Source organism: Hemibagrus wyckioides, linkage group LG07 (genome assembly GCF_019097595.1).
Source record: "Hemibagrus wyckioides isolate EC202008001 linkage group LG07, SWU_Hwy_1.0, whole genome shotgun sequence".
Classification (NCBI taxonomy): domain Eukaryota; kingdom Metazoa; phylum Chordata; class Actinopteri; order Siluriformes; family Bagridae; genus Hemibagrus; species Hemibagrus wyckioides.
The window spans coordinates 31,356,101-31,426,590 of record NC_080716.1 but is presented as its reverse complement, the minus strand read 5'-3'; the positions used below and the strand labels follow the sequence as shown (position 1 = coordinate 31,426,590).

Here is a 70,490-nt window from a genome sequence, read left to right as displayed (position 1 = left end):
GAGAGATGATTCGCTGTGGCGACCCCTGAGGGGAAGAGCCGAAAGAACAGTCTTAGAATAGGGGTATCTATAGTGGTGTAGTCTTGTTGAGTTATGTGTCCTCATCCAGTGTTGTTTGTATATATGTTAAATTACATTGCTTATATAAGAATAATATGCTCCCAGACTGTAGGATGTGTGGCACAAGGGTGCTAAGGCACATGTTTTGTAAACAATACAGTATTGCGTTTTTTTGGACTGAATGGTGCACAAAAAGAAGGAGTCGGACTTTTGTATTGTGTTCAGCAAAATGTTCTGTTAACAAAAGAATAAATAAAATAAGACGACTTGTGTTGCTGACTGACTAATCAATTATTAATGGAGGCCGAAGCAGCAGAAAATTCAACAGTCTAAGTAAAGCAGTACATTTACAGTATTTGACACATGCCCTTTTTCACGCCAACTCACATTTATCTCATTTATTCTGCTAAGCAGTTAAGAAGCTTCAAGTTAAGGACCTCGATCAGGGCCCAGCAGTTGCAGCTTGGTGGTGCTGTGATTTATACTCATGACTTGATTTGATTTGAATATTTTTGTTCATTAAAATACTTCCCATGCATCTATCAGCTTCACATCTACTCACATTTGATGTTGTGCTTATACATATGAACAAAAACTATATATTTATGAATACAAACAAAGATCAAGACAACACATTAAAACAACAAATCTTTAAACACAAAGCATCTTCATTTTATTTTACAAGATTAATACAGTAGTGTGAGATGAGTTTGACTGCGATGTTTTAAACGATTAGTTTCTCCCTGGTGTTTAAGTAAAAACTGCAGAACTGATTCTTGTGATAGAGGTGGGGTTTTTTTTCCCTTTTTCATCACCTAAACCCCAGAACCACACTCTCTCACTCTTCTAAACAGCTTCTTTAAAGTGAGAAATGAGGTGATATCTGTGTATCTGGTGAGATTCATTTTTCATTGTTTTCCTGTATTTTGTGGAGTGGGAGTATCATTGGTGCAGCACTTCCACTGCTCAAAGTTCATGTGTTATGGGTCAGTCTCAGACTGTGAGTACACACTGAGGATAATGACCGTACTGTGGTTCTCCTCTCCAGTAACTTGGGTAAGTTTATTCCTGTTCTTTAAAATGATATTTCATTGCTGGTTACATGAAATAAGCTGATTGTAGTGTTTGTGTTGTTTGCTGAAGTTTAGTGTTTGTCTGAAGGCTACAGTTTGTCCGGTCAGAACAATGAAGTCTCACAGTGAAACTGAAATTCTACATCAGTTCCTTTATTGGTTCTGCATAGAAATGTGCTTCTGTCAACATAAAATACAGATATAAATATGACATAGAGAGAGAGAGAGAGAGAGAGAGAGAGAGGCATTACATCATTAAGAGCAACATTATTGTCATTACTTTATGAACTTTTTTACTTTTTTATTAGACAAAATACTGTTCAGTTGAGATAAATGCAACACAAACTTTGTCTAAACTATTTATGTAAACGGGAATATGGAAGTTAAAGCTGTTCATGAACCGAACACGTGATCTTGGCTTCTGTGAAAATCCTGCTGAAAGGGTAAACAACTCTAGTGCGCATGCGTGCGGCTTGAGACACATAGTATAATAACATGAAGAGCATTAAATCTAAATATCGCTGAAATAGATTGTTCTTCAAATCGCTCTTCAAAGTTGGCGGTAGACATTCCGTTATGGTATATACTTACAGTGTGATACACGCATGCGCAGACACAATGTTACTCCTGGGATCTGGAGGAATTATCTGATGTTCCTGTAGAAACTTTTTCCATCATACTGATCCTAACCACTTTCCCTTTACCGTTAGCACGCGCTCTCTTTACATCTGTACTCCAGGGGAAAGTTCTGGAATAGTCCATCTCTCACCGAGAGACGGGGGGGGGGACTGGAGGAGATAAAGGGCTGGGTTAGGGTTAGGGTTTTCGTGACGTAGATGTGGGAAAGTGCAGAAAAGATATTTGTTGAGTTTAATTGTGTTTGATTTGTAACACATGGAGATTGAACAGTACATTATTTAACACTGAACTATTTAAATATCTTAAACTTTACATATTATTATATATTATGTTCCAGATGTGGGTTAATATTCTATAAAATATTTAAATATCAGTGTGTATAAGTATGGTATGTAACTCGGTGTTCCCATAGAGGGGGAAGTCATTACCTCCTGATGTACTGATGATATTCCCCTGTTTCAGAAATAAACAGAACTGGATCATCTTCTGGTGGCTGTCTAGTCCTTTGTGTTCATTGATGTCCATCTGAAACCTGATACATCTGCATTAATACCATTCTGTTCCTGACCATCATCATCATCATCATCATCATCACCATCAGCAGTCATGTTCTCTCGTTCTCTCCTGCTGGTTCTGCTGGTTCTTGTCTGCCTTCAATCCTTCACAACAGCCCAGAGTAAGATGAAGTTTATCTTTTAAATATTTAACTTTTTTTTATGAAGATGATGATGTGATGAAGATGATGATGTGATGAAGATGATGATGTGATGAAGATGATGATGTGATGAAGATGATGATTATCTCTTAGTAGTATTAGTAAACTCCTGGTTTATTGTGATGCTGAATTTCCTAAAAAGACGAGCAGGTTGCTGAAAATAAGCAGTGTTAATAAACCCCTGTGTGTTTGTCACACTGTTACAGTAAAATACTGAGTGATGTGGTGTGATGAAGCAGAGTTACTGTTACCACTGTAAAGTTGGTGATTTTCCTGTAACAGCATGTCCCCAAGTGTTTTATTCTCTTTCATTCCATTTATACTACAGCAACATTTCAAAGGATTTGAATTTTTTTATTTATTAAAGAAGGAAGTTTCATATGTTTTGTCTGTTTATAGGTACATTTAATGTTGGTAAGACAAGTTCCTGTTCTCATTTGTGTTTTCACTTCAACAAAACAGTCATTTCTCAGCAGCCTCTCTTTATTCTATCTTCTATCCTGAAATAAACTTAAAGTTTAAAAACCTGCTGAAACTGGAGACTCCTTCCATTTGTTACATAATTGTTTGCTTAAACCGTATCAATCGTCACACACAATTTAATTTTTTTCATGCGTCACATTTGCCATATGAGTGTTGTTATGGAAACAATTAGAATGAGTGTGTAATGAATGTAATGAATGTAATGAATCCTGCTTGCTGGACACTGTCGGAGGACAGATTGAATTTTTTTTGAGGATTGTTGAGGATCAAAGTTGATAGCGAGCCAACCCAGATCTTAAAGCCGCTGGAATTTGGTGACAAGAACCTCAGATCCAGAAACAAATTTTTTTCCCTTGCCATTCAAGCGCAATGGTAGGACAAGCCCAAGGCTAAAATCACTCCACTGGTCACTACTTCACTGACACACACCACAATTTGTGACTTACCTAATTGACTGACTTCACATAGACTATTTTAGATCTTTTTAAATTCTTCATACCCAGTTCCTTTGGAAGAACTAACTCAAAGAGTTTATTAGAAATGCTGGAAAAAACCTCTTTTAAATGTGAACTTGATTTATGAGAACACACAACCAGCTATCCGGTGATTAATGAATTTACCATCATTGATACCTACATTGGCTCAAGTGGCACAGTTGATCAGCAGTAATAGAGTTGATGTTAATTTTAATGTTACTTTACACTCATTTACATACATGTTTAAATCCATGAATAGAACTCTGAGAAGATTTTAATGATAAGACTATCACTGATTTAATGAAAGACAACTGGGAAGAGATACACTATATTGCCAAAAGTATTCGCTCACCTGCCTTGACTCGCATATGAACTTAAGTGACATCCCATTCCTAATCCATAGGGTTCAATATGACGTCGGTCCACCCTTTGCAGCTATAACAGCTTCAACTCTTCTGGGAAGGCTGTCCACAAGGTTTAGGAGTGTGTTTATGGGAATTTTTGACCATTCTTCCAGAAGCGCATTTGTGAGGTCACACACTGATGTTGGACGAGAAGGCCTGGCTCTCAGTCTCCGCTCTAATTCATCCCAAAGGTGTTCTATCGGGTTGAGGTCAGGACTCTGTGCAGGCCAGTCAAGTTCCTCCACACCAGACTCTGTCATCCATGTCTTTATGGACCTTGCTTTGGTCACTGGTGCACAGTCATGTTGGAAGAGGAAGGGGCCAGCTCCAAACTGTTCCCACAAAGTTGGGAGCATGGAATTGTCCAAAATGTCTTGGTATGCTGAAGCATTCAGAGTTCCTTTCACTGGAGCTAAGGGGCCAAGCCCAGCTCCTGAAAAACAACCCCACACCATAATCCCCCCTCCATCAAACTTTACACTTGGCACAATGCAGTCAGACAAGTACCGTTCTCCTGGCAACCGCCAAACCCAGACTCATCCATCAGATTGCCAGATGGAGAAGCGCGATTCGTCACTCCAGAGAACGCGTCTCCACTGCTCTAGAGTCCAGTGGCGGCGTGCTTTACACCACTGCATCCGACGCTTTGCATTGCACTTGGTGATGTATGGCTTGGATGCAGCTGCTCGGCCATGGAAACCCATTCCATGAAGCTCTCTGCGCACTGTTCTTGAGCTAATCTGAAGGCCACATGAAGTTTGGAGGTCTGTAGCGATTGACTCTGCAGAAAGTTGGCGACCTCTTCGCACTATGCGCCTCAGCATCCGCTGACCCCGCTCCGTCAGTTTACGTGGCCTACCACTTCGTGACTGAGTTGCTGTCGTTCCCAAACACTTCCACATTCTTATAATACAGCTGACAGTTGACTGTGGAATATTTAGGAGCGAGGAAATTTCACGACTGGATTTGTTGCACAGGTGGCATCCTATCACAGTTCCACGCTGGAATTCACTGAGCTCCTGAGAGCGACCCATTCTTTCACAAATGTTTGTAAAAACAGTCTGCATGCCTAGGTGCTTGATTTTATACACCTGTGGCCATGGAAGTGATTGGAACACCTGATTCTGATTATTTGGATGGGTGAGCGAATACTTTTGGCAATATAGTGTATGTATATTTTATTTCACGTATTGGGAAAGTATTTTTCTATTACTTTAGTAAACTTTAGTTTTTTATGGGTAGGCATCCAATACATTTTGTTACTAACTTTATTTTGTTATTAAATCCATTTTTGTTACTATATCATCTGTTTCTAATTATTTTATAATACAAGGTATCTGTTTTATTTCCCGAGTCATCCTGTATTGCACACTGTGCATATGTAAAGTGCATTAATATAAACCTGCGCTACTGTCAGAGCTACTGTTATAGAAAACTAATCAACACCTTCTGACCAATCAGAGTCCAGAATTCAACTGTGACATAATACAGTTTAATAGCTACAACAGTCTGCATCTGATACTAGATATAAAAGTGTCTAATATTTTCTTATTGAACATTTAATCACAGAACTAAATGCAGAAATGTTTTCACACAGATGCAAATGGACCACAGTGCTGTTTCAGCTTTCAGAAAAAAACAATCCCTGTAAGTCTCATTACAGCGTATGAAGAAACAGATATTTGGTGTTCAAAACATGGAGTCATGTAAGTTTTCAGACCCTTGTTTATTTTTTTAAATTATTTTTAATTTTTTTGTTTTTTTTAAAAAGTTAGTATTTTCATGTCTATTGTTTCTTTATGGTTGTGTGTAACAGAATCTAACTTTATATTATCTTGGAGGTTTGGGGCGTGTCAGAGTGTCTGATTTTCTGATTTTATTGCAGTTTCACACTGATGTAAATCTTCTCTCTCCTCTGCAGCTTTACCCTGAAGAACGGTGGTCAGCGGTGTGGAGATCCCAGTGTCGAGTGGGTGAAGGATCGCATGGACAAAACCAGCGTCTGTTTAACAACCAGAACAAACCTGCAGAGAGTGTTTAAATCCTCTCTTTCACAAAATGCACGTTTTACATAATCAGACAGGATTTTTGTTATAAATTTAAATGTACTCTGATTTATTCTATAAATCTGTTAACGTGATTTCGTTTACTTCCGTTTACTTTTCATTACATTTCTCTGCTTTAAAATAAAATCATGTTGGTTGGATTCATACACTTTAAAATGTTTATATCCCAACATTAATATATGAATATCTGTAACATATACACATAGGGCTGATCAGTGTGTTTGTTTCATTCTGTGGATTTTTTTCTCTCATGTATGTGAAATTGTGTTTGATTTATCTCTGTCTTCATGCAGAATTGAATCATGCTTTTCTCTCTTACTATTTCCTCTCATTTTTTCATTTGAAATGGCCCAAATAATACTTTACCGTTTCAACTCCTGGTTTTTTTTTTTATTCTTTCTCTCTTACTAGTGTCTTGAATTGTCACAACATAGTAGAAGAATGAAGGTCAATAAATAATCTCTGGATTATGAGACGTGTTTGTGGTTAATGCACCAAGTGGTCAGTATGTTATAGCCGTGTTATAGAACTCCTCAATGCACATCCCCTCCCCAAACACCTCATCTCCCCCGTATCCCCGCGAACAACTGTTTACTGTCTCCCTAAAATAAGCGTTAATGAGATATATTTACAGTTAATGCCATGTGAGTATTTTACAAGTATTAATATTAAACTTTTCTCCAGCTAAAAAAGTTATGTCATATTTTATAAACTTTGTCTGTTCTAATTAAATATGGCAATGAATGATTTGCGAGCAAAATAAATGAGTTTTATTATTTAGGTTTTATGAGTCAAATGTGCTGACTCACTGACACACTGTGTGTGTGTGTGTGTGTGTGTATTCCTGAGTAGCAGCACCCTTAGTGGCAGTTCTATGTATTGAAAATGATCATGACCCCTGACGCTGTGGTTCTGAATCACTTTGTTTTCTCGGTGAAGCAACGATTCAAAGAAGTTGAACTGAGACCTCAAGGAATTTCTTAACATCGGCATGGTGGGTGAACGTTTCTCTATTAATAACAAAATGAATGTTTCTTTCGCAAAGTGTGAGAGTTACATTGACAGTTAAAGTTACTATAAATAAACGATGATAACATTTATAATTCCATTTATTTTTCTGTTAGTATAGCAATAGTCATACCAGGATATTATCAGTTTAATACAGTAGTATATACAGTTGTATGGTTTTATATATGCATTTACAGTGGAATCTTGCCATATACGTTTATTTGGTTCTGGAGGAGAGTTCTTAAGGTTAAAATTGTATTGCGAAAAACAAATTTTCCCATAAGAAACAATATAAATGCAGAAAATCCGTTCCAGCCACCCAAAATATGACCAATATGTCCAATACAAAGTGTATGTAAACTGTATGGCTGCATACAAAGAACTGACCCAGGCCAAGCATTCCATGTCAAGGGTCCTCACAGGAAGTCGTGCCACCAAGTTTGGGCTGAAAATAGAACAAACCACCAATCTGTCAACAACAAACTGCCCCAAAATCACCAAAAAAAAGGCAACATTGGTATCGTGGGTTGACTCTTTCGAAGTAAAATTCAGAAACCTGCTTCATTTGGTTTCACTTGGCTTTCCATAAGTTTTTTGTTTCCATAAGTTTCATTGATTCAAATCTAAATGATTTTTAAAACACTTTCTTGCTCATATTTAAGAAACCCAGTTAAACGACATAATGTGTGTAAATCCATGGTGAATATCAGACTCCCTGTGTTCATGTGTAGGATATATGGTACACAAAATGGACTGAAGTCTATTCTGCTTTAAGTATTTTCAGTTTTTATATAATTCCAAAATAAAATTAATGATAATGAAAGTAATTAATATAATGAAAAGTGGCTGAAACCTGTGAGGTCTAATGGTAACAGACTGTTGTTATGCTCTTCACATTTCTTTAACACACACACCCAGTAACTTCTTTTTCCAGAATGTTTCGCTTTTCTCTTACTGTAGGGTTTAAAGAAGATTTGTTAATCCTAAACATTTTAAACCTACTTTAACAACCTAAATTTTGTATTGCACAGTTACAGCAGCAAATATTATATTGTCTTATATCGGCATTGCCAGCATTATCCATCCATCCATCCATCCATCCATCCAGCTCCATGTTCTTCCTCACCCTATCATTTCTTCAGTCTTTTCTCTTCTGTTCAGAAAATATTCTTTCTACAGTTTGTCTTTTTTTCTTACCCACTTTAACCCCATCCAACCCATTATCTATCCATTCCCCTATTTAACTGTCCAATCATCCATCCATCCATCTATCCATCTATCCATCCATCCATCTATTACTGTTCACTCATTTCTTTCTATCCATAACTTTTTCAGATTGTTCAGTGTTTAAATCATTGTTCAAATTATTTGTTTGAGGCTATGATGAATGAACAAACAAACAAACTACCAACTAATCTGAGTCAAAAACCAAAGATGGAAATGAAATAATCACAAATTAATAAGAACATTTGACATTGTTATAGTAAAAAAAGGAAGTGTGTGATAATTCAGCTTAGTCACCTGAATTAATGACCTCATTTACTTCCTGTTCACCCCTCCCCCACTCATCTCTTCCTCTGTAGTTTCCATTCTTCTCGTGAAACTCCATAACCTCAGTGACCATGACATAGATGTGTTTATAGTTCAGATATGAAAAGTTCATAGTATATATGGCTTAGGGGTGGGGTGTTGGGGTATTATCACTCCGATGTGGCAGTTTTTAGGTTTTACCTTGTTAAAAGATATGTGTGTTTTTTTTAATGTTTTTGGATGTTAAGCAAGTGAATGAACTGTTTTGTTAACATATTAGAACAAGTGTATTAAGAAAGTACAAAAGCTTGTTATTCCTGTTACAGCCTGAGGTTATTAATTCTCTTTGAACATTTTGCCGAAGTCATAAATATGACACACTTCCTCTTCCTGCCACGCCTAGTCTGATTCACCTTTAGATTGTAACTTATAATCCCACAGGTCACATGTGGAATTTGCACATGCACATCATAGTTTTAATAATAATTCTTTGCATTTTATGTCAAAGTCACTGTATGTCAGCATCAGTTGATTTAAAACACTTGTGCTGAGGCTCTGTGAAGTCTCTAAAACACCTATATACCTTCTATAATCTATCACTATGTGATAAGGAGAGAGTTGGTTGTGTTGCATGGTGTTTTATATATATATATATATAAATGGTTTGTTTAATTTAGTACAAAATTGCAGGATTTGCTAAAGATGATACAAATTGAATGCAAATTATTTACATAATCATTAGCTCGGTGAATAAGGGTTTGGAATCCGAGATTTATAGTTTTATTCCTAGAATCTGTGCTTTCTTTCTTTCTTTCTTTCTTTCTTTCTTTCTTTCTCCACAAATAGGTAGAAGAAATCTAAAATGCAAGCTCAGGTCTTAGGAGATTAATACAAGAGTGTGAAAGGTTTAGTTGCAACATGTTAAACACTCACTTCTTCCTCAGCATTGGTGAAAACCACAGCTTCCTGTGAAAGAGGTTGTTTTGTTCTTATTTTGGCTCTTAGTCAACTTTTTCGTAACTTTCAAATACCCAAACTACACTCCCCGCCCCTTCTTTTCAGCTTATATAAACTCAAGAGTGAGGTGCTATCTGCATTAACACAGCTCTCTTCGCATTGTGACCATCATCATCATCATCATCATCATCATCAGCAGCAGCAGTCATGTTCTCTCGCTCAGTCCTGTTGGTTCTGCTGGTTCTCGCCTGCCTTCAGTCCTTCACAATGGCTCAGAGTAAGATTCATTTCATTTTAATACCTTTTTTTTTTTTTTACATTTTTTTGTTTGTACATATTATTATTGTTATAATCATCGGCATTTATTTAAGCCAATTAACATTCATGGACTTTTATTTAGTCATTAAGAAGATATGTTAGATCTTTAACGAAACATCTGAACATCTCTGTACTTCATCAGAACTTAATCATTAACATAGCTGCCCTGTGAATGAGCTGTTGCTATAGAAACCATAACTTTTCAGAATGAGCACATTTATATAAACCTATGCTACTTTTATAGAAAACTAATCAACACTTTCTGACCAATCAGGAGCCAGAATTCAACAGTGCTGAAGTTTATAGTTGATCCAAGACCATTTTATAACTATTGAATCACAGAACTAAATGCATCAATCTTTTTTGTTTGTTTGTTTGTTTGTTTTACGCAGATAATGGGCCGAAGAAATGCTGTTTCAGTTACCAGACACGTCCGATTCCTATAAAATACATTGCAGGATATGAAGAAACAGAGTTTCAGTGCTCAAAACCTGGAGTCATGTAAGCTTTCAAATAATATTAAAATCTCTTTTTAAAAAACATAATATAACTTTATTAGAATGTAATTTGTGTGTGGGACATGGCAGAGTGTCTGATTTTCTGATTTTATTGATAAAATTTTCTCTTCTGCTCTGCAGCTTTACCCTGAATGACATCCGTCAGGTGTGTGCAGATCCCCGTGTGGACTGGGTGAAGAGCAACATGAACATCATTGATCAGCGACCCAGAGCCTAAATCCTCTCTCCCTTAATACCAATTTTTTGTTTGTTTCTTTACAATAAGCTCTTTTTATTTATTGGTCAGTAAGAATGACAGTATTTTTTATATTTAATCTCATATTTAAACCTTTGCTTAAATTATTCTAACATATTTATTATTTATATTTATTATTTTAAATTCATGATTTTTTTTTCAAGAATATAGACATATTAAATGTATTTTATATTTTCACGTTAAAGAGTATTTAAATTGAATATTATTTATTTATTTTAGAATGACATTTTATTGTCACATTTTAATGAAGACCATGTTCATGACACTTTGTCTTTAACTTTAGGTAGATTTAAAAAAAATAAATGAATACTTTTCAGTAGTCATTGTATTTCAGTCGGATTTCAATCAATCTGTAAGATTAAAGATGAATGTGTTATGAATGAAGCCATGGGGGTCACAGTACAGTGACTTCTGTGCCGGTGGCAAGCCCAGATAAATAGAGAGGGTTGCATCAGGAAGGGCATCTGGTGAATTGTTAGTATTCTGAATTTTATATCGAATAAATCGAGGCCCAGGTTAACAACGACCGCCATCAGTGCTATTGACCTACAGGGCGCAGGTGGAAATTGGGCTACTAAAAGTAGTGGAGGGAGAAGAGTGCATAGACAAAGAGAGGAAAGGTAAGAGTGTAGGACTGAGAATAGGAACTCTGAATGTTGGTACTATGACAGGGAAAGGTAGAGAGCTGGCTGATATGATGGAGAGAAGGAAGGTGGATATACTGTGTGTACAGGAGACCAGGGGGAAGGGGAGCAAGGCTCGTAGTATAGGAGCAGGATTCAAGCTGTTTTATTATGGTGTGGATAGTAAGAGAAATGGGGTAGGTGTGGTCCTGAAGGAGGAGTTTGTGAGGAATGTTCTGGAGGTGATGAGAGTGTCAGACAGGGTGATGAGTCTGGAGTTAGAGATTGAAGGGGTGATGCTGAATGTTGTTAGTGGTTATGCCCCACAAGTAGGTTGTGAGTTAGAGGAGAAAGAGAGATTCTGTTGTAAATTAGACTATTCCCACAGTCAGAGGAGGTCAGACAGGAGTCTTTTTGGACAATGATGTTTGCAGATGACATTGTGATCTGTAGTGACAGCAGGGAAGTGGAATGAAAGTCAGTGGTAGTAAGACTGAGTACATGTGTGTGAATGAAAGGGAAGGAAGTGCAACAGTAAGATTACAGGGTGAAGAGGTGAAGAAGGTACAGGAGTTTAAGTACTTGGGGTCAGCAGTACAGGGTAATGGAGAGTGTGAGAAAGGGGTAAAGAAGCAAGTGCGGGCAGGTCAGGTTTGTTGGAGAAAGATGTCGAGAGTTCTGTGTGATAGAAAAATATCAGCGAGAATCAAGGGGAAGGTGTACAAGACAGTGGTGAGACCAGCCATGCTGTATGGTTTAGAAACAGTGTCACTGAGGAAGAGAATGGAGGTAGCAGAGCTGAAGGTGTTGAGGTTCTCTTTGGGAGTGACACGGTTGAACAGGATTTCCTAATCGAGTACATCAGAGGGACAGCTCATGTTGGACGTTTGGGGGACAAAGTTAGGGAAGCCAGATTAAGATGGTTTGGACATGTTCAGAGGAGGGAGAGTGACTATACTGGTAGGAGAATGTTGGACATGGAGCTGCCAGGCAGGAGGAAAAGAGAAAGGCCAAAGAGGAGGTATATGGATGGAATAAATGAGGAGATGAAGCTAGTGGGTGCAAGTGTTGAGGATGCAGAAGATAGGGATAGGTGGAGAGAAATGATTCACTGTGGTGACCCCTGAAGGGCAAAACCGAAAGAAGATGAAGAAGAATGAATGTATTATAAAACATGTTATTGGTTAATGCATAAATTTTTGCAAAACATAATTTCTAGTTTAAAATAGTAAGAAGAAATTGCCTTATACACTATACAAACAAAACAGCCAAAACAGTCCATGTTAAATTTTTGATTACTGATTCATTCCCCATGTGTTTTCTATTATAACAGCTTCTCTTCTCTTCTCTTCTCTTCTCTTCTCTTCTCTTCTCTTCTCTTCGGTCTTTCCACTAGATCAGTGTTTCCCAAACTTTTTTAACTCACGGCCCACACAACCAAACACGTTTCCGCGGCCCATTGCAAAATATTTAAATGGACCCGTTATTTGTGTCGGGTTAGTAACTGAGTACTCAGAAGCAAGACTGTTAACTGTCTTTATTGAATAAACTGGTAATGTTGAATAAACAGAAAATGTACATAACGGGTCACCAAGCCCCGAGACACTCGGGTTGACAATTCTTAAGTGAACGGGAAAACAAATCCATTCAGAGGTCGGCAGCGGGGAGACCGTCACCGGAGCAATCAGAGGGAACAGGCAGAGCAGGGTCGAGACGAGCGGTCAAAACCAGCAAAGAACTCCAACACTGGACAAAGCAAGACTAGAGTCAGGCTCGAGTGAGAAGCGCAAATCGAGAGCCGATATAGAGCGAACAATTTAAGAGAGAGAAACCAATGAGCGGCTGAGCTGCGTGCAGCTGGCACGTTAAAGAGAAAAACAAAGACACAAGGGAATCTGAGACCGCGATTAAACCCACTTCCTGACACTTTTTAATTTTTAATTGCAATGTGTTAAAGTACAAATTTAGTAAAACGGATAACATGCAAAAAAAAAAAAAAAAAACTTCTTGACTTGTTCACATGACAATTAGACATCATAAACGATAAACAACAATCTGTCACTCACCTAATGCGAAGGTTGGTGCTGTTTAGCATTGACTAGGCGCTGCATGTCGAGCTGAAGTGAAGAAAGTTGCAAGCGAAGATCAGGCTCAACGTTAAGCTTATTCCGGTATTTTGTCTTGAATGCCACCAACGCAGAAAATCCTGCTTCGCATAAAAATGTTGTCGGAAATGGCATCAAAAACCTCAGAGCTTTGTCCGAAAGATCAGGATACTCGGAGAGAGTATGAATCCAAAAATCTGTCAAAGTTTTGGGAGAAAACGTTAATTTTAAAGCACTGTCACAAGATAAGTCAATGAGGCTGTCGTGGTCTTTTGCACGTAAACTTGTGACGGCTCCCTCACACAAGTTTGCAACAGGATTTTCAATCCAGGTAACCTGAACATCTGGAGATGGAAAGTAGTCACACAGCTGGCTCTTCAGTCCTTGGAGATGCTCTTCAATCAGCTTTTTAACTGAGGTGGGCAGGCTCGTGGCTTCTTCTGACAAAAAATGTGACGAATTCTCAAACGATTCGGATTTTGATTTGCAAATTCGCCCGGCCCAAATGTCCAGTTTCTTTATTGTGGCTTCAATTTTATTTTGGACTTGAAATGCTGTCACTGATTTTCCTTGAAGACTCAAGTTCCCTCTATTTAGGTGATTGAAAATATCAGAAAGGTAGGACAATTTTGCAAGCCATTCAAAATCGGCGGTCCGAAAGGGGAAAATTTGAGTCGGATAAAAAAATCCGTGCTTCGTTGCGTAATTCAAAGAGACGAGTAAGCACCCGGCCTCGTGAAAGCCATCATACCTCAGTGTGTAACAGGAGCTGAACATGGTCACTTCCCGTTTCTTCACAGAGAAGTCGAAACAAACGTGACTGAAGGGGCCTAGTTTTTATGAAATTGACTATTTTAACAGTTTCATCCAAGACACATCTCTGATCTGTGGGCATCTTCTTGGTAGCTAGTGCCTCCCGATGTAAACTGCAGTGGACGGAGCTCATAAGCGGCGCAGCTGTTTTCACGCGCGCAACGACTCCGTTTGCGATGCCCCACCATGGCTCTTGCTCCGTCTGTGCTCAGACCCACGCATTTAGACCAATCGATTCCATTTGAAACAATAAATGCATTCAAAATATCAAAAATGGCTTCGGCAGTTGTTTGAGCTGGCAGAGGCTTACAGAAAAGGAATTCCTCTTGTAATTCTCCATTATGAACATACCGTACAAAGGCAAGGAGGTTGGAAAGGTTTGCTATATCGGTTGATTCATCCAACTGTAGGGCATAAAAGGGACTCTCTCGAATGTGTTTAACCAACTTCTGAGTTATATCATCTAGCCATTTCATTTATTCTTCTCTCAACTGTATTATCCGAAAGTGAAATCAGATTTAACTGCTTGTGGGCCTTTTCTCCACACATCACGCCAACCATTTCTTTCGCGGCAGGTAAAATCAAAGTTTCACCAATTGTGTGTGGTTTTCCAGCCTTCGCGATTAGTTTTGCAACGCGATAAGATGCCTCCACTGCTTTACTGTTGTCGTTGCCAGAGAACACAGTTTCAAGAGTTTTTTTCTTGCTTTGGTACTCTCTAAGTTTGTTCTCAAAAAACTCAGTTGGCTTGGATGCATATTCACTATGTTTTGTTTCCAAGTGCCGTTGTAATTTGCTCGGTTTTAAAGCTTCATTTGACAAGACTTCTGAGCATATAACACAGAGCGGTAGCTCGTTCTCCACTCCCACACATGTGAAACCTAGCGCTAGGTACTCGCTGCTATATTTTCTTCGTTTGGGTTTATTTTGAGTCTTTTCAGTGTCCTGCTTACTTGTGGATGAAGAAACGTCCGTATTTGTCCTTTTCAGCGATCCCGTTGACAACCATTTATCCATGTTTACATCTGTTTTAGCATGTATGCAGCAAAAATATCTTAGAGAGCCTAAATTGGCGGGTTGTTATTAAACCAATCAACGAGATGGAATAGTGAATGCATAGTAACAGTTTATTATTAATTTTTCGTTATTTAATTATATATCAAATTATGATATTTAATTATGACTACACATTTTTCATACATTAGCAATATAATTATTTCTACTGATAATAACTAGCGGCCCCCCTGCAATACCGTAGCAGCCCACAGGTTGAAAACCACTGCACTAGATGTTGGATTGTGTCTGTGGGGATTAGTGCTCATTCAGCTACAAGAGCATTAGTGAGATCAGACTCTGATGTTCAGGATGTTAAATTGATGTTCAGTGGGGTTGAGTCAGAGTCAGGGCTCTGTGCAGGACATTTCAGATCTTTCACTTCCTCCAACCTATAGCTCCACACCATGTCTTCGTGGAGCTGTGCACAGGGGCATTGTCATGCTGGGCCAGGGTTTGAGTAAAGCTATGCAAAAAGAGACGTTTTATTCAACTGTGTGCTTCAGATTTATGATTTTAAAATCATCTGATTTTGATCTATGTTTACTTTGCTATGTTATTTTTTTAAACCTATGCTAATGGCCTCGAGGCTCAAGTGAACCTGTTTGCATTATTTATTTGAGGCTGTGATGCACAAAACAAACTACCAACTAATCTGAGTCAAAAACCAAAGATGGAAATGAAATAATCACAAATTAATAAGAATGCTCTCTGACTAAGGAATATTTCCCAGCTTGTCATCATTTGCTGAGCTCACTCTGTTTGACATTGTTATAGTAAAAAAAGGAAGTGTGTGATAATTCAGCTTGGTCACCTGAATTAATGACCTCATTTACTTCCTGTTCACCCCTCCCCCACTCATCTCTTCCTCTGTAGTTTCCATTCTTCTCGTGAAACTCCATAACCTCAATGACCGTGACACAGAGTTCAGATATGAAAAGTTCATAGTATATATGGCTTAGGGGTGGGGTGTTGGGGTATTATCACTCCGATGTGGCAGTTTTTAGGTTTTACCTTGTTAAAAGATATGTGTGTTTTTTTTAATGTTTTTGGATGTTAAGCAAGTGAATGAACTGTTTTGTTAACATATTAGAACAAGTGTATTAAGAAAGTACAAAAGCTTGTTATTCCTGTTACAGCCTGAGGTTATTAATTCTCTTTGAACATTTTGCCGAAGTCATAAATATGACACACTTCCTCTTCCTGCCACGCCTAGTCTGATTCACCTTTAGATTGTAACTTATAATCCCACAGGTCACATGTGGAATTTGCACATGCACATCATAGTTTTAATAATAATTCTTTGCATTTTATGTCAAAGTCACTGTATGTCAGCATCAGTTGATTTAAAACACTTGTGCTGAGGCTCTGTGAAGTCTCTAAAACACCTATATACCTTCTATAATCTATCACTACATCGGTTCTTTCAGGTGTTTTTTTTATTTTGTTTTATTTTTACACACACTTCATTGATTTCCACATGTAATGCTTGAGTTTGAATTCCTTGGATGCAATTTTCTCACTTTTTTTATTATTATTATTTTTTTATTGTCACTCACACGGATGTTAAACACTCCTGAAATCACATATAATTTCATGACATGGCTTTTAATTTACAGTAACTTCACTATGTTAAATAATTTGTTTGATTTAATACAAAATTGCAGGTTTTGCTAAAGATGTTACAAATTGAATGCAAATTATTTGCATAATTTATTAGCTCTGTGTATAAGGGCTTGGAATCTGAATATTTATACTTTTATTCCTAGAATCTGTGCTTCATTTATTTATTTATCTATTCAATTCGATTCAATGTCATTCTATTTTATTTTATTTTATTTTATTTTATTTTATTTTATTTTATTTTATTTTATTTTATTTTATTTTATTTAGAGAGTTTAATACAAGAGTGTGAAAGGTTTAGTTACAACATGTTAAACGCTCAGTTCTCCCTCATCATAGGTCCCACAACATAGTTGTGAACACCACAACTGGGTTTCCTGTGAAAGAGGGGGTTTTTTTGGCTCTTAGTCAACTTTTTCGTAACTTTCAAATACCCAAACTACACTCCCCGCCCCTTCTTTTCAGCTTATATAAACTCAAGAGTGAGGTGCTATCTGCATTAACACAGCTCTCTTCGCATTGTGACCATCATCATCATCATCAGCAGCAGCAGCAGTCATGTTCTCTCGCTCAGTCCTGTTGGTTCTGCTGGTTCTCGCCTGCCTTCAGTCCTTCACAATGGCTCAGAGTAAGATTCATTTCATTTTAATACCTTTTTTTTTTTTTTACATTTTTTTGTTTGTACATATTATTATTGTTATAATCATCGGCATTTATTTAAACCAATTAACATTCATGGACTTTTATTTAGTCATTAAGAAGATATGTTAGATCTTTAACGAAACATCTGAACATCTCTGTACTTCATCAGAACTTAATCATTAACATAGCTGCCCTGTGAATGAGCTGTTGCTATAGAAACCATAACTTTTCAGAATGAGCACATTTATATAAACCTATGCTACTTTTATAGAAAACTAATCAACACTTTCTGACCAATCAGGAGCCAGAATTCAACAGTGCTGAAGTTTATAGTTGATCCAAGACCATTTTATAACTATTGAATCACAGAACTAAATGCATCAATCTTTTTTGTTTGTTTGTTTGTTTGTTTTACGCAGATAATGGGCCGAAGAAATGCTGTTTCAGTTACCAGACACGTCCGATTCCTATAAAATACATTGCAGGATATGAAGAAACAGAGTTTCAGTGCTCAAAACCTGGAGTCATGTAAGCTTTCAAATAATATTAAAATCTCTTTTTAAAAAACATAATATAACTTTATTAGAATGTAATTTGTGTGTGGGACATGGCAGAGTGTCTGATTTTCTGATTTTATTGATAAAATTTTCTCTTCTGCTCTGCAGCTTTACCCTGAATGACAGCCGTCAGGTGTGTGCAGATCCCCGTGTGGACTGGGTGAAGAGCAACATGAACATCATTGATCAGCGACCCAGAGCCTAAATCCTCTCTCCCTTAATACCAATTTTTTGTTTGTTTCTTTACAATAAGCTCTTTTTATTTATTGGTCAGTAAGAATGACAGTATTTTTTATATTTAATCTCATATTTAAACCTTTGCTTAAATTATTCTAACATATTTATTATTTATATTTATTATTTTAAATTCATGATTTTTTTTCAAGAATATAGACATATTAAATGTATTTTATATTTTCACGTTAAAGAGTATTTAAATTGAATATTATTTATTTATTTTAGAATGACATTTTATTGTCACATTTTAATGAAGACCATGTTCATGACACTTTGTCTTTAACTTTAGGTAGATTTAAAAAAAATAAATGAATACTTTTCAGTAGTCATTGTATTTCAGTCGGATTTCAATCAATCTGTAAGATTAAAGATGAATGTGTTATGAATGAAGCCATGGGGGTCACAGTACAGTGACTTCTGTGCCGGTGGCAAGCCCAGATAAATAGAGAGGGTTGCATCAGGAAGGGCATCTGGTGAATTGTTAGTATTCTGAATTTTATATCGAATAAATCGAGGCCCAGGTTAACAACGACCGCCATCAGTGCTATTGACCTACAGGGCGCAGGTGGAAATTGGGCTACTAAAAGTAGTGGAGGGAGAAGAGTGCATAGACAAAGAGAGGAAAGGTAAGAGTGTAGGACTGAGAATAGGAACTCTGAATGTTGGTACTATGACAGGGAAAGGTAGAGAGCTGGCTGATATGATGGAGAGAAGGAAGGTGGATATACTGTGTGTACAGGAGACCAGGGGGAAGGGGAGCAAGGCTCGTAGTATAGGAGCAGGATTCAAGCTGTTTTATTATGGTGTAGATAGTAAGAGAAATGGGGTAGGTGTGGTCCTGAAGGAGGAGTTTGTGAGGAATGTTCTGGAGGTGATGAGAGTGTCAGACAGGGTGATGAGTCTGGAGTTAGAGATTGAAGGGGTGATGCTGAATGTTGTTAGTGGTTATGCCCCACAAGTAGGTTGTGAGTTAGAGGAGAAAGAGAGATTCTGTTGTAAATTAGACTATTCCCACAGTCAGAGGAGGTCAGACAGGAGTCTTTTTGGACAATGATGTTTGCAGATGACATTGTGATCTGTAGTGACAGCAGGGAAGTGGAATGAAAGTCAGTGGTAGTAAGACTGAGTACATGTGTGTGAATGAAAGGGAAGGAAGTGCAACAGTAAGATTACAGGGTGAAGAGGTGAAGAAGGTACAGGAGTTTAAGTACTTGGGGTCAGCAGTACAGGGTAATGGAGAGTGTGAGAAAGGGGTAAAGAAGCAAGTGCGGGCAGGTCAGGTTTGTTGGAGAAAGATGTCGAGAGTTCTGTGTGATAGAAAAATATCAGCGAGAATCAAGGGGAAGGTGTACAAGACAGTGGTGAGACCAGCCATGCTGTATGGTTTAGAAACAGTGTCACTGAGGAAGAGAATGGAGGTAGCAGAGCTGAAGGTGTTGAGGTTCTCTTTGGGAGTGACACGGTTGAACAGGATTTCCTAATCGAGTACATCAGAGGGACAGCTCATGTTGGACGTTTGGGGGACAAAGTTAGGGAAGCCAGATTAAGATGGTTTGGACATGTTCAGAGGAGGGAGAGTGACTATACTGGTAGGAGAATGTTGGACATGGAGCTGCCAGGCAGGAGGAAAAGAGAAAGGCCAAAGAGGAGGTATATGGATGGAATAAATGAGGAGATGAAGCTAGTGGGTGCAAGTGTTGAGGATGCAGAAGATAGGGATAGGTGGAGAGAAATGATTCACTGTGGTGACCCCTGAAGGGCAAAACCGAAAGAAGATGAAGAAGAATGAATGTATTATAAAACATGTTATTGGTTAATGCATAAATTTTTGCAAAACATAATTTCTAGTTTAAAATAGTAAGAAGAAATTGCCTTATACACTATACAAACAAAACAGCCAAAACAGTCCATGTTAAATTTTTGATTACTGATTCATTCCCCATGTGTTTTCTATTATAACAGCTTCTCTTCTCTTCTCTTCTCTTCTCTTCTCTTCTCTTCTCTTCTCTTCGGTCTTTCCACTAGATCAGTGTTTCCCAAACTTTTTTAACTCACGGCCCACACAACCAAACACGTTTCCGCGGCCCATTGCAAAATATTTAAATGGACCTGTTATTTGTGTCGGGTTAGTAACTGAGTACTCAGAAGCAAGACTGTTAACTGTCTTTATTGAATAAACTGGTAATGTTGAATAAACAGAAAATGTACATAACGGGTCACCAAGCCCCGAGACACTCGGGTTGACAATTCTTAAGTGAACGGGAAAACAAATCCATTCAGAGGTTGGCAGCGGGTAGGCCGTCATCGGAGCAATCAGTCAGAGGGAACAGGCAGAGCAGGGTCGAGACGAGCGGTCAAAACCAGCAAAGAACTCCAACACTGGACAAAGCAAGACTAGAGTCAGGCTCGAGTGAGAAGCGCAAATCGAGAGCCGATATAGAGCGAACAATTTAAGAGAGAGAAACCAATGAGCGGCTGAGCTGCGTGCAGCTGGCACGTTAAAGAGAAAAACAAAGACACAAGGGAATCTGAGACCGCGATTAAACCCACTTCCTGACGCTTTTTAATTTTTAATTGCAATGTGTTAAAGTACAAATTTAGTAAAATGGATAACATGCAAAAAAAAAAAAAAAAACTTCTTGACTTGTTCACATGACAATTAGACATCATAAACGATAAACAACAATCTGTCACTCACCTAATGCGAAGGTTGGTGCTGTTTAGCATTGACTAGGCGCTGCATGTCGAGCTGAAGTGAAGAAAGTTGCAAGCGAAGATCAGGCTCAACGTTAAGCTTATTCCGGTATTTTGTCTTGAATGCCACCAACGCAGAAAATCCTGCTTCGCATAAAAATGTTGTCGGAAATGGCATCAAAAACCTCAGAGCTTTGTCCGAAAGATCAGGATACTCGGAGAGAGTATGAATCCAAAAATCTGTCAAAGTTTTGGGAGAAAACGTTAATTTTAAAGCACTGTCACAAGATAAGTCAATGAGGCTGTCGTGGTCTTTTGCACGTAAACTTGTGACGGCTCCCTCACACAAGTTTGCAACAGGATTTTCAATCCAGGTAACCTGAACATCTGGAGATGGAAAGTAGTCACACAGCTGGCTCTTCAGTCCTTGGAGATGCTCTTCAATCAGCTTTTTAACTGAGGTGGGCAGGCTCGTGGCTTCTTCTGACAAAAAATGTGACGAATTCTCAAACGATTCGGATTTTGATTTGCAAATTCGCCCGGCCCAAATGTCCAGTTTCTTTATTGTGGCTTCAATTTTATTTTGGACTTGAAATGCTGTCACTGATTTTCCTTGAAGACTCAAGTTCCCTCTATTTAGGTGATTGAAAATATCAGAAAGGTAGGACAATTTTGCAAGCCATTCAAAATCGGCGGTCCGAAAGGGGAAAATTTGAGTCGGATAAAAAAATCCGTGCTTCGTTGCGTAATTCAAAGAGACGAGTAAGCACCCGGCCTCGTGAAAGCCATCATACCTCAGTGTGTAACAGGAGCTGAACATGGTCACTTCCCGTTTCTTCACAGAGAAGTCGAAACAAACGTGACTGAAGGGGCCTAGTTTTTATGAAATTGACTATTTTAACAGTTTCATCCAAGACACATCTCTGATCTGTGGGCATCTTCTTGGTAGCTAGTGCCTCCCGATGTAAACTGCAGTGGACGGAGCTCATAAGCGGCGCAGCTGTTTTCACGCGCGCAACGACTCCGTTTGCGATGCCCCACCATGGCTCTTGCTCCGTCTGTGCTCAGACCCACGCATTTAGACCAATCGATTCCATTTGAAACAATAAATGCATTCAAAATATCAAAAATGGCTTCGGCAGTTGTTTGAGCTGGCAGAGGCTTACAGAAAAGGAATTCCTCTTGTAATTCTCCATTATGAACATACCGTACAAAGGCAAGGAGGTTGGAAAGGTTTGCTATATCGGTTGATTCATCCAACTGTAGGGCATAAAAGGGACTCTCTCGAATGTGTTTAACCAACTTCTGAGTTATATCATCTAGCCATTTCATTTATTCTTCTCTCAACTGTATTATCCGAAAGTGAAATCAGATTTAACTGCTTGTGGGCCTTTTCTCCACACATCACGCCAACCATTTCTTTCGCGGCAGGTAAAATCAAAGTTTCACCAATTGTGTGTGGTTTTCCAGCCTTCGCGATTAGTTTTGCAACGCGATAAGATGCCTCCACTGCTTTACTGTTGTCGTTGCCAGAGAACACAGTTTCAAGAGTTTTTTTCTTGCTTTGGTACTCTCTAAGTTTGTTCTCAAAAAACTCAGTTGGCTTGGATGCATATTCACTATGTTTTGTTTCCAAGTGCCGTTGTAATTTGCTCGGTTTTAAAGCTTCATTTGACAAGACTTCTGAGCATATAACACAGAGCGGTAGCTCGTTCTCCACTCCCACACATGTGAAACCTAGCGCTAGGTACTCGCTGCTATATTTTCTTCGTTTGGGTTTATTTTGAGTCTTTTCAGTGTCCTGCTTACTTGTGGATGAAGAAACGTCCGTATTTGTCCTTTTCAGCGATCCCGTTGACAACCATTTATCCATGTTTACATCTGTTTTAGCATGTATGCAGCAAAAATATCTTAGAGAGCCTAAATTGGCGGGTTGTTATTAAACCAATCAACGAGATGGAATAGTGAATGCATAGTAACAGTTTATTATTAATTTTTCGTTATTTAATTATATATCAAATTATGATATTTAATTATGACTACACATTTTTCATACATTAGCAATATAATTATTTCTACTGATAATAACTAGCGGCCCCCCTGCAATACCGTAGCAGCCCACAGGTTGAAAACCACTGCACTAGATGTTGGATTGTGTCTGTGGGGATTAGTGCTCATTCAGCTACAAGAGCATTAGTGAGATCAGACTCTGATGTTCAGGATGTTAAATTGATGTTCAGTGGGGTTGAGTCAGAGTCAGGGCTCTGTGCAGGACATTTCAGATCTTTCACTTCCTCCAACCTATAGCTCCACACCATGTCTTCGTGGAGCTGTGCACAGGGGCATTGTCATGCTGGGCCAGGGTTTGAGTAAAGCTATGCAAAAAGAGACGTTTTATTCAACTGTGTGCTTCAGATTTATGATTTTAAAATCATCTGATTTTGATCTATGTTTACTTTGCTATGTTATTTTTTTAAACCTATGCTAATGGCCTCGAGGCTCAAGTGAACCTGTTTGCATTATTTATTTGAGGCTGTGATGCACAAAACAAACTACCAACTAATCTGAGTCAAAAACCAAAGATGGAAATGAAATAATCACAAATTAATAAGAATGCTCTCTGACTAAGGAATATTTCCCAGCTTGTCATCATTTGCTGAGCTCACTCTGTTTGACATTGTTATAGTAAAAAAAGGAAGTGTGTGATAATTCAGCTTGGTCACCTGAATTAATGACCTCATTTACTTCCTGTTCACCCCTCCCCCACTCATCTCTTCCTCTGTAGTTTCCATTCTTCTCGTGAAACTCCATAACCTCAGTGACCATGACATAGATGTGTTTATAGTTCAGATATGAAAAGTTCATAGTATATATGGCTTAGGGGTGGGGTGTTGGGGTATTATCACTCCGATGTGGCAGTTTTTAGGTTTTACCTTGTTAAAAGATATGTGTTTTTTTTAATGTTTTTGGATGTTAAGCAAGTGAATGAACTGTTTTGTTAACATATTAGAACAAGTGTATTAAGAAAGTACAAAAGCTTGTTATTCCTGTTACAGCCTGAGGTTATTAATTCTCTTTGAACATTTTGCCGAAGTCATAAATATGACACACTTCCTCTTCCTGCCACGCCTAGTCTGATTCACCTTTAGATTGTAACTTATAATCCCACAGGTCACATGTGGAATTTGCACATGCACATCATAGTTTTAATAATAATTCTTTGCATTTTATGTCAAAGTCACTGTATGTCAGCATCAGTTGATTTAAAACACTTGTGCTGAGGCTCTGTGAAGTCTCTAAAACACCTATATACCTTCTATAATCTATCACTATGTGATAAGGAGAGAGTTGGTTGTGTTGCATGGTGTTTTATATATATATATATATAAATGGTTTGTTTAATTTAGTACAAAATTGCAGGATTTGCTAAAGATGATACAAATTGAATGCAAATTATTTACATAATCTTTAGCTCGGTGAATAAGGGTTTGGAATCCGAGATTTATAGTTTTATTCCTAGAATCTGTGCTTTCTTTCTTTCTTTCTTTCTTTCTTTCTTTCTTTCTTTCTTTCTTTCTTTCTTTCTTTCTTTCTTTCTCCACAAATAGGTAGAAGAAATCTAAAATGCAAGCTCAGGTCTTAGGAGATTAATACAAGAGTGTGAAAGGTTTAGTTGCAACATGTTAAACACTCACTTCTTCCTCAGCATTGGTGAAAACCACAGCTTCCTGTGAAAGAGGTTGTTTTGTTCTTATTTTGGCTCTTAGTCAACTTTTTCGTAACTTTCAAATACCCAAACTACACTCCCCGCCCCTTCTTTTCAGCTTATATAAACTCAAGAGTGAGGTGCTATCTGCATTAACACAGCTCTCTTCGCATTGTGACCATCATCATCATCATCATCATCATCATCATCAGCAGCAGCAGCAGTCATGTTCTCTCGCTCAGTCCTGTTGGTTCTGCTGGTTCTCGCCTGCCTTCAGTCCTTCACAATGGCTCAGAGTAAGATTCATTTCATTTTAATACCTTTTTTTTTTTTTTACATTTTTTTGTTTGTACATATTATTATTGTTATAATCATCGGCATTTATTTAAACCAATTAACATTCATGGACTTTTATTTAGTCATTAAGAAGGTATGTTAGATCTTTAACGAAATATCTGAACATCTCTGTACTTCATCAGAACTAAATCATTAACATAGCTGCCCTGTGAATGAGCTGTTGCTATAGAAACCATAACTTTTCAGAATGAGCACATTTATATAAACCTATGCTACTTTTATAGAAAACTAATCAACACTTTCTGACCAATCAGGAGCCAGAATTCAACAGTGCTGAAGTTTATAGTTGATCCAAGACCATTTTATAACTATTGAATCACAGAACTAAATGCATCAATCTTTTTTGTTTGTTTGTTTGTTTGTTTTACGCAGATAATGGGCCAAAGAAATGCTGTTTCAGTTACCAGACACGTCCGATTCCTATAAAATACATTGCAGGATATGAAGAAACAGAGTTTCAGTGCTCAAAACCTGGAGTCATGTAAGCTTTCAAATAATATTAAAATCTCTTTTTAAAAAACATAATATAACTTTATTAGAATGTAATTTGTGTGTGGGACATGGCAGAGTGTCTGATTTTCTGATTTTATTGATAAAATTTTCTCTTCTGCTCTGCAGCTTTACCCTGAATGACAGCCGTCAGGTGTGTGCAGATCCCCGTGTGGACTGGGTGAAGAGCAACATGAACATCATTGATCAGCGACCCAGAGCCTAAATCCTCTCTCCCTTAATACCAATTTTTTGTTTGTTTCTTTACAATAAGCTCTTTTTATTTATTGGTCAGTAAGAATGACAGTATTTTTTATATTTAATCTCATATTTAAACCTTTGCTTAAATTATTCTAACATATTTATTATTTATATTTATTATTTTAAATTCATGATTTTTTTTCAAGAATATAGACATATTAAATGTATTTTATATTTTCACGTTAAAGAGTATTTAAATTGAATATTATTTATTTATTTTAGAATGACATTTTATTGTCACATTTTAATGAAGACCATGTTCATGACACTTTGTCTTTAACTTTAGGTAGATTTAAAAAAAATAAATGAATACTTTTCAGTAGTCATTGTATTTCAGTCGGATTTCAATCAATCTGTAAGATTAAAGATGAATGTGTTATGAATGAAGCCATGGGGGTCACAGTACAGTGACTTCTGTGCCGGTGGCAAGCCCAGATAAATAGAGAGGGTTGCATCAGGAAGGGCATCTGGTGAATTGTTAGTATTCTGAATTTTATATCGAATAAATCGAGGCCCAGGTTAACAACGACCGCCATCAGTGCTATTGACCTACAGGGCGCAGGTGGAAATTGGGCTACTAAAAGTAGTGGAGGGAGAAGAGTGCATAGACAAAGAGAGGAAAGGTAAGAGTGTAGGACTGAGAATAGGAACTCTGAATGTTGGTACTATGACAGGGAAAGGTAGAGAGCTGGCTGATATGATGGAGAGAAGGAAGGTGGATATACTGTGTGTACAGGAGACCAGGGGGAAGGGGAGCAAGGCTCGTAGTATAGGAGCAGGATTCAAGCTGTTTTATTATGGTGTGGATAGTAAGAGAAATGGGGTAGGTGTGGTCCTGAAGGAGGAGTTTGTGAGGAATGTTCTGGAGGTGATGAGAGTGTCAGACAGGGTGATGAGTCTGGAGTTAGAGATTGAAGGGGTGATGCTGAATGTTGTTAGTGGTTATGCCCCACAAGTAGGTTGTGAGTTAGAGGAGAAAGAGAGATTCTGTTGTAAATTAGACTATTCCCACAGTCAGAGGAGGTCAGACAGGAGTCTTTTTGGACAATGATGTTTGCAGATGACATTGTGATCTGTAGTGACAGCAGGGAAGTGGAATGAAAGTCAGTGGTAGTAAGACTGAGTACATGTGTGTGAATGAAAGGGAAGGAAGTGCAACAGTAAGATTACAGGGTGAAGAGGTGAAGAAGGTACAGGAGTTTAAGTACTTGGGGTCAGCAGTACAGGGTAATGGAGAGTGTGAGAAAGGGGTAAAGAAGCAAGTGCGGGCAGGTCAGGTTTGTTGGAGAAAGATGTCGAGAGTTCTGTGTGATAGAAAAATATCAGCGAGAATCAAGGGGAAGGTGTACAAGACAGTGGTGAGACCAGCCATGCTGTATGGTTTAGAAACAGTGTCACTGAGGAAGAGAATGGAGGTAGCAGAGCTGAAGGTGTTGAGGTTCTCTTTGGGAGTGACACGGTGGAACAGGATTTCCTAATCGAGTACATCAGAGGGACAGCTCATGTTGGACGTTTGGGGGACAAAGTTAGGGAGGCCAGATTAAGATGGTTTGGACATGTTCAGAGGAGGGAGAGTGACTATACTGGTAGGAGAATGTTGGACATGGAGCTGCCAGGCAGGAGGAAAAGAGAAAGGCCAAAGAGGAGGTATATGGATGGAATAAATGAGGAGATGAAGCTAGTGGGTGCAAGTGTTGAGGATGCAGAAGATAGGGATAGGTGGAGAGAAATGATTCACTGTGGTGACCCCTGAAGGGCAAAACCGAAAGAAGATGAAGAAGAATGAATGTATTATAAAACATGTTATTGGTTAATGCATAAATTTTTGCAAAACATAATTTCTAGTTTAAAATAGTAAGAAGAAATTGCCTTATACACTATACAAACAAAACAGCCAAAACAGTCCATGTTAAATTTTTGATTACTGATTCATTCCCCATGTGTTTTCTATTATAACAGCTTCTCTTCTCTTCTCTTCTCTTCTCTTCTCTTCTCTTCTCTTCTCTTCTCTTCTCTTCTCTTCTCTTCTCTTCTCTTCTCTTCTCTTCGGTCTTTCCACTAGATCAGTGTTTCCCAAACTTTTTTAACTCACGGCCCACACAACCAAACACGTTTCCGCGGCCCATTGCAAAATATTTAAATGGACCCGTTATTTGTGTCGGGTTAGTAACTGAGTACTCAGAAGCAAGACTGTTAACTGTCTTTATTGAATAAACTGGTAATGTTGAATAAACAGAAAATGTACATAACGGGTCACCAAGCCCCGAGACACTCGGGTTGACAATTCTTAAGTGAACGGGAAAACAAATCCATTCAGAGGTTGGCAGCGGGTAGGCCGTCATCGGAGCAATCAGTCAGAGGGAACAGGCAGAGCAGGGTCGAGACGAGCGGTCAAAACCAGCAAAGAACTCCAACACTGGACAAAGCAAGACTAGAGTCAGGCTCGAGTGAGAAGCGCAAATCGAGAGCCGATATAGAGCGAACAATTTAAGAGAGAGAAACCAATGAGCGGCTGAGCTGCGTGCAGCTGGCACGTTAAAGAGAAAAACAAAGACACAAGGGAATCTGAGACCGCGATTAAACCCACTTCCTGACACTTTTTAATTTTTAATTGCAATGTGTTAAAGTACAAATTTAGTAAAACGGATAACATGCAAAAAAAAAAAAAAAAACTTCTTGACTTGTTCACATGACAATTAGACATCATAAACGATAAACAACAATCTGTCACTCACCTAATGCGAAGGTTGGTGCTGTTTAGCATTGACTAGGCGCTGCATGTCGAGCTGAAGTGAAGAAAGTTGCAAGCGAAGATCAGGCTCAACGTTAAGCTTATTCCGGTATTTTGTCTTGAATGCCACCAACGCAGAAAATCCTGCTTCGCATAAAAATGTTGTCGGAAATGGCATCAAAAACCTCAGAGCTTTGTCCGAAAGATCAGGATACTCGGAGAGAGTATGAATCCAAAAATCTGTCAAAGTTTTGGGAGAAAACGTTAATTTTAAAGCACTGTCACAAGATAAGTCAATGAGGCTGTTGTGGTCTTTTGCACGTAAACTTGTCACGGCTCCCTCACACAAGTTTGCAACAGGATTTTCAATCCAGGTAACCTGAACATCTGGAGATGGAAAGTAGTCACACAGCTGGCTCTTCAGTCCTTGGAGATGCTCTTCAATCAGCTTTTTAACTGAGGTGGGCAGGCTCGTGGCTTCTTCTGACAAAAAATGTGACGAATTCTCAAACGATTCGGATTTTGATTTGGAAATTCGCCCAGCCCAAATGTCCAGTTTCTTTATTGTGGCTTCAATTTTATTTTGGACTTGAAATGCTGTCACTGATTTTCCTTGAAGACTCAAGTTCCCTCTATTTAGGTGATTGAAAATATCAGAAAGGTAGGACAATTTTGCAAGCCATTCAAAATCGGCGGTCCGAAAGGGGAAAATTTGAGTCGGATAAAAAAATCCGTGCTTCGTTGCGTAATTCAAAGAGACGAGTAAGCACCCGGCCTCGTGAAAGCCATCATACCTCAGTGTGTAACAGGAGCTGAACATGGTCACTTCCCGTTTCTTCACAGAGAAGTCGAAACAAACGTGACTGAAGGGGCCTAGTTTTTATGAAATTGACTATTTTAACAGTTTCATCCAAGACACATCTCTGATCTGTGGGCATCTTCTTGGTAGCTAGTGCCTCCCGATGTAAACTGCAGTGGACGGAGCTCATAAGCGGCGCAGCTGTTTTCACGCGCGCAACGACTCCGTTTGCGATGCCCCACCATGGCTCTTGCTCCGTCTGTGCTCAGACCCACGCGTTTAGACCAATCGATTCCATTTGAAACAATAAATGCATTCAAAATATCAAAAATGGCTTCGGCAGTTGTTTGAGCTGGCAGAGGCTTACAGAAAAGGAATTCCTCTTGTAATTCTCCATTATGAACATACCGTACAAAGGCAAGGAGGTTGGAAAGGTTTGCTATATCGGTTGATTCATCCAACTGTAGGGCATAAAAGGGACTCTCTCGAATGTGTTTAACCAACTTCTGAGTTATATCATCTAGCCATTTCATTTATTCTTCTCTCAACTGTATTATCCGAAAGTGAAATCAGATTTAACTGCTTGTGGGCCTTTTCTCCACACATCACGCCAACCATTTCTTTCGCGGCAGGTAAAATCAAAGTTTCACCAATTGTGTGTGGTTTTCCAGCCTTCGCGATTAGTTTTGCAACGCGATAAGATGCCTCCACTGCTTTACTGTTGTCGTTGCCAGAGAACACAGTTTCAAGAGTTTTTTTCTTGCTTTGGTACTCTCTAAGTTTGTTCTCAAAAAACTCAGTTGGCTTGAACGCATATTCACTATGTTTTGTTTCCAAGTGCCGTTGTAATTTGCTCGGTTTTAAAGCTTCATTTGACAAGACTTCTGAGCATATAACACAGAGCGGTAGCTCGTTCTCCACTCCCACACATGTGAAACCTAGCGCTAGGTACTCGCTGCTATATTTTCTTCGTTTGGGTTTATTTTGAGTCTTTTCAGTGTCCTGCTTACTTGTGGATGAAGAAACGTCCGTATTTGTCCTTTTCAGCGATCCCGTTGACAACCATTTATCCATGTTTACATCTGTTTTAGCATGTATGCAGCAAAAATATCTTAGAGAGCCTAAATTGGCGGGTTGTTATTAAACCAATCAACGAGATGGAATAGTGAATGCATAGTAACAGTTTATTATAAATTTTTCGTTATTTAATTATATATCAAATTATGATATTTAATTATGACTACACATTTTTCATACATTAGCAATATAATTATTTCTACTGATAATAACTAGCGGCCCCCCTGCAATACCGTAGCGGCCCACAGGTTGAAAACCACTGCACTAGATGTTGGATTGTGTCTGTGGGGATTAGTGCTCATTCAGCTACAAGAGCATTAGTGAGATCAGACTCTGATGTTCAGGATGTTAAATTGATGTTCAGTGGGGTTGAGTCAGAGTCAGGGCTCTGTGCAGGACATTTCAGATCTTTCACTTCCTCCAACCTATAGCTCCACACCATGTCTTCGTGGAGCTGTGCACAGGGGCATTGTCATGCTGGGCCAGGGTTTGAGTAAAGCTATGCAAAAAGAGACGTTTTATTCAACTGTGTGCTTCAGATTTATGATTTTAAAATCATCTGATTTTGATCTATGTTTACTTTGCTATGTTATTTTTTTAAACCTATGCTAATGGCCTCGAGGCTCAAGTGAACCTGTTTGCATTATTTATTTGAGGCTGTGATGCACAAAACAAACTACCAACTAATCTGAGTCAAAAACCAAAGATGGAAATGAAATAATCACAAATTAATAAGAATGCTCTCTGACTAAGGAATATTTCCCAGCTTGTCATCATTTGCTGAGCTCACTCTGTTTGACATTGTTATAGTAAAAAAAGGAAGTGTGTGATAATTCAGCTTGGTCACCTGAATTAATGACCTCATTTACTTCCTGTTCACCCCTCCCCCACTCATCTCTTCCTCTGTAGTTTCCATTCTTCTCGTGAAACTCCATAACCTCAATGACCGTGACACAGAGTTCAGATATGAAAAGTTCATAGTATATATGGCTTAGGGGTGGGGTGTTGGGGTATTATCACTCCGATGTGGCAGTTTTTAGGTTTTACCTTGTTAAAAGATATGTGTGTTTTTTTTAATGTTTTTGGATGTTAAGCAAGTGAATGAACTGTTTTGTTAACATATTAGAACAAGTGTATTAAGAAAGTACAAAAGCTTGTTATTCCTGTTACAGCCTGAGGTTATTAATTCTCTTTGAACATTTTGCCGAAGTCATAAATATGACACACTTCCTCTTCCTGCCACGCCTAGTCTGATTCACCTTTAGATTGTAACTTATAATCCCACAGGTCACATGTGGAATTTGCACATGCACATCATAGTTTTAATAATAATTCTTTGCATTTTATGTCAAAGTCACTGTATGTCAGCATCAGTTGATTTAAAACACTTGTGCTGAGGCTCTGTGAAGTCTCTAAAACACCTATATACCTTCTATAATCTATCACTACATCGGTTCTTTCAGGTGTTTTTTTTATTTTGTTTTATTTTTACACACACTTCATTGATTTCCACATGTAATGCTTGAGTTTGAATTCCTTGGATGCAATTTTCTCACTTTTTTTATTATTATTATTTTTTTATTGTCACTCACACGGATGTTAAACACTCCTGAAATCACATATAATTTCATGACATGGCTTTAAATTTACAGTAACTTCACTATGTTAAATAATTTGTTTGATTTAATACAAAATTGCAGGTTTTGCTAAAGATGTTACAAATTGAATGCAAATTATTTGCATAATTTATTAGCTCTGTGTATAAGGGCTTGGAATCTGAATATTTATACTTTTATTCCTAGAATCTGTGCTTCATTTATTTATTTATCTATTCAATTCGATTCAATGTCATTCTATTTTATTTTATTTTATTTTATTTTATTTTATTTTATTTTATTTTATTTTATTTTATTTTATTTTATTTTATTTTATTTTATTTAGAGAGTTTAATACAAGAGTGTGAAAGGTTTAGTTACAACATGTTAAATGCTCAGTTCTCCCTCATCATAGGTCCCACAACATAGTTGTGAACACCACAACTGGGTTTCCTGTGAAAGAGGGGGTTTTTTTGGCTCTTAGTCAACTTTTTCGTAACTTTCAAATACCCAAACTACACTCCCCGCCCCTTCTTTTCAGCTTATATAAACTCAAGAGTGAGGTGCTATCTGCATTAACACAGCTCTCTTCGCATTGTGACCATCATCATCATCATCATCAGCAGCAGCAGTCATGTTCTCTCGCTCAGTCCTGTTGGTTCTGCTGGTTCTCGCCTGCCTTCAGTCCTTCACAATGGCTCAGAGTAAGATTCATTTCATTTTAATACCTTTTTTTTTTTTTTTACATTTTTTTGTTTGTACATATTATTATTGTTATAATCATCTGCATTTATTTAAACCAATTAACATTCATGGACTTTTATTTAGTCATTAAGAAGATATGTTAGATCTTTAACGAAACATCTGAACATCTCTGTACTTCATCAGAACTTAATCATTAACATAGCTGCCCTGTGAATGAGCTGTTGCTATAGAAACCATAACTTTTCAGAATGAGCACATTTATATAAACCTATGCTACTTTTATAGAAAACTAATCAACACTTTCTGACCAATCAGGAGCCAGAATTCAACAGTGCTGAAGTTTATAGTTGATCCAAGACCATTTTATAACTATTGAATCACAGAACTAAATGCATCAATCTTTTTTGTTTGTTTGTTTGTTTGTTTTACGCAGATAATGGGCCGAAGAAATGCTGTTTCAGTTACCAGACACGTCCGATTCCTATAAAATACATTGCAGGATATGAAGAAACAGAGTTTCAGTGCTCAAAACCTGGAGTCATGTAAGCTTTCAAATCTTTCAAATCAAAATCTCTCTTTTGGAGGTTTGGCACGTGGCAGAGTGTCTGATTTTCTGATTTTATCTGATTTTACTGATTTTCTGATTTTCTGATTTTATTGATTTTCTCATTTTCTCTTCTGCTCTGCAGCTTTACCCTGAATGACATCCGTCAGGTGTGTGCAGATCCCCGTGTGGACTGGGTGAAGAGGAACATGAACATCATTGACCAGCGACCCAGAGCCTAAATCCTCTCTCCCTTAATACCAATTTTATGTTTGTTTCTTTACAATAAGCTCTTTTTATTTATTGATCAGTAAGAATGACAGTATTATTTTTTTTTCGTATTTAATCCTTATAATATATTTTATATTTAAACCTTTGCTTAAATTATTCTAACATTTGAATATTTATTATTTATATTTATTATTTTAAATTCATGATTTTTTTCAAGAATATATACATATTAAATGTATTTTATATTTGCACATAAAAGAGTATTTAAATGGAATATTATTATTTTTTTTTTATTGTCACATTTTAATAAAAAACATGTTCATGTCACTTTGTCTTTAACTTTATGTAGATTTAAAAAAAAATAAACAACACAGTTCTCAGTGTTTCAGTCAAGTTTCAATGAATCTGTAAGATATATATATATATATGTTTCATATTTTTCAAATTAGTAAAAAATAAAATATTATATATCATATATTTAATATGATGTATTTGTCATTATTTTAAATAATAATAAATATTTTAATATTTAATAAATTATTCAAAAGAATTTAAATGAGTAATAAATGTATTATGAGACATGTTATTGGTTAATGCATAAATTAAATAAAACATAATTTCTAATTTAAAATAATAATAAAAATTCCCTTAATACATATACAGACAAAACAGCCCCCCCACCATCACACCCATATGTCCATGTTGAATATCTGATTGCTGATTCATTCCCCATGTGTTTGCTATTATAATAAACTACAATCTTCTCTTCTCTTCTCTTCTCTTCTCTTCTCTTCTCTTCTCTTCTCTTCTCTTCTCTTCTCTTCTCTTCTCTTCTCTTCTCTTCGGTCTTTCCACTAGATGTTGGATTGTGTCTGTGGGGATTAGTAATCATTCACACAGCTACAAGAGCATTAGTGAGATCAGACTCTGACGTTGAGTTGATGTTCAGTGGGGTTGAGTCAGAGTCAGGGCTCTGTGCAGAACATTTCAGATCTTTCTCCAACCTTTACCTCCACACCATGTCTTCATGGAGCTGTGCACAGGGGCATTGTCATGCTGGGGCAGGGTTTGAGTAAAGCTACACACAAAGAGATGTTCTGTACAAGTGTGTGCTTCAGAGCTTGCGGAAACGTATGGAAGAACCTGTAACTTCTTTATGACAGAGTTTTATGTTGTAACAAGCTGCATTTTTTTTTGTCTTATCCATGAGGTACATCAACTCTAAGGTGATTTGGTACTGGGGTTAACTATGTCTTTAAACGGAAATTTAATTTTGTTTGCGTGATTTACACATAATCTATATTGTCTTTAAACATCACATGATCAAGCATACTTTTTCTCTCTCTCTCTGTCTTTCTTTGTCGAGCTGTACTGTACATCCTACTCCCGAGCTCCCAGTGTTCTGAGTGTGCCCACTGGCTCTACCCCTGGTTGGAGTCTCGTCGGTGGTGCTCACTGATGCTGTGGATGGATCTGTGTGGACAGCCTGTGACCAGGAGAGACAGAGCCACTTGGAGACCATCACACCATCACAGATCTGCCATTACATCTATCAGCTTGTGACAACAAGGAATTAGTGTCTACAATGACCTCAGAAACTACACTGACCTGATAATGATTACTTATGAGCCCTTGATTGCTGTTGTAGAAAGGACATTATTTAGTTAATTTTACATTATTTACAAACCAGTGTCACCCAAATGAGGATGGGTTCCCTTCTGAGCCTATAAAAAAAAATATATATATATATATATATATTTTTTCCCCTTCTCTGTTTTTCTACTTTTGTAAAGCTTATTACAGACCTTCCATTGTTAAATGCACTATATAGATGAATTGAATTGAATTGTTTGTGGATGAGATTAAACACACACACACACACACACACACACTAGTGTGTTTGTTCTTGTTCTTTTCAGTGGGTTATAGATTGGAGGAGCTGTGTGACATTGACATGTTGGTGTGTGTGCGCTCGCATGTGTGTGTGTGTGTGTGTGTGTGCGTGTGCTTGTGTGAAGAGTCACATCTAAACCATATAAGAAATGATATCTTAAAAAAGTCATAAAATGAGTGGGCTGTTGCTACGGAAACCATAACATATCAGAGCAAGCACTGTCAGCGCTGCTGTTATAGAAAACTAATCAACACGTCCGTCTGCAACTCAGCAAGTTTTAAACGTCAGCGGTTGCATTCGAGGCTTCAGGAAGTCTGCAACATGCCAGAAACACCATTATTGCAACATAATCACAATGTCCTGCTGCAAATATAACTCTGACTGGATGTTTCCAGCTTCATAAACATTAACATTACAGGGGTTTGTTAACAATCATTCTAGGATGCAGCAACACTGTATAAATATTAGAAATAGTTTAAAAGCCTTTCTTAGAAAACCCCGAAAAGTCCCATGACGATTCTTCCGGGCTGAATTTTTTAGCTGAATTGATCTTTAACCAGAAAAAAATGCAAAAAAAAAATTAGTTATAACAAAAAACATCACTGATCTCCATCATTTGTTCTTTATCATTATTTTTTTAGTTTTAGTTTTATATTTAAAGTAATAAAAGTCAGATCTTTTACTCATTGGGCTTATTACAGTTTTGCTTAGTAATATGTTTTTGTAGATAAACATCGTGTCTTGGAGTACTTGGAATAGGGGCTTTTTACATTTTTTTGAAACCTAGGCAAATACAGGAACTGGACGCTGATAGTTAACATGCTGTAAGTGTGTGTGTGTGTCTGTGTGTGATAAAGAGAGAGAGATCTGTCTGATAAAACAGTGTGGTAATTGCTATCGCTTACTCATCGTCATTTCAGCACATTAACTTCCTCTGTTCAGTCTTATTACTTTTTAAAAAAAATTACTTTTAAAAATGTTCTTCAGCGCTACAAACAGAGTCCAGGGAATAAGAAAAGTACAGGCCAGGCTAATTACCAGGTGCATTTCATTAAAATTATTTAATATCTTTTTCTTTGTCCTGGAAATGTCATATAGCTAATTTAGCTGAAAAGAGCTCATTGAGGAAAATCTTGTGTGCGTCATGATGTAATGACGTGACTTGTTTAAAAAAAAAAAAAGCTGGCAGTGAATACAGGACGTTTACAAACATTTAGACAAGAAATATTTGTCTCATAGCCACAAACTAAATTCAACCATGCTTATCTGATCACAGATCACCAGTGTTCCAGACAACCAGTCACAGACTTCTTCATTCTTTGTCTTTGTCTTCTTCTTCTTTGTTTTGATATTTACAGTAATTTAAAGTAAGATATAAAATATATGCTGACCCCTCACCAATACTGCTTCACTCTATTCTATTCTATTCTATTCTATTCTATTCTATTCTATTCTATTGCAACCTAATGTGTATTTCGACTGTCTGTTATTGTGTACTCTGTTGTCCAGGATGTCTGTAATGTTGCCTCAGATCCTCTGAGAACTCTGCATTATTCTGCTCTTCACTTGTTTTGGCCATGAATGACAAAATAACACCATAAGATATGGAAAGTCATTATACTCACACACGAGGAAATGTGGTGCGACCTCAAAATCACAACAAATAACCTCATTTCTAAATATGCAAATGATCCTATGATGTCACCTGGTGACTTCTACTGACTTTTTGAGTTGATCTGAAGCGTTTTAAAAGAAGACGCTATCTACATTAAAATGTCATAACCAAGAGGCCTACAGGTTTGACATGAGGTCAGTAATACACTAGCTAATGACTTTTTTTGGGCAATAATCAGCAGGTTTGTGATGAAATAAAAAATAAAAATAAAAAATGCCACATATTGCATATCTGTTTGAAAGAAGGACTTTTATTAAACTTAGGGGTAAGTGTAAAATATGCTGTGTGTGTGAAATGTGTGCAAAATTAATGATCATTATCATTAACCACACACACACACACACACACACACACACACACCGAGAAGCAGGGTTTAATAATCTTAGATTTGCTTTAATATAATCGGATAGCATTAAAAACTAGTAGAATTGTTTGATTCTATTCAACACATTATTTCTTGCTAGGATTCAGATCTTTTATTTATTTAGCTTTTTTTTATTAATGCATGCTGTGTGTTAAGTGTTAAACATTATCCTTAAGTAAAAAGTGCAGCATAGTTCCTGTAAAAGTGATATGCTTTATCTCATTTCATCAAGTGCAGTGGTTTAGCACTTCACACCTCCCTTTATCACACCACACTCTCTCCCTCCTCCCCTTTAAACTAGTGTATAAAACCAGTGCTGAAGTGACATTTGCATTAACACCGCTCTGTTCACTTCATCATCATCACCATCGTCATCAGTCATGTCGTCTCGTTCTCTCCTGCTGGTTCTGCTGGTTCTTGCCTGCCTCCAGTTCTTCACGGAGGCCCAGAGTAAGAGAAAGTTCACCTTTTCATCTGTTGTACATATTATTATCTGTATTTCTGATGATTTATTTCAGGTTATGGCTTAACTCTTTTCCCCAGAGGACCAAAAAAATGTTATTTCCTCCTGTTTTCATTGTGTCCATGTTGATGGTTGAGCATCTTTGTCATGTTCCTCTCCACAGTGGCGGTTAATATGAAAGTAGACACTCAGGAGTTTAAGAATGTGCAGATGTTTCAGACGTATTTCTGTGATTCTTTAGCCTACAGGGGGCGAAATTTTCATAGAAACGGTTATATTTGTATCTTCAAAGTAAATGTTGATATCAAACTCATTTCTGCTCTCTGAGATGCTCCAAGTGCTTGTTCATCTAAAAAGCAGCTCAAATTTGATCTTCAGTCAGTATAATTCTGTGTAAGGTTCTGTGATTGAAAACATCCCATAAGGTGAGTGCCAGAATTCTGGGAATAAGGGTTAGGCAGTAGATTGTTCTGCCAAGTTACAGCAACAAAATTCCTCTTAAACCACAACTATTTGACAGTCAGAATGTGGTCAAAAAGCCATCATGTTGGGTTTTTTTTTTATGTCTTCGAACAGATTCATTTGGACCAAGTCACTGCTGTTTCAATTTCCAGAAAACTCCAGTCCCTGAAAAAATCGTTATATCCTATAAAAAAACTCTGGCTGACTGCACAAAACCTGGAGTCATGTAAGTTTCCCTGCATCCTTTTAAAATGGTAATGAATAATCAGAAAATGGCTGTATTTCAACTGTAGGTCCATCACTGTGCTACAGATGAGTACAGTAGAATATAGTGTTCAGTGAGCTGGGTGTAATTTTCGGACATGTGTGTGTGTGTGTATGTCATCTGTGTCTGTCTGTGTGTCCTTCACTATCTTAGTGTCATTTTGGGATGTCTGTGTATGTGAGTGTGTGTGTGAGTGTCAGTGTATCTTTATGTATGTGTGTGTCTGTGTGTTTGTATCTGTGTGTGTTTTTCTCTCTACATTCTCGTTATCTTGACCCTGATGTAAATCTTCTCTTGTCTGCAGTCTTTACCTAACGAAAGACCGTCTTGTGTGTGTGAACCCCGCTGAAGTGTGGGTGCAGAACATCATGAAAAACATCGCTCAGCATCAGGAAGGCTGACCTCATGAAACATCATCCGAGTGACATCCGAGTCCTCTCTGCACTGAATAGGCAAAACGATTAATGCATAATTATCATACGTCACGTCCTGTATGTGGATGGAAAGAATAAAGCTTCTACTCATTTGATCTGTTATATCATATTATTATTTTAAATAAAATTTCTTTTTGCATTCAAAGGCACTGAAATATTCAGCTTCCTCTCTTTTCCTTTCAACCTTTTCCAATAAATGTACAATTAAATAAAAGTGTTTGGGTTTTGGTGTAATGAGAGCCCAGAGGCTGAAGATCTATGATCCATACACCAAGTTTATTCACAGGAAAAACCACAGTGAACAAATCCCAAAAAATATCCAAAATTAGCATCAAGAGAACAGGCAAAAAGGTCAAGAAAATACAAACTAGGTCATGCAAATGAAATCTGAGCAACAATGAAATGGCTTGGTATGTTACACACTGACATGATAATTTGTAAAGAATACAGTGTGCAGGCCTCATAAAATTTCAGTGTTACCCCGGAAGTGACCTAAGATGGAAGTGGGTCAGGGTTCGGGAGAGGGCTCCCTCTGGTGGTTATCAGAGGGCATAATGGTTCAGGACATAGACAGATCCTCTCTACAAACACCTCCAGCATGGCCGGCTACAGTGTCTGGGTGTAGGTTTGACTGGGTGGGTTCAGTGAAACTCCTCGGTCAATGCAGGGTCCAGGATATCAGCTGCATCAACCCAGGATAATTTCTCTGAGCCGTATCCCTCCACAAGGTACTGGAGTAGACCCCTCTACACATGGGCACTTTCCCATACTGCCTGGCTCCAATCGTCTGTAACAAATCTTTACCAGTCTGGCTGTCAGATGGTTCGCTGTATCAGGGTAACAGAGGGGTTGGTACACCAAGATGCACTGGAATGGGGTTAATCCCATGGAGGAATGGATGAGGAAGTTCATCCATTCCACTCAGGGGATAAGCCTGAAATACATTCTGTGATACAGGCCGATTTCCTGGTTTAAGCACTCACGTTAATATCAAACTGGTAGCAGAAGGCTCTCCACACCTGAGAGGTGAACTGTGACCCCCTGTCCGACACAATGTCCTATCATAGGCCATATAATCTGAATACCTGGTCGAATTGTTCTCTGGTGGTTTCCATGGCAGTGGGTAGGCCCTTCAGAGGTATGAGGTGGCAGGTATGAGGCGGACACTGAGGCAGAATATGTCTAAGGCTACTAGTATACAAGTGAACCCATTAGAACTGGGCAGGTCTGTGATAAAAGTCCACAGAGATTTGTGACCAGGGCTGTCGAGCAGGGATGCAGGTCGGTGAGAACATACTGTTTGGAGGAAGGACATTCTGGGGGTGGGGTTCAGAGCATTGGGCTTATCGAATTTTCTCCATTAAGTCCCATCAGACAGGTTCAAGGAGGATGGATGGAGATAGGATAGGCTCTGGGTTCAAGGGTTGGTGAATGGAGTTGTGGCATTGTTCTGGGCCACTGTGAATAGAAACTGTGTGAAGATGCCTATCTGAATTTGTGGGAAATTTGACAGTCTTTATGGTACTTTTTCTGACAACCAGTCACCAACTGCTTTGCTCCTGATGACCAATCATGGACCATTGTAGGTCCCCTGCATAATTCTTTGATCTGTGTTTTAAAGTCCCTTCCTCTTTATATTTACAGTAACTCTGCAGTAATTACAGTTTTATTCAACTCCACACTTGTTTTGGGCTTGAATGACAAAAATCTCTTTAATCCCTTGTAATACCATAAGATAAGGAATCTTACAACATAATCAAAACAAATAACCTAATTTCTAAAATGGCAAATTAGCCTATGATGTCACCTGGTGACTTCTACTGACTTTTTGAGTTGATTATGTGGTACCTACTGTGATCTGAAGAGTTTTTAAAAGCAGATGTTATCTGTATAAAAATGTAATAACCAAGAGGCCTACAGCTTTTACAGTAATACACTAGCTAATGACTTTTTTGTGCAAGAATCAGCAGGTTTGTGGTGAAAAAATTTTTTTTAAATGCCACATACTGTATATCTGTTTGAAAGAGGGACTTTTTATTTTATTACACTTAGGGGTAAGTGTAAAATATGCGGCGCATGTATGAAATGTGTGCAGAATTAATCATCTTTATCTCATCCTCATTACCACACACACACACACACACACCAAGAGGTATTAAAAAATATTTATTTATTTATTTATTTATTTATTAACGTGTACTGTGTGTAGTATTAAATGCTATCAATTTGGATGAAAAGTGCAGAGTTGTTTTCTGTAGAAATGATATGCTTTATCTCATTTTATCAAGTTGTAGCACTTTTCTACTACATCCTCTCCCCCTCCTCCTTTACATCAGTGTATAAAACCAGTGCTGAATGGTTGCAGTGTGACATTTGCATTAACACCAGTCTGTTCACTTAATCATCATCATCACCATCATCATCATCACCATCATCATCACTCATGTCATCTCGTTCTCTCCTGCTGGTTCTGCTGGTTCTTGCCTGTCTTCAGTCCTTCATGGCAGATGGAGGTAAGAGAAAGTTCACCTTTTCACCTGTTGTACACATTATCTGTGTTTCTGATGATTTATTTCGAGTTACAACTTAACTCTTTTTCCCAGAGGACCAAAGAATTGTGATTTGGTTGTGTCTATGTTGATCACTGAATGTCTTTGTCATGTTCCACTCTACAGTGGTGGTTAATATGAAGCTCATATGAAAGTAGACACTCAGGATTTTGTAGTGTTTCATAAGTATTTCTTTTTTTCCCTAGCCTACTAGAAGCAATATTTTCATTAAAAAGTTCATTTAAAAATGTCTGTATTTACTTTTTAGAGTGTATGGCTCTACGTCCGACTGAGCGGGATCTGGAAGCCAATCAGGAGTCTAGTAAAAGTCAGTGTCATCTACTTTCGAGAGCTGAATTGTCTATAATGTCAAATGTTTCTAAATGAATGTAGTTCATTGTCACATCTACCAGTCTGCTTCCCCTAAAGCAGTCCTCTGTAGGATTATTAGTCACTACTGTCAGTTCTGCAGTCAGTGAGTACGTCCAGTCAAGTTGCTTACAGTATGTCTGTCTTAGCACATGCACTTTAGCAGCAATGACTGTAGGTCATCATATGTTATTCCTCCTGAAATCCTTTACTACCACCCAATCACCTGGCTTGAAATCGCGCAGATCTGTTTTCGTTGACCTGTACAGAGCTTCCTTTCTTTCACTTGCTTATGGATTTGAGACAAAACAGAAGACAAGTTTGCACAATAACACAGAATTTCATCTTCACACTGGCTGGTGGTTATTCTAGGTGTGTCCATGTCCAATACCTGTATTGTTGGGTGTGCTAAACAGTATCTTAATTCTCAATTTGCTCTTTCCCTTGTTCATGAACAGTAACACAGTTGAGAGGGCCTTTGTCCAAGACAGATTTTAACAGCTCTACCAGCATTATATTTCAGGAGGTCAGTCTTCTTTGCACAGGATTCCTGCTTGGCTTTGTGTCTGCTTTGGCATTACCCTGTGAAATTAAATTTTTTCCAATTTTTTCCTTATGTGCTTCACATTTACACATAGCAATAGTTTTTGGTAATCGGATTGCATATCCATCAGGTCATTGTGCATGTTTGATTTAGATTAGATTATATTCAACTTTATTGTCATTGCACATGAGTACAATGCAACAAAATGCAGTTAGCATCTAACCTTCAGTCCTCAAAATTGATGTGTTAAAAACAGGAAAATGGACAAGTGTAAGGATTTGAGCGAGTTTGACAAAGGGTCAAATTGTGATGGCTAGACCACTGGATCAGAGCATCTCCAAAACTGCAGCTCTTGTGGGGTGTTCCCGGTCTACAGTGGTCAGTATCTATCAAAAGTGGTCCAAGGAAGGAACAGTGGTGAACCGGAGACAGGGTCATGGGTGGTCAAGGCTCATTGATGCATGTGGGGAGTGAAGACTGGACCGTGTGATCCGATCCAACAGACGAGCTACTGTTGATCAAATTGCTGAAGAAGTTAATGCTGGTTCTGATAGAAAGGTGTCAGAGTACACAGTCGCAATTTATTGTGTATGGGGATGCATAGCCACAGACCAGTCAGGGTGCCCATGCTGACCCCTGTGCACCTCTCAAAGTGCCAACAATGGGCACATGAGCATCAGAACTGGGCCACGGAGCAATGGAAGAAGGTGGCCTGGTCTGATGTATCACGTTTTCTTTTACATCACACGGATGGCCGGGTGTGTGTCTTACCTGGGGAACACATGGCACCAGGATGCACTATGGAAAGAAGAAGAGCCGGTGGAGGCAGTGTCCTGCTTTGGGCAATGTTCTGCTGGGAAAACTTGAGTTCTGCCATCCATGTGGATGTTACTTTGACACGTCCCACCTACCTAAGCATTGTTCCAGACTATGTACTCCATTTCAGGGAAACGGTATTCCCTGATAGCTGTGGCCTCTTTCAACAGGATAATGTGCTGAGCCACAAAGCAAAAAAGGTATAAGAATGGTTTGAAGATCACACCAATGAGTTTGAGGTGTTGAAATCCCCAAGATCTCAATCCATTCCAGCATCTGTGGGATGTGATCCATGAAGGCCCCACCTCGCAACTTACAGGACTTAAAGCTTATGCTGCTAACATCTTGGTGCCAGATCCCACAGCACACCTTCAGGGATCTAGTGGAGTCCATGCCTTGTCGGGTCAGGGCTGTTTTGGCAGCAAAAAGGAGACTGACACAATATTAGGCAGGTGGTCATAATGTTATGGCTGATTGGTTTGTACATGTGATCAGAGCAACCTTACTAAAGTCGGACTAAGTTGATTCTTAGCCTTGAGTCTCACCATTTCATCTCCAGTGCATTCTAACAATTCATGCAAACAATCTCTGGTCACAAAGGTTTAGAATTTGTTCCTTTAAAATTTTTCATCACAGTCTCAAACCACAACAATTTGACCGAGCTACAGTAGAGTAGAATCTCAAATTTGGTTATAAAGCCATCATGGGTTTTTTTTTTGTCTTCACACAGATGTACGTCTACCAAGTCACTGCTGTTTCAATTTCCAGAAAACTCCAGTCCCTGAAAAATTCGTTATATCCTATAAAAAAACTCTGGCTGACTGCACAAAACCTGGAGTCATGTAAGTTTCCACCTTCATCCTTTTAAAATGGTAATGAATAATCAGAAAATGGCTGTATTTCAACTGTAGGTCCATCACTGTGCTACAGATGAGTACAGTAGAATATAGTGTTCAGTGAGCTGGGTGTAATTTTCGGACATGTGTGTGTGTGTGTGTGTGTATGTCATCTGTGTCTGTCTGTGTGTCCTTCACTATCTTAGTGTCATTTTGGGATGTCTGTGTATGTGAGTGTGTGTGTGAGTGTCAGTGTATCTTTATGTATGTGTGTGTCTGTGTGTTTGTATCTGTGTGTGTTTTTCTCTCTACATTCTCGTTATCTTGACCCTGATGTAAATCTTCTCTTGTCTGCAGTCTTTACCTAACGAAAGACCGTCTTGTGTGTGTGAACCCCGCTGAAGTGTGGGTGCAGAACATCATGAAAAACATCGCTCAGCATCAGGAAGGCTGACCTCATGAAACATCATCCGAGTGACATCCGAGTCCTCTCTGCACTGAATAGGCAAAACGATTAATAGTAATATTATGCATAAAACCTCACCAGAGTGATTTAATCCTTCCATTAAATAGGCAAAAGTTTCTTGCAGAACCACTGACATATAATTATCATACATCGCTACCTGTATGTGGATGAAAAGAATAAAGCTTCTACGCATTTGAGCTCTTACTGTATGTCATTTTATTAGTTTTAATCACATTTTTTGAAATCAAAGGCATTGAAATATTCGTGTTTCTTTAGTGTAACATCTAAACCACTAAGCTACCACATCTCCGTCTACAGATACAGGATATGGGATGACAGAGACAGAAATATATATCTAGATAGTGAAAATGATAAGAATCACAGTAATCTGGAATCTGCTTTGAATCGCAAGCTGAAAAAAAACCCCATGGTGTTGCTTGTACAATAATAATTGCATTAATCTGATTTACAGATTCATCACATGCTATTATTTACTTATCTGAGATTTGGCAGACGTCCATATTATAAATAAAAGTGGCTTAAACAGTTATAATTTAAAAAATTCCCCAGCTAAGGGGTGAAGGGGCAGTTTGGTGGCACTGGGACTTGATCTGATAAAACTGAAGAGAGAGAGAGAGAGATTAGATAAAATACCGGAAACCACTATCAAGCCCTCATCAGCATTTCACACCTCTCTGTCTCTCTCTCTCTCACACACACACACACACAATTTCTGTTAATCAAAGCACCTTTTTAGATGAAATAGTTTTCAGTTTACTCATGTAAATGGCATTTATGACTAATTATGAAGGTAAAGCAGTTACTGAATACTAGAACTTCACACTGCAAACTTGGTCATGTGGAATAAAGAAGCTAATAATTAAACACATTTGCCAATAATGATTAATTATTATTTTTTTTTATGTAATCAATAATCTTGCATGTGATGTGCTGTTAAAGTTGCACATAATTTGCACTGTTCATTTTATTGTATGCAGTTGTGTGATGTTAGACACACGAGCTGTGTCCCAAATGATGTGTCATACACTTACACTATGCTAGGGTCTAGTCGATTGCCACGTCAAACACACGTAATGTGACACTGCTACATATTTAGCTTTAGCAGCCAAAAATTTATAAAATGCTGAAAAATAAATCACACAATGCAGGATAATGTGTTGTCAGCCATCTTGGAAGTGTTTTCTCATCCGGCGTCAGTGCCAGGTAGCTCCGCCCCTTTTCTACTACATAAGCAAAGTTGTGAATGTTGAGCGTATGAAGTGTCTAACACAATAGAGTAGAATAGTGGATAAGAATGAGATTTGGGACACAGCTTTTATGTGAAGTTCAACTGCACCATTGCTACCAGCTTGCTGACCTGACTCTCTCATAGCATATCTATCCACACAGGCCACTCAGGTGCTCATTCAGTCCCTTGTTGAGGATTCTGAGTCCGGACTACTCCACTTCATTACTGATTATTTCACTCACAGAGGTTTATTCCTTGCTTTTTAATCAAAGAATGTAAGCTGACACACACACACAACTCTCAAATGCCAAAACATTAAAATGCGCTCAGGATTTTATTTTAAACAGGTTTATCTTTATATCTTTATATCATATATTTGTTGATCATTTTAAGTCTAAAAACATACCATGACAAGCTGCAAAAAGTTAGAGCATCAAAAGTGTAATCTTGCATTAAAACACCACCTACTGTTGATCAACATTATTGCAGAAGCACAGATCAAGCAAAAGGAAGAGAAATTTGGAAAAAGATTGCTCAGATCACGTCAAGATATACAGATGAATGAAAAGTCATCCGGGGTTTTACTTTGGCTTTAAGACATCGCAAGACACCAGAATAGCTTCAGCTTCAATTGTCCTCAGAATTGATTCTTCAGGTCTGAAGATTCAAGATTATTACTTTTTTTTGTAACATACACCATTATAAACATGCAGTGAAATAGAAACTTGGAATGTGTATATAAATAAATTTTTGTACGTGAATGTATTACCTCAGATTTAGTGGAAAGTCTGAGCTCAACCTACCGTAATTTGCAACCTCTGTTCGAGTAAGAAACTGTAGAGTCACTGGAATATGTCTGTATGATGATTAATCTAACGTTAATACATGTATGTTCCTTGATGATGCAGTGAGCGGCCATGTTGATTTGACGTTACTTGCTGAACACTGAGTGTTAGCCTGAAGGGACTGTTTTAATGTGCAGCAAAGAAAGAAAAGTAATTTTATTTTTACAGTGGTTTTCACAAACTGGACATTAGATAGATAGATAGATAGATAGATAGATAGATAGATAGATAGATAGATAGATAGATAGATAGATAGATAGATAGAACTTTCTGTCATTGCAAAGTACAGGTACATAGCAGGTGTTATAGATAGATAGATAGATAGATAGATAGATAGATAGATAGATAGATAGATAGATAGATAGATAGATAGATAGATAGATAGATAGATAGATAGATAGATAGATAGGTGTTGTTTTTCAGGGGTTGGGCTCTGCCCCTTAGTTTCAGTAAAAGGAAACTTCTTCATGCTTCAGCTTCATACCAAGACATTTTGGACAATTTCATGCTCCCAACTTTATGGGAACAGTTTGGGGATGACCTCTTCCTGTTCCAGCATGACTGCACGCCAGTGCACAAAGCAAGGTCCATAAAGACCATAAAATGTAGAGGAACATGACTGGCCTGACCTGAACCCCATAGAACACCTTTGGGATGAAGGGAGACCCCCCTCGCACAAATTAGGGGTTTGGGCTGAATGTTCTGTGTCTGTTCATATCAGATCAGGTGTAAGTGTAAGAGGGTGGTGGTAGCTCAAGTGGTTAAGGCTATGGGTCGTTGGCCAGAAGATTGGGGTTCCAGCCGCAGCAAGGCCAAGTTGCCACTATTGGGTTCTTGAGCAAGGCCTTTAACTCCACCTGCTCCAGGGGTGCTGCATCATGGCTGACCCTGCATTTTGACCCCAACCACCAAGGATGGGCTATGCAAAGAAAGAATTTCACTGTGCAGTAATGTACATGTGACAAATAAAAACAACTTAACTTAAATTAAACAGGTATGTCTGGTAAAAAATTCTGGGAATTGTAGTCTGGAGCTGTCTAATGTTTTAAGTTGGTGAGTGGTGAGAAGTTACTGTGACTAATACTTTTGCACCCTTTCAAATAACACATATTATTTTGACTCATAAACAGAAGCGCTGATGCTGATGATGACTAATTCTGAACTTTTCCTGTCATCGCTGTTTTGCGAAACTGGCTCTGTTGTAATATTGTGGAGGAAGTGTGTGTTTCTCACATCACATAAAAAAACAGAAATGACAGTGTGCTTCTAACAGTGTGCTTCACCTTATAAACACATCACTTTGAAATAAAAGATAATAAAACACAACATACTAGCTATTTGTAATAAGGGATTAAAAAACTCATGGTACTGGTACTAGGTAATGGAAATGGCTAAAAATGGCTAAAAATAGAGTGTGTGTGTGTGTGTCGGGGGTGTTGGGGGTGAACTGTGTGGTGTAGTGTGTTTACCTTGTCCTTATTCCTCATCAGAGCGCGCACACACGCACACACACTCACACCCCCACACACACCTACACTGCACACACACACACACACACACATTTTCAGTTTATTAATTTTCAAGACATTTTCATTTTTTACTCCAGCTTTTTCTTTTTTGGCCTAAGTTTAAGGATGAGAATGTTGAGAATCACAATTTACAGGCAGGCTAATAATTATTATTTCTGCTTGTGTGTGTGTGTGTGTGATGTGGCGTGTTGTGTAATGTAAAATCAAATTTACTCTTTTCCTCCATTGAAGCTGCACGTATCTGTCTTTGCTTTATTTGATACAGTTGTGTGATGTAACCTTGGCTGTGAAATGTTCAACGCCCCTCAGATCGTTCTGTTTCTTTGACTAGAACCGCAGGCAGGTTTCATGTGCAAGAGGCGTTTTTTTTCTCTCTCTTAATCAAAGTGCAACTTTTAGTTGACTTCAAACTCCGTCACAGTGTCCAACCACATGCTGTTCTTACAGGTGATGTTGCAAAAAATAAACCAAAAGGTCAATAAATATTGATGTATCATAAGACGTGTTCCTGGTTAAAGCAGACCTTCATGTCCTCAGAATTTCTATGTATTTGTTCAGACTGGCTGATACAAAAATATAGATAGAAAAAAAAAATTATTTCTTGTGATGCTGTTGTTATTTTTGACATAATAATCTCATGTCTCAGAAATCGCGGTGCAGTACTGCAGGTTTATATTAATTTACTTCTATAGCAACAGGGACTCATGGTGGATGTTCCATATCATTGCACTGAAAAACATGTAATCGTTCTAATGGTAAAGATTTCAATATGGTGACATTTATTTAACTGTTGAAGACACAAGCACATACAGATCAGATCAGCTCTCAAACACAAACCGAACAGTTTGCATGTCAACTTAAGCATAGAAAGCATATCTAATGTGATCGACTTCAAATCAAATCATTCATGACGAGTCACTGGGTTTGGGTTATGTAGATATTTCAACTGCATATGGCAATTTTGTGAAACCCAGTGGTTAATTATTAATGGTGTTAACTGACAATCCTTTCCATGTTGCTTATCCTACACAGGGTCACTGGGACCATGCAACCTATTCATCCCAGGGAACTCTGCGTAACGGAGTAGGTAGGGGGTGCCCCATCTCTGGGCACAATCACACACTCACACACACACACACCAAACAGTTTACCCATCACCCAACCAATCAACTAGGGGATGATGCTGGTGTACCCAGGGGAAACCCCCTGAAGCATTCAGAGAAAATGCAAACTTGATTTAGTCAGGGTGGAGGTGGAAATCAAACCCCCAACCCCGGAGGTGTGAGGCTAACCAGTGTTATTCAAGGCAAATAGCACAGACTAAGACAAATAAGAGCAATTATTCAATATAAAAAATGTATAAAATAAGGATGCACTGCAGTTCACAACATCTTCCTTTTGATTAATAAGTAACAGATCAGGAATGTCTCAAGATGAAATCTGCTATATGTTCTGATATAAAGTATACTTTATTTGTTTTCCAGCATCAGAGCGTCAGGCCAGGTCCATGATCACCAGGGTAGTTTCATGTTGTCAGATTAAAACAAACGTACTAATGTGGTTTATCAGTTATCAGTACACTAACCCATTATTGTGGCATGCCAGGTCATTGCGAACATCAGTGTTTGGCAGGTGAGCCAAACCAGCAGACTACAGTTCTAAACCTACACCCTCAACTTTCACTACTACTTCAGGGGGGTGAGAGATCTCAGTTTAACAATAAACATGACTGCACCCACAGTGAAACCAAAACATGTCACACATGCAAACACTGATTTCTCAAATCTAAATTTGGTACACAGCTTCTGTGATCCATCTATCAACAATCCAGTGGTAGAGATCTCTCTAGGCATTAGACTTTTTTCCATAACAACGCACTCTACCATTGAAACACACTCATTTTAGTATATTAATTTATGTTATGTTCATATTTAGGGTTTCTGCACACAGGAAGATGTGGTCCTTATTCACTTTTAAGGTCCAGCTGCACACTGGGAGTGGCCTGCCGCAGGGTTTTGTGGACTTCCCTGTGGTGTCCACCCATGCTTCTCTTACCTGAAATTGATACTTTGTGCCATCGAGAACCACTGCACATCACTGTCTAAATTACAGATCTGTCAATCAGTTGTAAACAATGCTTAGTGTCGTCAGGTTATCCATTACGTTCTCCTCCAAAAACAAAGAAAAGTCTCCTTAGCTAGCTGGGCCACTTTTGTTACTCTCTGACTGTGCCTGCTAGGACAATGTTTTGACAGTCCTGATGACCTGGTGTGGACAGAACTTATGGCTACCACCTTCACACACCTCAGACAATCGTTTCTTACTCCTCGGGCCTAGCCACCAAACTACAAATCGTCCACTGCTATGTAACTGGCCATGGGTTGATAGCTGCAGGGCTGGGAGCAGGGCGAGCAGGGAGCAATTTTTTAAGAATTAAAAAATTCTTGCCCCCGTGGCAGAAGGTTTAACCACCTTCCTTGGAGCTGTTGCTGCTTGTCCTATGAAGGTACAGGCCACTGAAAAACTGACGCTGACTGTTCACTGCATTTCTACATGCACAAGCTCTACACTCTTTGCTGACATCTGAGTTGCTTCCTATCCCCTCATGTCAAGTCTGATCACAACATTGCCTTGACAAAAGTGCTACACCGACAGCCCTTATGCTGGATGTCTTCTCAACACCTTCTGAGCAGATGCTCCAAACCTACTAACGCTGTTTTTCAGTTATCAGTACACAAACCCTATCAGTATACTCTAACCCTAACCACAGGCCCACTTTATCTCTTTTCAGTCTGCACAGGCAGCTGAACTCACCCTCATTACAGCAGCACATTATCATGTGATAAGATTTTGACATTATACACTCTTTCTGTCCTTTGATGCTGGAACCAAAATAGTAGAATCCAGACTCATAAGCAGAAGAAACCAGGACAAATGAGTGACCATGCTGTCCGACTGATTTTGTGATGAGTAATTCTGAATGCTCATCATTTTCTCAAGCTCACTCTGTTCTATTTTGTAATACTATGTGGGAAAAGTGAGGTGAGGCAGTGCTGTCGTATAAAACCATGACCTTATTTTACTTTCTGTTTACTTCTCCACTCTTCTGCATATTTTCCATGTAATGACCACTAGGTTTGTGTGTATTTCCCCTACACACAATACTACAGAAAGTGCAGATACACAACACTGTGAGACAAAAACAACAAAAAACAAAAACCTTTTAATATTCCTTAAAAAATACACAGGACACGGGGCATTGTGATAAGAAGTGTTGATTGTGGCTAGATTGAAACTGATGCTGTTTTCATCTGTTCTCACAATTCTTGTGGTTTAGTGAACGGTGCAACATCGAAACAAGATGCTTTCAGTATTAAGGGGTACACAGTAGGGCTTCAGAGCCCCATAAAGACATGGTGTGGAGGTGAAGGATAGAGAAAGTGGGAGAACTGGAGTAACTCGACACCTCTGGGATGAACTGGAACTGGAGTCTCTTAAACATCCCACCATCAGTGTCCGAACTCACTACTGCTCATGTAGGACAAATGAATGAACACAAATCCCCATAGCCACAATATCTAGTGGAAAGACCTTAGAGAAGAGAAGAGTGGAGTTTATTATAACAGTAAACACACAGGGAATGAATCAGGAATCAGATGTTCACCATATGAGCGTGATGGTCGGGTAGTCTGTCTGTCGAGCATTCTGTGAGATGTGCTCTGACTCAATACTGTTGCCGATGAGGCCCTACTGATGTAGCATCATCTACAAACATGATGGAGTCTTTCTTTGCAGCACAGTCATGCTCCGTAAACAGCCACAGCAACTTGACAACAATGACATTATTTTTATTTATTAAACAACAGACAACACACATTCTTTATTATTCGTGTATAGCAACATCAGCAAAACTTCTTCTAATCGCTATCTTCCTGCTAATCGTTATTATATACTCATCAAACCACTTCCCCTCCACCACTTAACTCTGTAGACCACAAACTGCAAATTTCCTACTGAAATAATTTTTCCCTTAATGCCCTGCACATTTACTCTAATTCACACGTTCAGTCCTACTTAGATCTTAAACTTTTTTTTTCAAATCTTTCTTTGAATTTGTTTTAAGATTTTGCCGAATTTACTTACTGAAAATCTCACAAATGTGGTTTTAAGACATTTCATATATTATAGTTCACACATTTTCCACATGCTTTTATGATCATCAATTTATTTCATTTTTCATGTAAATTTTCAACTAAATGTAGTACGTCATTTGTAACTGTAATTTTTGTTTGTCACCAATTTTTTTTTCAAAGGGGATCACGTTATCCGAACGCCGTCAAACACATAGTTTTACAGACTCACGTCTGTAAAAACTTCGTCGCTAGTGTCGTGGGATAAAGTAGTGAAATGAGCCATCACATGGTTCAGAGTCAACATTATTTAACATGTGTTAAAACTTATGCTTACACGTGAAACCTGTGGGAAATATTGAAGTATAAATTGTGTGAATAATTGAACACATTAAATAATAATGATTTATTATCTTTATTATCTTATGTGATGAACATAAGAGTTTCCATTTTTGTTCAAATCTACAGCGACATACTTCATCTTATTTTATTTTATTTTATTTTACTTAATTTTATTATTTAAATGCTTCTCAGATCTTTTTTTGTAGGTGAAAAACCACATTGTTGTTTCTGTGGAAGGTTAGCATTTTTTTTTTCTCAGTTAGTCACAGTGAAACTTTTTTCTCTATCTACAAACCCCTAAATCACACACCCCCCCTCCTCTTTTCACCCTATATAAATTCCACAGCCAGGTGAAACCTGCATTAATAGCGCTCTGATTGCATCAAGACCATCATCATCATCATCACCTCCACATCAGCAGTCATGTTCTCTCGTTGTGTCCTGCTGGGTCTGCTGGTCCTCGCCTGTCTTCAGTGTTTCACGACGGCACAGAGTAAGATATATTTAATCATTTTTATAATATTTAATACGTAGCAGTTCCGGTGTTACATAGTGTTTGTTGAAAATGGTTCTGAGCAGTTTGCTGAAAATTCCAATTTAAGATTAATAATAAAAACTGAGTGATGTGTTGACGCAGAGTTACCTTAAAGCTGATTATTTTCCTGTAATAGCGTGTCCCCAGTTGTAGTATTCCTCTTATACCGCCGCGGTTTGCAAGCAATTACTGCATTTCAATATTTTTTTAGTCCCGTTTAATGCGTTCAACTCTCTCTCAGAACTTTTTTCATTACAGAAATCTTCCACCATATCTGCTGCATATACACACGTTTTTACACACCAAGCTGTTGCTATAGTAACAATAACGTATAATAATGAGGGCATTAATATAAACCTGTGATGCTATCTGAGAATTCAGAAATGATGTTGTTTAGTCTAACATTATAATACAGGCAGCATCTCTGACCAGATGAAAAAAAAAAAAGGTTCTCAATTTTTGTTGTGTCATTGTTTAATTAATCACAGAACTAAATGCATGTGTTTTCCTACAGGTGCCAATACACCATCTTCGTGCTGTTTCAGATTTCAGACTCAACCAGTCCCAATAAGACACATCGCAGCATATGCAGTAACAGAGCTTCAGTGTACAAAATCTGGAATCATGTAAGCTTTCAGCAATATTATTATTTTATTCATTCACTTTAATTCTTAATAAAAGTTAGTATTTTCATGTCTATTGCTTGCTCAAGGTTGTGTGTAACAGAATCTAACTTTATATTATCTAGGAGGTTTAGGGTGTGTCAGGATTTTCAGATTTTATTGCAGTTTCACACTGATGTAAATCTTTTCTCTCTTCTCTGCAGCTTTACTCTGAAGGACGGTCAACTGGTGTGTGCAGATCCTGACAAAATGTGGGTGAAGAACCTCAAGAAGAGAATTGACGACCGCCTGTCTAAAAGCCAGTAGAAACCTACAGAGAGTGATGAATAAGAGACACAGTTAATAAGACACGCATTTACCTCTATGATTATTTTGCCAAACGCTCCTTTATATATCTAGCCAGAAAGCTTTTTTGTATACGTTATTTAAACACAACTTTTGCTTTAATTTTTTAACTTAGCAATTTAATTTACTTTAAAACATATCTAAAAACATTTTAAATGTTTATTTACTACTCAGTATCTTTTAATCTTTTATATTTTTTCCCTCCTGTTGTTAAGTTCCTGTCTTGCTACCATTTTGCATTTGAAAAAAAAACAAAAAAAACAAATAAAGCTTTAATCTTTGGCAAACTGATGGGGTGAAAGAGGATTCAATCTCAGAGTGAAAATAGGAATTTTTATATATACACACACACACACACACACACAACCTTGACTAATACATCGATCCAAAATCTGTCACACTTTGTTTAAGATTCATAAGATCCATACATCATTCTCATTGAATCTTCCTCACAAAACCTCGTCCTGTGATTGGGGGAGGAGTCACCCTGGGACTGACCACACCCCTCGCAGGATGAAGATAATCCGTTAGAAGAACTTTGTGTTGCTTTGGACTGACTCTTATCTCCAAGGCGACATGCGAAGCAAAATTAGAGTTAACAGAACCACGTTTTTTCCTTTGTTTCATCATCCAGCTGTAGATGCAGAATTTTTAGTTTAGCAAATGAATCGACTCGTTAAAAATGTTCATGGAAATTTTATTCAACCACAGATTTTTGTAGTGTTTTTGAAAGTCCCTTCTTTCCTCTTATTCAAGTCACTTACAGTAGCTTATACTTATGGGGAAAATGTACACCCATTTTTTAAAATCTTACAATGTGTGTGTGTGTGTGTGTGAGAGAGAGAGAGAGAGAGAGAGAGAGAGAGAGAGAGACAGAAAGAGAGCACAATAATCAGGATTCTGATATATGACTGTTTTGACCTTAAGGGAACATTTCACTAGTCTCCATTAAACAATATAATGTATTTAAATGAAAAAAAATAGATATATCCTGTTGATTTCTGAGGTTGCACAGTCATGCAGCTGAAGGTCACAGGTTTGTATTAATACGCTCATGGTGGCTGGATGGTGACCTATTATTAGCTGTGTAAGTGTTGCTGACAGGAAGTCAGTGTAATGACACAGCATAATGCTGCGTGAGTGAATGTAGGTGGACTCCTACCTTATCATCATATACCTAATACTGAAAGATCCATCTCTATCTCTCTTTTCTTTTCAACTGTCCATCCATCCATCCATCCATCCATACATACATACATACATCCCTGTCTTCTCATTTCCATCCAAAATGCTACAGAATGCACCAGTACACCTTGTTTTCAACCAGCCCCAAATCAACCTGCATCAAATTCAAGGCCTTTTTGCCCATGTGCAAGATCTTCTCTGGAACAACATCCGCCAACCTCAACACTCTCTTGAGGTTTTATTTTCCCTCCCACAACCTGCAATCAGTCAAACACTGACGCCTTGTTTTCGCAGACTCAGCAAAGGTCTCTTTCCAGAACCTTTTGTCTGTCCCTCAGCGCTGGAATTAAGCTTCCAACCTCAGTCCGGACAGCAGAATCCCTGAAGTCACTGTGTTAAAAAAAAAAAAAAGCGGCTAGAGATCCACCTCTTTCGTGAACACATCACTGGTCCAGACTATGAAAAATAAAAAAATATCTGCTCTTAAACCACGTTTATTATATTCTCACGCTTTCTTTTCTCTGAGGCTTTGGCACACACACAAAGCAGACTATTTAGACTCATAAACAGAAGATCCAAATGAAATCAGCACCAACGAGTGACTCTTCTGTCTGACTGAGGAATAATTCTGAAATGTTTCACCTCTCATCTTGTTATTAAGCTATAATGAGTGAAGCGTGTGGTTAAGCAGATTTGTCATATAGAACCATGACCTAATTTTCTTCCTCTCCACCCCTCCTCCACTTCTTCTCTTCTTTTTCTCTATCTATTTTCCAAAGTTCTTACTTTCTCCACTCTATTAACCCACTGACCACTACATGGGCATGAGCATTGCTCCCACGTCACGGCTCACTATTATAAGTTGATTGTAGTGTTTTATTCCTCTTATACCACAGCAATGCCATTATTTTTTATTTCTTTAAAGATAATTTCTCTTTATTTATTTATATTGGTGGGGGTTAACATCGCTATGTGCGCACTAATCTCAGCGTTATCGAAACTCTCCCCTCCCCCACTCGAATCTCCAGACCACAAACTGCATTTTTTCTACTGAAGTCATTTTTCATCATAACACTGCACCTTTTTTTCTCTCTCATATGTTCAGTCTTCTTAACACCATGTGTTAATTTATTTATTTTCAAATTTAGCAAGCAAATGGAACTTAATTTAAAAAGCCTTTTCTCTATACAACAAAAAGTTTGTGCTCCCCTGACCATTAGTATCATATATCCATGTTGAACGTCTCATTTCATATTTATTCCTTCTTTCGTTCCAGTCAAAATCAGCTCCACTCTTCTCTTCTCTTCTCTTCTCTTCTCTTCTCTTCTCTTCTCTTCTCTTCTCTTCTCTTCTCTTCTCTTCTCTTTTAATTTCTTTTCTTCTCTTCTCTTCTCTTCTCTTCTCTTCTCTTATCTTATCTTTTCATTTCTTTTCTTCTCTTCTCTTCTCTTCTCTTCTCTTTTAATTTCTTTTCTTCTCTTCTCTTCTCTTCTCTTCTTTTCTTTTCTTTTCTCTTCTCTTCTCTTCTCTTCTCTTCTCTTTTAATTTCTTTTCTTCTCTTCTCTTCTTTTCTCTTCTCTTCTCTTCTCTTCTCTTCTCTTCTCTTCTCTTCTCTTCTCTTCTCTTTTAATTTCTTTTCTTCTCTTCTCTTCTCTTCTTTTCTCTTCTCTTCTCTTCTCTTCTCTTCTCTTCTCTTCTCTTCTCTTCTCTTATCTTTTCATTTCTTTTCTTCTCTTCTCTTTTTTCCTCGTCTTCTCTTCTCTTCTCTTCTCTTCTCTTCTCTTCTCTTCTCTTCTCTTCTCTTCTCTTCTCTTTTGTTTTTTCCTTTTCTCTTTTCTTTTCTTTTCTTTTCTTTTCTTTTCTTTTCTTTTCTTTTCTTTTCTTTTCTTCTCTTCTCTTTCCACTAGATGTTGGATTGTGTCTGTGAGGATTAGTACTCATTCAGCTACAAGAGCATTAGTGAGACAAGACTCTGATGTTAGGATGTTGATCAGACTCCAGTTCCAGTTCATCCCAAAGGTGTTCAATCCAAAGGGTTGAGTCAGAATCAGGGCTTTGTGCAGGACACTCCAGATCTTCCACTTTCTCCAACCTTCACCTCCACGCCATGTCTTCATGGAGCACTGAAGCCCTACTGTGTACCTCTTAATACTGGCAGACTCTTGATCCATTGTCACAACATTTGATAAACCACCAGACCTGTGAGAATTGTGTGAACAGATGAAAACAGCATCAGTTTCTCTCTACAGTTTTTGCTATTTGCACTTCTGGTAAATGCTAAATGGCAATTTGCTGCTATGTACCTGTACTTTGCAATGACAGAAAGTTCTATCTATCTATATATCTATCTATCTATCTATCTATCTATCTATCTATCTATCTATCTATCTATCTATCTATCTATCTATCTATCTATCTAGCTAGCTAGCTAGCTAGCTACAATCAACACCTATTCCTATCACAATGCTCAGTGTCCTGTATCGTGTGTATTTATTAAGAAATATTAAGAAGACTTTGGGGTTTTTTTGTTGTTGTTCTTGTCTCACAACTTTGTGTATCTGCATTTTCAGTTCTTCCACTTTCTCCAACCTTCACTTCCACACCATGTCTTTAGGGAGCTGTGTGCTTTGTGGGTTTGAAGGTTTGAGTCTCTGGGAGAAAGTGTAAAGATGCAGCACACAGAGACGTTTTATATAACTGAGTGCTTCAGACTTTGTGGAAACTGAGGAAGGACTGAGGAAGAAACATAAGGATGTGAGGGTCAGGGGGCACATACGTTTTATCATATAGTTTTAATGGCATGTTGTCAGATGTGTTTCCTTGCAGCTTGCATGCCATAATGTGGTGAAATGCACCTTCACCTTTTTATTTTTAGTCTCATGTCGAAAAACGCACGCTTATGTGAAATCTAGGGGATTTTTCAGAATCATTATTTTTCCGCTTACCGGAAATGATTTATTAAGTGATTTGATTTATTAACTATTAAAGCAGATTTTATACGAGCAGCATTTAACAATAATTATATATAATCTCTGTATATTGTGGGTGACATGAGCATTTGGATATTGACATATTTACACTGGTTCATCCTTGATAACATACTATTAAACACTGCTCACTTCTTTCTTGCTGTAGGTGAAAACCACAGCCTGGCTTTCTATGGAAGACAATTTTTTTTTACCTCTTAGACAAACTGGAACTTTTTCATCACGTAGTAACTCAAACCACACCACGCTCTCCCCCTCCTCATGTCGGCTTATATAAACTCTAGACCCAGGTGATACCTGCATTAATATCGTTCTGTTTGCATCAAGACCACTTCCATCATCATCCTCTTCATCACCATCATCAGCAGTCATGTTCTCTCGTTCTCTCCTGCTGGTTCTGCTGGTTCTTGCCTGCCTTCAGTCCATCACGACGGCTGAGAGTAAGAAAAAGTTTACCTTTATAACCTTTAACTCCTTATTTTTTATTAGCAATTTGCGATCGCATACAACATGACTTCAGAGCTTTAATATATATTTGTCATAGATGTCGTGAACCTCCCTTACTCAAAATAAGTTATTTCCTCTTCTCATTTACATTATAGCAGTGATAAACAGTCATCACCTCACTAACCTCTCTTTATTTTTTAAAAAAAGCACAGCTTGTCATGTTACAGAGAACCCACAAACTTCCTGTGAATGAACCGTTGCTATAGAAACAATAATATATTAAAACGATATATACCTGTGATGTAAAAAAGAAACATCTAATATGCTTTATTACTGAAAAATAATCTAAACTGAGCATTTAATGATGAACTAATCATTAAATGCTGAAATGTTTAACTTGCAGGTGAAAATGGACCGACTCAGTGCTGTGTCAGATTTCAGGCAAAGCAAATCCCTGTGAGAGTCATAACTGCGTATCACAAAACAGAGCTTCAGTGTCCAAAACCTGGAGTCATGTAAGCTTTCATTTTCCCCTAGTCAAATCTGTGTCATTTCCATGTATATTACTGCTTTATGATTATATATAACACCCATTTTAAAACAATACACATTTAAAGTCTGGATTTTGGACGTGTCACAGTGTCTGATTTTCTGATTTTCTTGCAGTTTCACACTGATGTAAATCTTCTCTCTCCTCTGCAGCTTTACCCTGAAGAACGGTCATCAGCTGTGTGCAGATCCCGAGGTTCAGTGGGTGAAGAATCTCATGGACAAAATTGATATAAAACAAAATAAAAGTGCTTATTAATTAAGTAACTGATCATATATATATATATATCGATATAGTACTCTATATGTTTGTTTGAATCAGTCTCGCATTGTTTAACTAAAGCTGTGCACATGAATTAACTAAACCTTTATCCATATTAAAGTCCATTAAGGCTATGCTTCACATTTTTAAAGGCAATGTCATTCACCTATAAACAGATGAAAATGTTCATGTGACATTTTCAATAGCAAGATTGAAAAAAAAAAGGTTTTCGCTAATCTGTATCTTTCATTCTTTTACATTGTTGAGTTCCTGTATTGGTGCCATGTTGTGTTTGAGTTGTCGCCATAGCAAAACAGACTGGGACTTTATTTTTGGCAGACGTCTTCAGAGTGACGTACAAAAGTGCTTTGAAGTCTCTATCAATGAATACGTCAGTACTGGTTCACTAGGTCACAGGTTAAGGAAACTCTTTTAGGGAGGAAATGCAGAACACAGACAAAAAAGAAGTGCTAGTTTAAGTGGTTCAGGAAGAGGTAGGCCTTGGACTGTTGTTTGAAGACAGTCATTGACTCAGCTGTTTGGATGTCTAAGGCAAGTTCATTCCACTACCTCAGTGATAGAATAGAGATGAGTCTTGATGCTATACACAAATCGTATGACATTAATAAATAAAGCTATAATCTTTGAGTCGTCATAGACTATTTAACTAAAACAGAGCTTTGTTCCACAGTTACTTATCAGAAGATGTAATCTGTTTTTGGGGAGGGGTGGGGGCTGATGGGAGGGGCAGAGGTAATTTTGAGGCTCAAGTAATTTAGGCTCTGGGTTGGATTGAAGTTCAAGCCCCAGCACCACCTAGCTGCCACTATTGGGCCACTGAGCAAGCCCCCAAGGACCCTAAATTCAAATTTATTCAGGCATTTATTTGTGTTAAAAAATGTGCTAATCCTTATATTTTATATAAATAGCAAATATTGTAATATATACACAGGATGAGTAAAAAGTCTCCATACATCAGAAGATATGAACTGTCAATCACAGTGGAGGATGTTTTATAAATAAAGTTACAGTTACTGTTCATTTCTCTTATGTATGGAGACTTTTGGGACACTTTTTATAATTAATACTCCACTCTACTATTCAGTGGTGTTGTTTATTGTCTTTACTTCACAAAAATACTGTGACAATCTACACCATATCAATGTACAGTTGTCAGTTTTATCCGCAGAAGCCCAGGGTGGCTTCAGGCCTTCATTCCTGCCATATGAAAGGTAAACATGACGGTTGATTTCAGATGTGGATGAACTGATTAAACATGAATCAGATGTTTGCAGGTTGGAATAAAGGTCTGAAGCCACGCTGATGCTTTACGAGCCCAATAAGACCTTTAAAATTCATGGATTCAGCAGGAAATAACCTTGTGTTAAACAGGCACCGCCTGCTGGTCAAAGCTGTTAATGCAGAAGGCCACATCAGGAAATGAAGAGAGTCTGGCGTCAGGAAAAAGATGTGAGAATTAGCTCAGATCACTAAAATATACAAATGTCTCACTGTTTAATGCAAAAACTAATATAAAATGTGTTACTGAGACTTTAAAGCTCCATGAGCTTGTACATTTATTACTATTATTGTGTGTGTGTGCGTGTGTGTGTATGAGTGTGGACTCTGTTTAACTTTATATTTGAAAGGGTTACACTTTTTCTATCCTTCAAGGTGCTAGGATTTAAAAAGTAAAAAGCTATTTATACTTCTGAATGGAAGAGAGAGATCATTTGTATTATTTGTATTATTTCTATTGCCGCTAATATGTACAAGAACATTGAATAAAAGAGACAAATGTGAATAGAAGAGACAAATTAAAGCAGCACAGTCTGTACAGATACAGTCAGATTTAGGTATTTTTCTCATGTCATTGTTTTGATAAACTCACTCTGTTGTATTTTGCAGTATTGCACAGGAAGGGTGTGGTAAAGCGGCTTTGTTGTATAAAACCATGACCTAATTTACTTCCTCTCCACCTCTCCAACCACTCCTCTCTATCTCTGTAGATTGTGATGGGAAAAAAGTTAAATAAATTAAAGTTATTTGCATGTCAGTACTTCACATGTTTATGATGGCTTTTTGATAACTGACATTAGCATCTGTCCTTCCTAACCAATCACTGATCGTCTTTCATCCCACCAACCAATCACTGATTACCTTTGGTCCCTTCAACCAAACACTGATCACCTTTGGTCCCTTCAACCAATCATCACCAATCATCAACATTCCCTTTAAACAATCACTGATCATCACTGTTCCAACCAACCAATCACTGATCACCTTTGGTCCCTTCAACCAATCATCACCGATCATCAACATTTCCTTTAAACAATCACTGATCATCACTGTTCCAACCAACCAATCACTAAACACCTTTGGTCCCACCAACCAATCAATAATCACCTTTGCTCCCTTCAACCAATCACTGATCATCACTGTTCCCTTTAACCAACCACTAATCACATTTGTTCCCACCAACCAATAACTGATCACCTTTGGTCCCTTTAACTAATCACTGATCATAACCATTCCCGCCAACCAATCTCTCTTCACCACCATTTATAGCATCATTTTTCTTTGTGTTAAACCCTCCTCCTGTTGGCGTTTATCACTATCTCACTAGAACAACATGCTTTACCTGTTTTCTTAATAGAAATGATAATATTTTGTAAACATATAAATAATTTATGGTCTCAATTCCAAAGCTGTCTTCTTCCTGTAAGAGATAAGTTATAATATGTTGTATCCTCTTATAAAACTATTCTTCTCCATTCTATTTTTTTTATTTTATTCCATTTAGAAGATCTTCCTTTTTCATATAACACATTTCGATATGAAAGCCTAATGACGGTCTACTGAATATGCAAATTGGCCCATGACATCATCTGAGTGACTCTTTCAGCATGTGTTATCTACTGTCATCTGAAAATAGTTTACAAGAGTGACGTCACCTCAGGCTTTCTCATTAGAGATTTCTGTAAAGCTGCTTCGTGGCGGTGTGGATGTCTAAAAGTGCAAAGTAAATAAGAAAGTTAAAAATGAAGAACTTGTTGAATCAGAAAACTTTTTTTTTTTTGTTCTTCTTCTTTCTCACCAAATCACTCTGAGCTCCTGCTGACCACAAACAGCACATGCAGCACTGAGGGTGGTTTTGTTTCTCATCACGGCCTGCCATCTTTCCATAGATATTCAGACTGGTACTTTTCATACTCTTTATAAATTTCATACTCTTTCCATCTGGTCTTAACAGAATTGTTCATTTGATTTTATTCTTTTTAGCTAACTTTTATCTTCCTTAATAATAGTTAATTAATTAATTGATTGATTGATTAAAATAATGAACTTTGTCCTTATGTTTACTGTGTGATTATGTTGTAGTGTTGATAGTAGACTTAAGTGTGCTGTTGACTCGAATTAAGCTGAAATTATTCTTAATCATTGCGTGTGCGTTTGGCTATGAGGTGTGATGAACGGTTCAATTCTGTATAAATATTGCTATATAACTGTTGGTACAGTGTACAAGAGCGATACAAGCCGAAAAGAGAAAAAAACACAACACAAATAAATGCTTACGGTGTCATCTTTCTGCTGTTATTGTGCTCGCGAGACTCACTAAGTACTATATTGCAATATTACAAGGGAAGTGTGTGGTACAGATGCTTTATCATAGAAAACCATGACCTAATTTTCTTCCTGTCCACCCCTCCCCCTCCCCAGTTCCTCTCTTTGTGTATACTTTCTAAAAGGAAAAAAAACATGATGCATAAAAGCATACCGATGTCAAATAAATAAATCAACCCTGAATCTGGGAAATACAGGGACGAATCTGTTGGATGACCCTAGCAGAAAAAAAGCTGTTTTCTGGGCAGAAATTAGTGATTATCTTTCACTTGATATACTGATCTTCACCTCACACCCTCAGGTGCTGTTAAACTGAATGAGAGAGCGGGTTCACTCGACGTATTACCAGCATGTAAAGCAACAACTAATCATTGTCCCCCATTGTTTCCTCTGACTAATCACTGATCACAAGTGACCAACCACTGATCACCACCGTTCCCAGCAACCAACCATTGATCTGTCTGATCAAAGGTCAAAGATCACTGTTCTTCATTCTGACCAATCACTGATCACAACTGTTCCCCCAGACTAACCACTGATCACGACTGTTCCCACTGACTAATCACTGATCATTATTGCCCTTTCATCAATCATTAATCATATCTGTTTCCATCAACCAAATATTGATCATCAACAACCACAGATCAGTACTACCCCATCTGACCAATCACTGATCACTATTCCTCCCAACAACCAATCACTAATTTATCTGACCTATAAAAGAAAAGAAAAGATCACCATCTTTACTTCTGACCAATCACAGATCACCACTGTTCCCTTTCACCAATCACAGATTGCCATTGTTTCCTTCGACCAATCACAGATCACCATTGTTCCCTCTGACCAATCACAGATCACCACAGTTCCGTCTGATCAATCAGTAAACTCTATTGTTTGTTCCACCTTGTTTAAGCTCCGCATTCCTGGATATATTTAATGTCATAGAAAGTTATTCTATCTGTAGAATGTAGTGTGGTAACTGCTGTGGAATAAAAGCTGTTTCTATTTGTCCTTGTTTTTAATGATCTGTACCATCTACCTGATGGCAGAAGTTCAAACAGATGGTGCCCAGGGTGTGAGCTGTGCAGTTCTTCTAGAGTGAGTAGAGGGCAGCCCACAAACTTTTGGGCCGTGTTAATGACCCTCTGCAGTGCTTTCCTCTGAGCCACTGTGAAGCTGGTGCACACATATACAGTATGTTAATAAGCTCTCTATGTAGCACCGATAAAATGACACCAGCAGTATCTGGGTAATGTTGTTGTAGTGCAGTCTTTGCTGGGCATTATTCAGCAGCTCAGAGGTGTTCAAGCTCCAGGTCAAGTCCTCCTCAATGCATACTCCCAAAAAGAAGTCGGCCACCCGCTCCACACAGTCCGAACTGATGATTAGTGGGATGATATCTGTTTTCTTCTTCCTGTAATCTGTAAGCAGTTCCTTGGTCTTTGAGGTGTTGCGGAGCAGGTTATTCTCCCTGCACCAGACTGTCGGCCGCTCCACCTCGTCCCCCCCAAAGATGAGTTCCGCCACTGTGATGTCATCTGCAAACTTGACAATGATGTTGCTGTGGTGGGCGGGGTTCAGTTGTGTGTGAAGAGAGTGTAGTGCAGGGAGCTCAGCACACAACCCTGTGTGGGAAGAGATAAGTATGTTCTGTATAGTCTGATAAAACTATTCTACTCTATTTTATTCTTTTTTTATTATATCCACTGTAATCTATCCTTGGTATAACACATTTGGAAATGAAAGCTTAATGACAATCTACTGAATATGCAAACTAGCCTATGACAACATTTGACGACTGCTAGTGACCTTTTTAGCATGTATTATTCGCATACACCTGAAAATAGTTTAGAACAGTTATGTCACCTCATTTCAGCTCATTAGAGATGTGAATCTGCGTCTGGATTTCTGTAAAGCTGCTTCATGACGGTGTGGATTTCTAAAAGTTTAATTCAAATAAAATGGAGTTAAAATGAAGGAAACCTCTAGTGACCATCTTAACACTCGTGGGATCAGAAATCTGTTTTCTTGCTTGTCCTTTATGGTCGATGTGTCGAATACAGACTCTGTTTCTAACAGCAAGCTGATAGTTATTTTTTTCTCACTAACTCACTCTAAGCTCCTGCTGACCACAAACAGCACATGCAGCCCTGAGGGTGGTTTTGTTTCTCATCACAACCTGCCATCTTTTTCCAGATGTTCAGACCTGTACTTTTTATATGCTTTTCTTTAAAGACACTCATCGCTTTTTTATCTGGTCTTTAAAGAATTGCTGATTTGAAATCGATTAAATGGTCAGATTTATTTATTTATTCTGGTTTACCTCCGTGAACTATTCAAAAATCTAAGAAATATAATTCTAGCCAGTTCTAAGAAGTGTTAATCATTAATGTGTGTGATTGCATTGATAGTTTTGTTGATGCTATTTTTACAAATAAAACTGTAATTATTCTCAAGCACTGTGTGTGAGTTTGGTTATTAAGTGTGAAACACTGCTCAGTTCAGTATCAGTATCAGTTAAGGTGAAAACCACAGACAGGTTTCCTGTAGAAGAGGTGCGTTTTTCCCCCTCTCTTAATCATTTTGCATTGCCAATAAACTGCCCTGCTGCACTTAAACCACATTCACCCACGCCCCTAATCAGCTAATAAAGCCACTGTTGAGCTGATATTTGCAATACGATTCTTTTCACATTGTGATCATCATCTTCATCCAGATCATCACCATCAGCAGTCATGATCTCCTGTTTTCTCCTGCTGGTTCTCACCTGTCTTCAGTCTTTCACAATGGCCAACAGTAAGATAAAGTCCATCTTTTGATTATTATTATTATTTTTTTTTATCTATTGTTATTTGCCTAAATATGTTATTTGTCTATATTTTCGGAATTGCACAATTGCTTTGTAAATAAGTGGGATTGTTGTGAAATCTGATTCATAAAATAACCAGTTTTGTTCTTCCATGTCACAATAGGATACAAGCAAGAATGTCATAAGGATTAAATTTATTCTTGTAATTTTTCTGACTTAATAATCTTTATATCCATTACCTGCAACCCATTATTTTCTTTTTGCTTTCATTAATTTCTGTATTATTCATTAATATTTACATATTGAAAAAAAAATCTTTAATTTAATTTAATTTAATTTAATTTAAAATGAAATGTTAATTTAACATTTATCATAAGTATACTATTTGTAACATCAAGTCCTGCAATGCCCCCACAACCCACTGGAGGGAACCCATACCCAAATATTAAGCGGCTTCGGGTCAAGGCCACTTCCAGGTTTATCGGACATTTAAACAGTGTGCATGCCATTGTTTGGTGCAAAGTATTGTCAGTATTTTACTATGTACCATGCCATGTTTGCTGTTCTCTCGTGTTTGTTTCATTGTGTATGACCTGTGGCTTGTTTACCATTTTGCTTGACTCTATATTTTGAGTTTTGGATCTGATTGCCTGCTTGTTTTTGAATGTGTACCTGTTTTTGACCATGACTATTAAGGATTATGTTTCTGATTCTTCGGCCAGTGTTTATTAAAGCTCTGTGAATAGACCCTCTCTGTCTGGGGCACCATTGCACTCTTATACTACCATCAATTATTATTTACATTAATTTATACCTTTAGAAATTTCCATATAGTGTACATTACTGGATTGTAAGGACCACAAATTAAGGGAAAGGTTATTAATGGTTATAGCTTACTAATATGTAGGTATATCACGTGCATCTCAGCATCCACAGTAAAGAACAAAATGTAGGTTAAAGGTATGATGGGACAAGATGAGACAAGACTGGACAAGACAAGATAAGACAGGAAAAGATGGGCAATAAGACAGGGCAAGACAAGATAAGACAGGGCAATAGAATATAAGACAGGGCAAGAAAAGTTAAGACAGGACAAAATAAGACAGGGCAAGACAGGATAAGATAAGATAAGATAAGATAAGATAAGATAAGATAAGATAAGATAAGATAAGATAAGATAAGATAAGATAAGATAAGATAAGATAAGATAAGATAAGATAAGATAAGATAAGGCAAGGGAAGATAAAACAAGGCAGGACAAGACAAGATAAGACAAGACAAAACAAGGCAAGATAAGATCAGTCCATAATAGTAAATACATGAATCATTGTTTTCACACAGATGCGAGAGGACCAGAAGAATGCTGTTTCACATTTGCCAAGTATCCAATCCCTGTAGCAGTCATTAAAGATTACCGAGAAACAAGATATGACTGTACATATCCTGGAGTCATGTACGTTTTCTGTTGTTTTTTACAATTACTGTTGTTTTAAATTCTGACTTAGCTTACTGGCCTTAACTACAGCTCTTCTGGATATTCTGATATTTCCTGTAATCTGCACAACAATGCTAACCCAAATGTTCTCTTCTCCTGCAGTTTTTCCTTCTTTAATGGTCGCAGGGTGTGTGCCAACCCCAGCTTGGCCTGGGTGAAACGAACCATGAAAAAAATCGAACGGCGTTTGTATGAAAACTCAACTCGACCAGCGACTACTTTGTAATTTATTTTCTACGAAACACCTTTTACCAATAGCTTGTTGCTTCGCCCAATAGGTATAAAGATCATCTTTAATCATCAACTTAATCGATGCATAATTGATTTTGGTGTTATATTATTGCTTTGAAATGCCGGCTGTGGGCTTGAATTCATTTTCTATTTTGCGACTTCAGTTGTATTACTGGTTATCGCAACGCTTCTGATAAATAAATTCACATTTTTGAAGAAAACATTGTTGTTATAGCGACACATCAGTACACAACATTTGTAAAGCGTAAACCTTTCTATGTGTTTATAAGCATTAAAAAAAGCAATGTTAGATCAATATGTGCAATTACATGGCTACATACACAGTAGTTTATGATCAGTATCAAGTTTTCTCTTAGAATTTACACTATTACAAAGCACTAACACTGGAGACTCCTTCCATAAATATGAAAAAGTAAACATCACTACAGAACAGCCTCAGAACAGGCCTACTTCTGACCAATCAGAATTCAGAAATAAAACAGCACTATGGTATAATCAAGAAACACGAGAGTGCCGGTGAGCTGAATTTTAGCATGGCTGTGATTCATCTGTAGGTGCAAGGTAACAGATAACCACAGCTATGTTGATGTTCAGTACAACAGCATCAGCTGCAAGTGTGATGTTGCTTTCTATTCAACAGTTCAATAAACAAGAAATTAATATTGAGTAATTGGCATTTTCAAAACACTATAGCCAAATATTTTGTTTATTTTTATGAGAATAAGAATGGTTTCATGAGAATGGTTCCCAAAGAAGCCACAACTGGATAGAGTGTTGCGTGTTGTTATGACAACATGCAGACTGACTGACAGCCCATAGTAAGGTTAGTAACCAAGTTGACAACGCTTAGTTTTATTTTTTTATTTTTTTGCACTTTCCCTACTTCCTCTTCACCACTATGGCCACCATCAGATATAACACTCTTATTTCTATTGGTGTAAACTCCACTCACCTAATGTTGTCTTCCTGACAGACAAACCACAAATAGTAAGGGTGTCCAGACATGTCTCACCCTCCCTCACCTTCATCCCTCATCCAACCACTGTGTGGCCACTTCCAACTCTACCGCCATTGTCAGGATTTCTGAGGACACTGTTGTGGTGACCCTAATCTCTAAGAACAATAGGAAGGCCTATCTGGAGGAGATTTTCAGTTTAAAGAACTGGAGCCAGGAGAACAACCTCCTTTTGAAAGGCAAATGAGTTGATTGTGGGCTTTGGCAAGAAACAAGAGAGAAGATTCCAATCACTTAAGATCAGCCAGACCTCAGTGGACAGTTTCAGATACCTGGGTGTTCACATCACACATTACCCTTCACAGGGACTTCAAACTGCCCTGTAAGTTGCTAAGGAACATTAATACCACCAGTCAGAACAGGTGGCTTCTCAGAAGGTGCTGCAATCAGCTGCACTAAGCTCCCTGACCTGCAGATGATCTACAGCAGGAGTGCTGGACCAAGCCAAGAAAGATTGTGAAGGAGCTTAAGCCTCCCAACAATGGACTCCTCTCTCTGTTGTGGTAGGAGAAGCTCTTCTACTTTTAAACTGTGTGTATCTCTATGTGTGAACAGTAAAATTCCTACAGCTATCCTTTGAACGCCTGGTACAAGGTATGAGAGAACACCCATGTGTACATTTGCATTCAAAGGTATTCCATCATCTGCATTTTTTTAGACATGTGGTGGAACAGTATCCTGATCTCAGGGTCAAAACAGGGACTGAGGAGCTGTTTAACAGCAACACTACCCACTGACATGTACAGAAAAAGGGAACAATGAACTTCCTGAAAGTCTTCTCTCTAGAAAATGCTTCACTGTCACCATCTGCTGTGAAAACTCTGAAATGCAAAGCTTCAACTTTTGTAACAACTGTTTAGTGGGAGGTACAGAAGCCCAGGCCTTTAAACCACCGCCTGTGAAAAATGTATCTTTGTTCCTTTGTTTTATATTTTATCATGAACTATTTTGATTGTCTTATTATCAGACTAGCTATTTAGTTGTTTGTTCCCCAAATATCTTATGTTTTTGTCCCCATATTACCTTGTTCTAGGCCCATATTTATATTAGAGTTAGCTAGCACTTTATAATTAATTTCTTTAACATATGATTAATAGCTATAAACAAAACCTATTCTGAATTGGATTATAAGATATTCCAAATTTTATGCACTCAGCATCCACTTTATTAGGAACACCTGTACACCTGCACAGTCATACAGTTATCTAAACAGCCAATCATGTTGCAGCAGCATGATGCATAGAATCACACAGATACAGCTCAAACACTTCAGTTAATATTAGCATCGAACCTTAGAATGAAGAAAACAATATGATCTATGTGACTTTAACCATGACATTGCTTGCTGGTACTAAATGGGCTGGTTTGAGTATTTCAGAAACTGATAATCTTTGAATTATTATATGCAACAGTCTCTAGAGTTTACACAGAAAGGTGTGAAAAACAGCAGACATTTTCACAACTTATCACATTATCAAGTATGTTGATGTATAGTCTCTATTACTCTATGTATCTTGGCAATGACTGTCCACTGGGGGCGCTGTTTAAGTGCTTGGATCCTAGATACTGTATATTTATTTATTTAAATTAGATAGATAGATAGATAGATAGATAGATAGATAGATAGATAGATAGATAGATAGATAGATAGATAGATAGATAGATAGATATCTACACTAAGTTAAAATAGTAACACATTCTAATATGTATAAAAACATATAACATATGCAAGTATTTATCATAAACATATATAAGCGATAAGTACACTGTATATAAAACAGTACC

The 70,490-nt window shown here is 37.9% G+C and overlaps 7 protein-coding genes across 7 annotated transcripts; all 7 read left to right on the top strand.

Moving 5' to 3' along the window:
- Positions 1–9,506: 9,506 nt before the first annotated feature.
- On the top strand, positions 9,507–10,610 carry LOC131356350 (C-C motif chemokine 3-like). The gene is made up of 3 exons (XM_058395293.1): positions 9,507–9,688; positions 10,122–10,230; positions 10,368–10,610. Exons 1-3 carry the CDS (start codon positions 9,619–9,621, stop codon positions 10,462–10,464), a joined length of 276 nt encoding a protein of 91 aa, XP_058251276.1. The 5' UTR covers positions 9,507–9,618; the 3' UTR covers positions 10,465–10,610.
- Positions 10,611–17,195: 6,585 nt separating this feature from the next.
- LOC131356349 (C-C motif chemokine 3-like) lies at positions 17,196–20,258 on the top strand. Its single transcript, XM_058395292.1, has 3 exons — positions 17,196–17,348; positions 17,782–17,890; positions 18,028–20,258. Exons 1-3 carry the CDS (start codon positions 17,279–17,281, stop codon positions 18,122–18,124), a joined length of 276 nt encoding a protein of 91 aa, XP_058251275.1. The 5' UTR covers positions 17,196–17,278; the 3' UTR covers positions 18,125–20,258.
- A 4,437-nt stretch (positions 20,259–24,695) lies between these two features.
- Positions 24,696–25,785, top strand: LOC131355654 (C-C motif chemokine 3-like). Its single transcript, XM_058394064.1, has 3 exons — positions 24,696–24,852; positions 25,286–25,394; positions 25,532–25,785. Exons 1-3 carry the CDS (start codon positions 24,783–24,785, stop codon positions 25,626–25,628), a joined length of 276 nt encoding a protein of 91 aa, XP_058250047.1. The 5' UTR covers positions 24,696–24,782; the 3' UTR covers positions 25,629–25,785.
- A 6,641-nt stretch (positions 25,786–32,426) lies between these two features.
- Positions 32,427–33,588, top strand: LOC131355622 (C-C motif chemokine 3-like). The gene is made up of 3 exons (XM_058394023.1): positions 32,427–32,569; positions 33,004–33,112; positions 33,260–33,588. Exons 1-3 carry the CDS (start codon positions 32,500–32,502, stop codon positions 33,354–33,356), a joined length of 276 nt encoding a protein of 91 aa, XP_058250006.1. The 5' UTR covers positions 32,427–32,499; the 3' UTR covers positions 33,357–33,588.
- A 3,999-nt stretch (positions 33,589–37,587) lies between these two features.
- On the top strand, positions 37,588–39,064 carry LOC131355621 (C-C motif chemokine 3-like). The gene is made up of 3 exons (XM_058394022.1): positions 37,588–37,728; positions 38,318–38,429; positions 38,773–39,064. The coding sequence occupies exons 1-3, from the start codon at positions 37,659–37,661 to the stop codon at positions 38,867–38,869; spliced, it is 279 nt and encodes a 92-aa protein (XP_058250005.1). The 5' UTR covers positions 37,588–37,658; the 3' UTR covers positions 38,870–39,064.
- Positions 39,065–41,275: 2,211 nt separating this feature from the next.
- LOC131356312 (uncharacterized) lies at positions 41,276–54,326 on the top strand. Its single transcript, XM_058395213.1, has 8 exons — positions 41,276–41,415; positions 41,720–41,779; positions 43,911–44,022; positions 44,374–44,465; positions 49,590–49,624; positions 52,947–53,070; positions 53,627–53,738; positions 53,939–54,326. The coding sequence occupies exons 1-8, from the start codon at positions 41,346–41,348 to the stop codon at positions 54,039–54,041; spliced, it is 708 nt and encodes a 235-aa protein (XP_058251196.1). The 5' UTR covers positions 41,276–41,345; the 3' UTR covers positions 54,042–54,326.
- Positions 54,327–58,577: 4,251 nt separating this feature from the next.
- Positions 58,578–67,896, top strand: LOC131356311 (C-C motif chemokine 23-like). Its single transcript, XM_058395212.1, has 7 exons — positions 58,578–58,692; positions 59,103–59,214; positions 59,402–59,496; positions 60,903–60,966; positions 65,851–65,930; positions 67,285–67,396; positions 67,541–67,896. Exons 1-7 carry the CDS (start codon positions 58,623–58,625, stop codon positions 67,662–67,664), a joined length of 657 nt encoding a protein of 218 aa, XP_058251195.1. The 5' UTR covers positions 58,578–58,622; the 3' UTR covers positions 67,665–67,896.
- The last annotated feature ends 2,594 nt before the right edge of the window (positions 67,897–70,490 follow it).

Coding starts and splice junctions, on each gene's coding strand:
- LOC131356349 (XM_058395292.1), top strand. CDS start 17,279: ATGTTCTCTCGCTCAGTCCTGTTGGTTCTGCTGGTTCTCGCCTGCCTT. Junction 17,349..17,781: donor GTCCTTCACAATGGCTCAGA/GTAAGATTCATT, acceptor TGTTTTACGCAG/ATAATGGGCCGAAGAAATGC. Junction 17,891..18,027: donor TGCTCAAAACCTGGAGTCAT/GTAAGCTTTCAA, acceptor TCTGCTCTGCAG/CTTTACCCTGAATGACAGCC.
- LOC131356311 (XM_058395212.1), top strand. CDS start 58,623: ATGTTCTCTCGTTCTCTCCTGCTGGTTCTGCTGGTTCTTGCCTGCCTT. Junction 59,215..59,401: donor TGTCCAAAACCTGGAGTCAT/GTAAGCTTTCAT, acceptor TCTCCTCTGCAG/CTTTACCCTGAAGAACGGTC. Junction 59,497..60,902: donor TGATATAAAACAAAATAAAA/GTGCTTATTAAT, acceptor TGTGTTAAACAG/GCACCGCCTGCTGGTCAAAG.
- LOC131356350 (XM_058395293.1), top strand. CDS start 9,619: ATGTTCTCTCGCTCAGTCCTGTTGGTTCTGCTGGTTCTCGCCTGCCTT. Junction 9,689..10,121: donor GTCCTTCACAATGGCTCAGA/GTAAGATTCATT, acceptor TGTTTTACGCAG/ATAATGGGCCGAAGAAATGC. Junction 10,231..10,367: donor TGCTCAAAACCTGGAGTCAT/GTAAGCTTTCAA, acceptor TCTGCTCTGCAG/CTTTACCCTGAATGACATCC.
- LOC131355622 (XM_058394023.1), top strand. CDS start 32,500: ATGTTCTCTCGCTCAGTCCTGTTGGTTCTGCTGGTTCTCGCCTGCCTT. Junction 32,570..33,003: donor GTCCTTCACAATGGCTCAGA/GTAAGATTCATT, acceptor TGTTTTACGCAG/ATAATGGGCCGAAGAAATGC. Junction 33,113..33,259: donor TGCTCAAAACCTGGAGTCAT/GTAAGCTTTCAA, acceptor TCTGCTCTGCAG/CTTTACCCTGAATGACATCC.
- LOC131356312 (XM_058395213.1), top strand. CDS start 41,346: ATGTCATCTCGTTCTCTCCTGCTGGTTCTGCTGGTTCTTGCCTGTCTT. Junction 41,780..43,910: donor CAATCAGGAGTCTAGTAAAA/GTCAGTGTCATC, acceptor GTCTTCACACAG/ATGTACGTCTACCAAGTCAC. Junction 53,739..53,938: donor TGTACAAAATCTGGAATCAT/GTAAGCTTTCAG, acceptor TCTTCTCTGCAG/CTTTACTCTGAAGGACGGTC.
- LOC131355621 (XM_058394022.1), top strand. CDS start 37,659: ATGTCGTCTCGTTCTCTCCTGCTGGTTCTGCTGGTTCTTGCCTGCCTC. Junction 37,729..38,317: donor GTTCTTCACGGAGGCCCAGA/GTAAGAGAAAGT, acceptor GTCTTCGAACAG/ATTCATTTGGACCAAGTCAC. Junction 38,430..38,772: donor TGCACAAAACCTGGAGTCAT/GTAAGTTTCCCT, acceptor TCTTGTCTGCAG/TCTTTACCTAACGAAAGACC.
- LOC131355654 (XM_058394064.1), top strand. CDS start 24,783: ATGTTCTCTCGCTCAGTCCTGTTGGTTCTGCTGGTTCTCGCCTGCCTT. Junction 24,853..25,285: donor GTCCTTCACAATGGCTCAGA/GTAAGATTCATT, acceptor TGTTTTACGCAG/ATAATGGGCCAAAGAAATGC. Junction 25,395..25,531: donor TGCTCAAAACCTGGAGTCAT/GTAAGCTTTCAA, acceptor TCTGCTCTGCAG/CTTTACCCTGAATGACAGCC.